The 72,089-nt window shown below is 36.6% G+C and overlaps 1 protein-coding gene across 2 annotated transcripts; it reads right to left on the reverse strand.

Annotated features, from left to right (window-relative positions):
* Positions 1-6,003: 6,003 nt before the first annotated feature.
* LOC131395507 (organic anion transporter 7-like) lies at positions 6,004-50,100 on the reverse strand. Of its 2 annotated transcripts, none has more exons than XM_058527375.1 (10): positions 49,699-50,100; positions 48,902-49,005; positions 32,689-32,843; positions 32,419-32,587; positions 30,998-31,121; positions 17,210-17,325; positions 15,738-15,952; positions 8,080-8,188; positions 7,413-7,616; positions 6,004-6,106 (listed from the first exon to the last, which is right to left on the reverse strand). In XM_058527375.1, exons 1-10 carry the CDS (start codon positions 50,098-50,100, stop codon positions 6,046-6,048), a joined length of 1,659 nt encoding a protein of 552 aa, XP_058383358.1. In that variant the 3' UTR covers positions 6,004-6,045. The 2 variants fall into 2 exon arrangements, with proteins under 2 accessions (XP_058383358.1, XP_058383357.1); XM_058527374.1 differs by lacking the exon at positions 17,210-17,325 and adding an exon at positions 22,758-22,873.
* Between the last annotated feature and the right edge of the window lie 21,989 nt (positions 50,101-72,089).

Here is a 72,089-nt window from a genome sequence, read left to right on the forward strand (position 1 = left end):
TCACCCAGCACCAGTCAAATCTTTAGATAAGTCCGACCTCTGATAACAGCTTGAGTGTAACATCATACAATAGTTTGAGCCAGAAGTATCTAGCTAAGTTGCTTTAGGATTCTAGACCCTCAGGAACTGTGTGAGATAACAAATATGTTATTTTAAGCTGCTAAGTTTTGGAGTGATTTGTTTTGCAGCAATAAATAACTCCACATCTCCACCAACACTTGTTATCTCTTGTCATTTTGATAATAGCCTTTCTAACAGGTGTGAGGTGATATCTCATTGTGGTTTCGATTTCCATTTCCCCGATGATCAGTGATGTTAAGCACCTTTGTATATAGCTATGCACCATTCGCATGTCTTTTTTTGAAAAATATCTATTCAGGTCCTCTGCCCATTTTAAAATTGGGTTATTTGGGTTTTTTTTTGCTATTGAGTTACATGAGATCCTTATATTTTCCAATTCAGTTATTGTATTTTTCAGCTTCAGAATTGCAGTTTGGATCCTTTTTATAATTTCTATCTATTGTTATACTCTCAGATTGATCATATATAATTTTCAGGATGTCTTTTATTTCTTTGTCCATGTTTTCCTTTAGCTGTTTCAACATATTTAAGACAGTTGTTTTAAAGTCTGGTATGTCTGAGGTCTATGTTTAGATAGGAATGGCTTCTGCTGCCATTGTCCTCCTTTGATTGCACTACGTTTTTCCGTTCTTTGTATGATTTGTGATGTTTTGTCGAAAATTGGGCATTTGAAGAAACATCGCCCTCTGCTAATCCTTGCAGATTGGTTTTCTGCTGGGGATGGCATTCGCTAATTAGCAGAGTGCATTTTAGGCCTTGTAATCAGCTCTAGGTGAAGCTCGAGGTCTTCAGATCTTTTCTGAGAATGCGTTTTGCATGGGTCTTCCTGCAGCCTTATCAATTCCCCTACATACACAGCTGCTTTTAAAGTTCTTTATTTTGCAAAGAGTCTCACCACAGCTGTCTCTTGGGGCTTTAGATGGTCTATTGTGTTTTTCCGCTAGTAATCTCTGCCTCAGGCTTCTGTAGATTTTACAGTCGTGTGTTGCTTAAGGATGGGGACACTTTCTGAGAAATGTTTCATTAGGCGATTTCATCATTGTGTGAACATCGTAGAGTGTGCTTACACAACCCGAGATAGTACAGACTGCTACACACCTAGACTATATGGTATAGCCTATTGCTTTTAGGCTACAAACCTGTAGAGCATGTTACTGTACTGAATATTATAGGCAACTGTAACACAATGGTAAGTATTTGTGTGTATCTAAACATATCTAAATGTAGAAAGGTACAGTAAAAATACAACATAAAAGATAACAATATGGTACACCTATATAGGATGCAAATCATGTACACCATGAATGGAGCTTGCAGGACTGAAAGTTGCTCTAGGTGAGTCAATGAGTGAGTGGTGAGCGAATGTGAAGGCCTAGGATGTTACTGTACACTACTGTAGACTTTATAAGCACTGTACACTTAGGCTACACTAAATTTATAAATAAAATATTTTTATTTCTTCAATAATAAATTAATCTTAGCTTACTTTTTTACTTTATAAACTTCAAAATTTTTTAACTTTTTGACTTTTTTGTAATAACCCTTAGCTTAAAAGAGAAACACATTGTACAGCTATAAAAAATAGTTTTTCTTTGTATACTTATTCTATAAGATTTTTCCTATTTTTAAATTTTTTTACGATTTTCTACTTTTTAAAATTTTTGTTAAAAACTATGACACAAACACACACATTAGCCTAAGCCTACACAAGGTCATGATCATCATTGTTAGCGTCTTCCACTGCCACATCTCGTCCCACTGGAAGATATTCAAGGGAAATAATAATTTCTTTTTAGTTCCTTCTTATATTGTCAAGATTTTATTGACATTTTCATTTTGTTCATACATCATTTTCTTGTCTTTTTTCATGTCTTCATTTGGCCCTTTGAGTTATATTTAATTCAGCTGTTTTAAAGCTTTTATCTAGTCAGTTCATCCTCTGGGCTTCCTCAGGGCTGATGTTTTGCTGATTTATATTGGTCCTTTGAATGGGTTATACTTTTCTGTTTCTTTGTGTCTCATTATTTTTTGTTTAAATCTTGACATTTGGATCTTAATGTGGTAACTCTTAAAGTCAGATTTTCTGGTTCCCCCATGGTTTGCTATTTTTTAAAAAAACTTGTTACAGGGTGTCTCTGTGCCAGGGGTCAGGCTAAGATAAAATCTTACGGTCTTCTCAGTTCGTTTCTGAGCGTGAATCTTGACCTGTGCTTGAGTGGTTACTTCTAAATTTCCCTGCATTTGAGGTTGCTTTGAATTGTCATACTCCTTGAATGTATAGCTTCCAAAAGGGGAAAAATGGAAAAAGAAGAAAAAATAACAAGTGTTTTCTCTTTAAATCTATTGTAAGTTGTTTCAGTCTATGAAGTTTGCAAAAATGGTGATCATCCTTTATGTAGCCACCTCTGTGATCCGAAGGAGCAAACAGAATACAGATCGTTCATGTTTGAAGGACAAGGTCCTTTTTTCCCACCCCGGCTCCTGCAACCTGCTCCAGATATATGAATACAGCTACCTGCCACAAGGAGGAGCACGTGTGGATGGTAGCCAGTACTGTGGTAATGGTTGAAGTTGGCTGAAATTAATCACAGTTTATCAGCCAAGCCTTCACCTGGAAGCTGCAAGCTTTGAGTAGACTTCATACTTTTAGAATAGTTAACCAGATAGTTTCTGCCGGTACTTTTGTTGTCCACATGAAAACATGGTTTCCTGGTGATTTCTATTCTGCCATCTTCCCTGATGTCACTCCCTACATCACTCTTTTTCAATCCCTGCACCACTGACCATCTCATGGAGTACAGCTGCTGGTTTACAACATCAAATGCCCGTGAAGAACTGTGGGACACTCTCCCCCAGACACATCAGAATCTATGGACTGGCCACCATCCTTCAAGGTAAACAACAATGGGTTCTATCTGGTCCTTGTCATGATAGGATCTTGTGGGAGATTAGAATTGGCCACCCCAAAATGTGTCTCTTTGGCATGAAGATTATTTTGGGCGGGTTACTTTTAAGAAAGTGCAGAAGAGAAAAAAGCTCTGAAAAGCAGAAGTTACACTTTGTAAGAGACATTTACATTTATAAGGGAAATCTCCATTTGTAAATGTATCTCCCTTTCTGTACCAGGAAGAAGAGGGGATGACTGTTTCTCTAGAAACTCTCATCAATGCCTAAGGCCAGGACTTAAATCTGCATGCTATTGTTTACTGTGCTTTCTGGTAATCTCCCATAGCTGACTCCCCCCTACCCCCAACATCCTCCTTTGCCTTTAGCTGAAGGTAGTATTTAAGGTGAGAACCTCTGCCACCTTGTTGTGATACTCAGTTACCCAGTGGGTCTCTCCCATGTGTACAAGTTATAAAGCTTTGTTTGATTTTCTCCTGCTATTCGGGCTCATGTCAATTTAATTTGTAGCCCAGCCAGAAAGGACTCAGAGTGGGTAGAGGATAGTCTTCCTCCCCTTCAATCTCAAACATTTCATTAGGAGGAAGAACGTGGCTGGACAAGCCAATGATAATCATTATGGATGATTCCTCTGGAATTTCCCTGTGTCTTTCCCACATTCTTTAGTTTGTCATTTTTGTGCTTATTTGTCTCTCAGAAGGCATTTTGGAGGTGAATAGCAGAAGAAGCCTGTACAACTGATTGTTTTCAAAATGTAAAGTTCATAGGATAACTAGAGGGTCTCTGGAAGAGGTAATGAGAGAAGAGGAAGGAAGCTGAGTGTTTGGGAAGGGGTGAAATCAGGGGAGGGTCTGCAGGTTATGGGGGAGAGGGACCCAGTCCTGACCCATGGTAGTGTCCCAGAGAAGAAGAAGACCCACAATGAGTGGCTGTATAGGGAGCTGAAAAGTCAGCCTGAAAGCCCCAGATTCCAGTGCCTCATGTGGTGAATGGGAAGTTGTAGCAACCAAGTGTGCACATGGCCAGTATTAACCTGGTAATCTCTTTGAACAGATAACTGATAACCAGTGGCTGCTCTCTCTAGTTCTCATCCCAACGATGGCATTGCATATGCCCATGGGATCTTAGGTAGTTCTTGTAGGGAAGGATAGTGGAAATAATCTCTGAAACTAATTGATTTGTGATTTACTGCCAACCTGGAGGAAATGAGAACTTAAATTAAAATTAAGTTGACCTGTAGAAAATAAAAATGTGAGACTTGTGTACTAAGATACATACCTGTTCCATCTGTGTTATGCCTATTTTTTCCTTTCATCTTCCTGTGCAGAGTGGTTGCCACACTGCTTCACAGTTACTACATGCTTAATAAATGGCTGCTGAATTCAGGGAAGCTTATTTCAAAGCTCTTGATAATGAAGCCAAACTGTGTTTTTAGCAGCTCTCTAGCTTGAATTATTTTATAATTCTACCATCAATTGACGAGTCTCTATTTAACTGCACTCTCACCAACCTTGACAAAGAGCACAGTTTAAGCTGATCTTTCATTTGAGTTTCTATGTCTTTAATTTCCAGTGGGTTTGTACAGTTTTTCATAAACTTATTGTCCATGTGGAGTTTTTCTCTTGAATGTGATATGTTCTGCTTTTTATCCATTTTTTATTGAATCATTCATTATCTTTTTGGGTAGATATTATGAGAATTATACATATTAAAAGTACATTTTGAAAACTGTTTATTTTGTCATTTGCTCTTTCATTTTTGACATCTTATAATATTTTGAAATTTTACTTACTTTGTTTAAACTTTGAATACAGAAACTTACAAAGAAGAAAGTAACAATCACTTAAAAGTCCACCACTAAAAGTCAAATGATTTTATCATTTTGGTGAATATTTTTCTAGTTTTCTCTGGTAAGTTGTTAGGATTTTGCCCAAAAGAGGCTTTAAATGAGTACTATTCAAATCTACTTGTCTTTAAATTTCTGGTGTTTGCTTTACTATTCAAAACTTTCTTAAGCCAAGATATTGTAGCCAAGTTTTCTAATGAAAGTTATAGTTTTTTATTCCATTTAACTTTTTATTAAAGTAGAATATTTTTTTATTTAGTGCATGAAGTCACATGATTAATCATTAATTTTTAAGTGGTTTTTATCTATTTGTTGCATAATTCTTTATTTTGCCCTGTGATTTAGGGTGCCCAAATTATATGTTAAGTGTTACTTTTACTGTGGCCTGTTTCTGGACTTCCTTCGATACCTAAATGCATCTGCTATTACTGTTTTGACTATTGCAGCAATAATAAAGTCCAGTATATGCTGCCCCATACACTAGCCAGCCTTCTGCCACTCCATGAGCCTCTTTTTTTGAGTTGTCTTGTTTATTGTTAATTTCTAGATAAATTTGTAACTATTTTGCAGATTCTTCTGACAGTATGTAGTTTTTTTATTCCACTTATTTATTTATTTATTTTTTAATTTTTTGTTTTTTGCAGTAACATTGGTTTATAACATTGTATAAATTTCAGGTGTACATTATAATTATGTCAATGATTATACCAATTAATTGGGGAAGAATTGTTACTATTAGTACTAATCAACCTTCCTAGCCAGAAACATGCTAGTTATCTACAACTGTACAACTGTTCTAAGTTCTTTTAAAATATTATGGTTTACGGGGCTGTCCCCATGGCCTAGTGTTTAAGTTCAGCATGCTCCACTTCAGTGGCCCGGGTTCATGGGTTCGGATCCTAGGTGTGGACTTACACCACTCATCAGCCATGCCGTGGCAGTGACTCACATCCAAAACAGGAAGATTGGCAACAGACGTTAGATCAGGGCTAATCTTCCTCAGCAAAAAAAAATACAATGGTTTTCTTCACATATCTTATTATGATTAATTATAGGTATTTCATATTTGGTAATTTAATACTGCAATTAGCAAATATCAATTTTTCCATTATATATTTTTATTTATTTATGTTACATATTTTCCCTTATGAGGAATTATCTCATGTGCCACCCTTTATTTTACTCTTCAATCAGCTGTTATTTCCTGGAATTCCTTAAAACTGTGTAACTTTCGTGGACGTATCTTCCCGCTTTGCTTTTCTTGAGACTTTTCTCCTGGTATAAATACAATGTACCAACAAACAAATAAACACAGAAAATGAAAAGACATGGAACAAGCATATATATCCTGCATTCTTTAGAGCAATCCTATCCTTCACCAAACAGCTTTACTATAAACCATTAACCCTGCCCCAAAGATGTGAGTAAATCTTGTGAAGAAAAAGACCCAGCTCCCAGGGCGAGATTTGGGAGAGCACCTTTGACAGTTTCTACTCTCACCCTTGTACACCAAGGCTTTGGAAAGAGGGGTTTTGGAAAAGGCAAAGGAAGTACAGAAAAGTTTGAGAATCTTTTCCCATTCTTCATCACTTTAAAATCTCTTTTCTCAACATTTTCCTTCCCAGTGAAAACCAGATGGTCTGAATCTCACAGGCAGCACAACAGGACGCCTTCCCCTGAGAAATGTTGTCATCTGTGGGAGGGGCTCCTGTCCTCACCCTGATCACCCTCAGATTCTTCAGTGACCAGGGCAGTCCTCAGGCCTTGTGGTGGTTAATCTTGATTAGGCCAGAGTGCCCAGATGTTTGGTCAAATATCAGTCTAGATGATTCTGTGAAAGCATCTTTTAAATGTTATTGGTATTTAAATAAGTAAACTGTGAGTGAAGCACATTACCCTCCACAATGTGGAGGGCCTTGTCCAATCAATTGAAGGCCTTAGGGGAAGAAGATAGGTCCACCAGAGGAACAAGAAATTCTGCCTGCAGATTGCCTTCAGACTGGAGAATTCTTCTCTTCCTTCAGCTCTTCCCTGGGTCTCCAGACTGCTGCCTGCTTGCAGATTTCAGACTTGCCAGCCCTACAATCTTGTGAGCCAGTTCCTCAAAATAAATGTCACTGTATATATACACATCCTATTGGTTCTGTTTCTCTGGAGAATCAGAATCAGGTTATACCGGTCTATGGGAACCAGTAGTCAGAGAGCTTACCTGCACTCCCTTGACTGAGGACTTCCAGGGACAGGAGGATGAGAATCTGGTGTTTGGATCAGTGCATGATTGTGAAATACCTTCAAGGCTGTGTATGTCACACTAGGGTGCCTAATTTTGGCCTCTTTACCACTAAACCTACTGGTGCAGGCCAGGCAGAGAGGATCTGTGTGGTCTAGGGAGCCCTGGGGGAGTCTGAGGTCACCGTGGGGGCAAGATGAGGCTGTAGCCAAACCGAAGGCACTGACCACATGGAAATAGTCTGGATCTAGACCTTCCCCTGGGGAAAATGACCCTGAATGGTGTGTCGCCCTCCTCATCACAGACCTAGAGTGCACAGGAACCCTAAGAGACAGCCAGGGGTTTACTCACTTATTTTCCACATCCTGGATGGAGTCAGGCAGAGGCTGATTCCTGGTTTCAGGAAGGAGTTGGACAACAAATCCAGCGACGATGGGGAAGACTCCATACATGATCCACGGCAGGTGTGGGGAATACACCGTTAAGATCATCAAGAGGGGAGCCAGGGCTGCCCCTACATTAGCAGCAGTTCCAGCGATCCCTAAAGCTACTGCTCTTGGGGTGCAAACAATAATTAAGAAATCTAATGAAAGTCCAGACATATAATTTGTGATCTATTATTTTGCTTTGGTTATGGCAGACAGCACATCAGTGTGTTTAGATGTGGAGATTGATGACATACTCTTATTTTGGACATTTTCTCTCTTATTTGCTAGCAATTTTTTTTTCAATTGCACATGTGTCTTAAGACACAATTTGATCATTGAAAAAATACTGTTTTCCAGAGCATTTACACTTCATGTGGTTCAGAAGATTACAGGAGAAGAAACACTAAAGGACTTAACACAGGCCTGGCAAAAAGTCATCTAGAATTTGGCTATAATTTTTGTTGTTATTATTACTATTATAACTCATTACCTTTGATAACTAATCCATCTTAGTTTGCTTTCTCCAATAAGTGTAAGTTATCTGGGAAAGGCCTGTTCTGATTCTGCAAGAGCATCCGTGAGCTTTGTACCTGATTACAGTGGGGAATAGTTCACTTCCATGGGTAACAGAACTGGTGAGAGTGGCAGAAGAAAATCCTGTTCCCAAAGTTGCCAAAAGCACACGCAGGGCCTGCATTTCTGGAGAAGGGAAGACCAGTGAGACTCAGAAAATTAGAGCTTCAGAAATCAACATTCCTCAAATTTCAAATGAAAAAGACCCTACTGGAGGTGTTTGCAAGTATTAAATATATTGTAGAGAAACTGCACAGAGGCAGACAATGTGCAGTGTTTAATCAGCTGAGAAATGTGACTATCTACATATTGTGACTTACACTAAATAAAAGGATTGAGTTATTTCATCAACTCTCCTTGCATATCTGAGATTTTCCAGAAACGGAGAGGAGAAGGTGAGTCTAGCAGGTGCTCTCTTGCATTAATTCTGTTCTGTGTCTCCTTTGCCCTTCACGTAGAATGTAGGACAGTCATGTGAGCAATTACTGAGGGGTGTAAGACTTATCCATCTCTTTGAGAGTTTAAAATATAAGAACATGCACAATATAGACATGAGGCTAATAATACAGAAGAGAGTAATAAAAGAACAGAACTCTAGGAGTGACGTCAGCATCATGGCGGAGTGAGCTTTCCCGTGAATTCTTCCCCCACAAGATACAACAAAAGCAACAGCCACAGACCAACAACGGAATCCCAGACAGTGAAAACGTAGAGTGGAGGGATCCACACTGCCGCACATCTGAGAGCGGAACGTGCTGGGCCCCCGGAGGAAGTGGGGAGAGGTAAGGAGAACTCTGCTCCCTCCCCATCAGATCAGCGATCCGGTCCGCGCGGCTCCCAGAGAGGGGGGAGGGGCGGCCCTCGGCGGGAAAACTGTAGCTCTTCGGGCTCTCTCAGCCAGTGGGAAACTCCCGCACAGAGGGCTCAGAGGAGCCACAGGGCTAACATCAACATCTGAGCACCCCAGAGAGCGGATAAAGAGGGGCAAACGAGAAGCCTGCCACGTCAGGGACCCAGAGGGCAAAAGAGAGAGCTCCCCCCTCCCCGGAACCTGGAGTCGGCAGCTCGACCAGACCTAGCAATCCGAGGAAGACCTGAACAAACTGGACTGGACCCGTGGATCGCAGTGGGGAAAAAACAAAACAAAACAAAACAAAACTGCGGATCACAGCAGAAAAACTGGGGCAGAGGGCAGGGGGCTTAGACTACACAGCCCTTTACCACCAGACAGTGGCGGCAGGTGGAAATTGCAACCAGAGACTTCCAGGATGAGGAAAATCAAAACCAACACAGGAACCACAATGCAAAAATATATGAAATCACCAGACCAGAAACAAAATGACAAGCACCCAGAAATCAACCCCGAAGACACAGAAATCCATAGACTAAATGACAGAGATTTCAAAATAGCTATCATAAAAACACTCAACGAAATACGAGACAACACAGACAAACAATTCAATGAGATTAGGAGTTTCTTCACAAAAGAGATTGAAATCATAAAGAAAAACCAATCAGTGCTGATGGAGATGAAGAACACAATGGAGGAGATAAAGGAGAATCTGGAATCTTTAAAGAACAGAGCTGACAATATGGAGGAAAGAATTAGTACTTTAGAGGATAGGAATACAGATATACTCCAGATGGAAGAAGAGAGAGAACTAAGACTAAAAAGAAATGAAGAAAGACTCCGAGAAATATCGGACTCTATTAGAAAATGTAACATAAGAATTATAGGTATTCCTGAGGGAGAGGAGAGGGAAAGAGGAACAGAGAGCCTATTCAAGGAAATAATAGCTGAAAATTTCCCAAATCTGGGGAAGGAGCAGGAAATACCAGTAAGCGAAGCCAACAGGACGCCTATATATATTAACAGACAAAGGCCTTCACCACGACACCTAGTGGTAAGGCTAGCCAGGGTCAACGACAAAGAAACAATATTAAGGGCAGCTAGACAAAAACAAAAAATAACGTACAAAGGAACTCCCATCAGGCTCTCATCGGATTTCTCAACAGAAACTTTTCAGGCTAGAAGAGACTGGAATGATATATTCAAAATACTAAAAGACAAAAACTTTCAGCCAAGAATACTCTATCCAGCAAAAATACCCTTCAAATATGATGGAGAAATAGTAACTTTCCCAGATAAACAAAAGCTGAGGGAGTTCATGGCCACGAGACCCCCACTACAAGAAATACTCAAGAAGGCCCTCAGGCCTGAAAAAAAGAAGAGAAAGGGAACACAAAGCTTGGAGGAAGGAGAAAAGTAGGTAGACAAAATCAGAGAAATAGTAGATCTTTACCAGAATAGGTTAGCAACCACTTAAATACTAAACTCAAAGATCAAAGGAAGAAATTCACCAAAAATAAATTTAACCTCATCACTGTAAACACACAGCCACAACACAAGATAGAATAAGGTATAACAAGAGCAACTTAGAAGGGGAAGAGGAAAGTGACTGAATTGACTTAGTATAAGGAAATAGGAGGCTATCAGATAATGGACTATCTCATACACAAGATTTTTTGCCCAAACCTCAAGGTAACCACTAAACAAATAATCAAAGCAAAACCACATATGATAAACAAAGAGAAAACTAGAAGAATCATAAGACAGAACAACCAAACTGAATTGGCAGTCCAAAACAAATGGGACAGGAAACAAAGGAAATGCAAAAGAACCAGAAAATAAGTGACAAAAGAGCAACATTCAGCCCTCATATTTCAATAATTACCCTAAATGTAAATGGATTGAACTCTCCAATCAAAAGATACAGAGTGGCAGGATGGATTAAAAAGCAAGACCCAACAATATACTGCCTTCAGGAAACACATCTTAGCACTAAAGACAAGCACAGGCTCAGAGTGAAAGGATGGAAGACAATACTCCAAGCTAATGGCAAACAAAAGAAAGCAGGTGTTGCCATACTCTTATCAGACAAAGTAGACTTCAAGATAAAACAGGTTAAGAAAGACAAAGAAGGGAAATATGTAATGATAAAAGGGACACTCCATCAAGAAGACATATCACTTATAAATATATATGCACCCAACATAGGAGCACCAATGTACATAAAACAACTATTAACAAACCTAAAAGGAGAAATCAACAACAACACAATAATAGTAGGGGATCTTAACACCCCACTTACAGCAATGGATAGATCATCCAGACAAAAAGTTAATAAAGAAATATTAGACTTAAATGAAAAACTGGACAAGATGGACCTAGTAGACATATACAGAGCACTCCACCCAAAAACAGCTGACTACACATTCTTCTCAAGCGCGCATGGAACATTCTCTAGGATAGACCATATGTTGGGAAACAAAGCAAGCCTCAATAAATTTAAGAAGATTGAAATCATAACAAGCATCTTTTCAGACCATAAGGCTATGAAACTGGAAATGAACCAGGAAAAAAAACTGGGAAAGTGACAAAAATGTGGAGATTAAACAACATGCTACTGAACAACCAATGGATCATTGATGAAATTAAAGGAGAAATCAAAAACTATCTGGAAACAAACGAAAATGATAACATGCCATATCAAACCATATGGGATGCAGCAAAAGCGGTCCTGAGAGGGAAACTCATAGCGATACAAGCCCACCTTAACAAACAGGAAAAAGCCCTAATAGGCAACCTTAAATTACACCTAACAGAACTAGAAAAAGAAGAACAAACAAAGCCCAAAGCCAGCAGAAGGAGAGAAATAATAAAAATCAGAGCAGAAATAAATGATATTGAGACCAAAAAAACAGTAGAAAGGATTAATGAAACAAAGAGTTGGTTCTTCGAGAAGATAAACAAAATAGACAAACCCTTAGCCAGGCTTACTAAGAAAAAAAGAGAAAAGGCTCAAGTAAATAAAATTAGAAATGAAAGAGGAGAAATTACAACGGATACCATGGAAATACAGAGGATTATAAGAGAATACTATGAGAAATTATATGCCAATAAATTGGACAATCTAGAAGAAATAGATAAATTCTTAGACTTATACAACCTCCCAAAATTGAACCAAGAAGAAATGGAGAATCTGAATAGACCAATAACAAGTAAAGAGATTGAAATAGTAATCAAAAACCTCCCAAAAAATAAAAGTCCAGGACCAGATGGCTTCTCCAGTGAATTTTACCAAACATTCAAAGAAGATTTAATACCCATCCTTCTCAAACTATTCCAAAAAATAGAGGAAGATGGAACACTTCCTGAATCATTCTATGAGGCCAACATCACCCTGATACCAAAACCAGACAAAGACAATACAAAGAAAGAAAATTACAGGCCAATATCGCTGATGAACATTGATGCAAAAATCCTCAACAAAATATTGGCAAACCGAATACAACAATATATTAAAAAGATCATACACCATGATCAAGTGGGATTTATACCAGAGACACAGGGATGATTCAACATCCGCAAATCAATCAACGTGATACATCACATCAACAAAACAAAGAATAAAAACCACATGATCGTCTCAATAGATGCAGAGAAGGCATTTGACAAGATACAACATCCATTTATGATAAAAACTCTCAATAAAATGGGAATAGAAGGAAAGTACCTCAACATAATAAAGGCCATATATGACAAACCCACAGCTAACATCATACTCAACGGGGAAAGACTGAAAGCCATTCCTCTGAGAACAGGAACGAGGCAGGGCTGCCCACTCTCACCACTCCTGTTCAACATAGTACTGGAGGTTTTGGCCAGAGCAATTAGGCAAGAAAAAGGAATAAAAGCAATCCAAATAGGTAACGAAGAAGTGAAACTCTTACTATTTGCAGATGACATGATTGTATATATAGAAAACCCTAAAGAATCTGTTGGAAAACTGTTAGAAACAATCAACAACTACAGCAAAGTTGCAGGGTACAAAATCAATCTACAAAAATCAGTTGCATTTCTATATGCTAATAATGAACTAACAGAAAGAGAGCTCAAAAAGATAATACCATTTACAATTGCATCAAAAAGAATAAAATACCTAGGAATAAATCTTACCAAGGAGGTGAAGGACCTATACAATGAGAACTATAAGACATTATTGAGGGAAATCCACGATGACATAAAGAAATGGAAAGATATCCCATGCACGTGGATTGGAAGAATAAACATAGTTAAAATGTCTATATTACCTAAAGCAATCTACAGATTCAATGCAATCCCAATCAGAATCCCAATGACATTCTTCACAGAAATAGAAAAAAGAATACTAAAATTTATATGGGGCAACAAAAGACCCCGAATAGCTAAAGAAATCCTAAAGAAAAAGAACAAAGCAGGAGGCATCACAATTCCTGACTTCAAAACATACTACAAAGCAATAGTAATCAAAACAGCATGGTACTGGTACAAAAACAGACACACAGATCAATGGAACAGAATTGAAAGCCCAGAAATAAAACCACACATATACGGACAGCTAATTTTCGACAAAGGTGCTAAGAACATGCAATGGAGAAAGGAAAGTCTCTTCAATAAATGGTGTTGGGAAAACTGGACAGCCACATGCAAAAGAATGAAAGTGGACCATGTGCTATCGCCATTCACAAAAATTAACTCAAAATGGATCAAAGACCTGAAGGTGAGACCTGAAACTATAAAACTCATAGAAGAAAATATAGGCAACACACTATTTGACATTGGTTTTAAAGGAATCTTTTCGGATGACGTGCCTACCCAGACTAGGGAAACTAAAGAAAAAATAAACAAGTGGGACTTTATCAGATTAAAGAGCTTTTCTAAGACAAATGAAACCAGAATCAAGATGAACAAACAACCAACCAGCTGGGAGAGAATATTTGCAAAACATACATCTGACAAGGGGTTGATCTCCATAATATATAAAGAACTCACACAATTGAACAACAAAAAAACCAACAACCCGATCAAAAAGTGGGCAGAGGAAATGAACAGACACTTCTCCAAGGAAGATATACAGATGGCCAATAGGCACATGAAAAGATGCTCAACATCACTAATCATCAGGGAAATGCAAATCAAAACAACACTAAGATACCACCTCACACCCGTTAGAATGGCTATAATCACCAAGACAAAAAACAACAAATGTTGGAGAGGATGTGGAGAAACAGGAACCCTCATACACAGCTGGTGGGAATGCAAATTGGTGCAGCCTCTATGGAAAACGGTATGGAGATTCCTCAAAGAATTAAAAATAGAGATGCCCTATGATCCAGCCATCCCACTACTGGGAATCTATCCAACGCACCTGAAATCAACAATCCAAAGAGGCTTATGCACCCCTATGTTCATTGCAGCATTATTCACCATAGCCAAGAAGTGGAAGCAACCTAAGTGTCCCTCGACTGACGACTGGATTAAGAAAATGTGGTATATATATACAATGGAATACTACTCAGCCATAAAAAAAGACAAAATCGTCCCATTTGCAACAACATGGATGGGCCTGGAGCGTATTATGTTAAGTGAAATAAGCCAGAAAGAGAAAGACAAACACTGTATGATCTCACTCATATGTGGAATATAAACCAACACATGGACAGAGAAAACTGGACTGTGGTTACCCGGGCAGTGGGGGTGGGGGGTGGGCACAAGGGGTGAAGGGAGTCATATATGGGGTGATGGACAAACAAAAATGTACAACCCAAAATTTCACAATGTTAGAAACCATTAAAACATCAATAAAAAAAAAACAGAAAAAAAAAAAAGAACAGAACTCTATGTTAATGGATAAGCTGCAGAGCAGCTTTATCTACAATAATGTTTCAGTATTCAAGCATAAGAACTTCTATTAGCAAAAAAGCCTGACTTTGGAGACCACTTAAGGGAAGTGTCAGAGAGTTAGTTTTCTATCCCTGACTTGCTCTTGCTCCCCCCAAAAAATTTCATTAAGAGTGTTACAGCATTGGAGTGGGCTCTGTTGTAAGGCACCAAAGTTACATCTTTGCCTACATTCAATATGAGGAGTGGAACCCACCAATCTAGGATCTTGTAAAACATATATCTACGCTGGGAGTTAGGTGAAGCATGGTGACTACCTGGGTTCCGCTATATACTACATATGATCATTCAATATAGTAAAATAGATTCTGAGAGAGGCTCTTAACTGCTTAGTGCTGTGTGTCTGCTGTCACTTCTCTGCTTGAAGACAAGGAATTGTTGTCTTCTTGAGGTCAACATGATGTCCCTAAACCAGAGTTGCTGTTGTAGAGACCTGATATGAAACACATGAGTGTATACATAGAGATCAAAGAATAAATTGTCACTGAAACTGTGGGAATAAGCAAGAGCCCAGACAGAGGAAGTGACATATTGTGTCCTCACATGGGATACAATGACAGCATCTAGACCTTCCATGCTTGCTATGTAAAGTGTGATTGGCCAAAGGTAAGTGAGCAATTGCTTTCCTAGAGAAACCGCCAGTAATTGATGACATCGGTTTCCAGATACTTCTCGAATGTGATGAAGACAACCATATACCTGAGCTGACCTTTGCTCACCTTTGGTTCTTTTCCCAGCAACTTCATGGCAGAAGCTGTACTAACCTCCCATATTGGTTTCAGGGAATCCTAGAATGCAATTCCCCCTTTCCTTCTGGCTTCATGTAGTGTGATCAGTGCAATCCCTGAGGAATGCTCAGAAGCCATTTCCCACTCTGTGCACTTTTCTCACCTTGGGGCATAAATATGATGGCCAGGATGGAGATTCCCAGCAGGAACAGGAAAAGCATCTGGCTGACTCGACGGCCAAGGTGATTCAGTGCCAAAAGTGCAACATAATTGCTTGGAATTTTGACTACACCAAAAAGAACCTGGAACAGGAAAATATTTTTCCCCAAGTGCTGCAGGTGGAGACTAAGGCCAAATAAGGAAATGAAGATTGCAAACCTGTGGTGAAAGGAAGAGGAAACATAGATGTCATAAGGTTTAGATTCTCTGTCTTTCAAATGACAATATTGAGCCAGGAAACCAGGGCTTAGTGTCAAGTAGGAAGGCATGGTCTGATTTGTAGAATATTTCTATGTTGATTATATTTTCTTATTTTCTATATTTTTGATGCTCTGGCATTTAGGGTCTTGATTCTGGAGAGTCTGTCTTTCTCAGGGGCAGCTAATTCTAAAGATAGCAAATGACTCCCCTGTGAGGGCACCTTTCATATACAAACCCACAATCCAGAGCACACACCCTCAACCATCTCTTTTATAAAACTCACACACTAAGCCAATATTCCCCTTCCCCTAAATCAACCCAGAGCCAGGTATTGGACAACTACAGACCACCACTATAGCCCAGAGTCAACTAAAATTATTCAAACTATTCAAACCTATGCTTATTCAGAATAAATATCCTCCTCTCTCATTCCTTCTCACTAAAACCACAATAAAGGCTCTGGGCCATGCTCTTTCTTTTCTTTTCTTTTCCTTTCTGCATTCTGACTGACACTGGTGTCTCCCCTGTCTAGGGTTTTGTGCCTCGTCTATCTAGGGATCTATGAGTATAAAATTCCTTCATGACAATCATTTCTGAGTCTGTGTGTCTTACCACACCTGATTAAAACAAATCTTGGGTACTTTGTAAATCCAATTTCATTGCATGTTAATTATTTAGAAATCATCACAAATTTACAGTATGATATTGGATGTTACAGTTGTAGCTAAGTTTTTTTGGGAGGTGGAGAGTGTTTTTATGGAGGATATATGAGGGGGTTTTGTAGGGTTTTAGAGTTTTTTCTAGATCCTGATCTGGGTGATGGTTATATATTTACATATGGAAATATTCATTGAGCTGCATATATTTGAGCACTTTAGTGTTTGTAGTTTTACCTTAATTAAAATGAAAACAAACAAGTGAAGAAACTTAAAGCAGAAGTCTGTACCATGATTTCTCTCAGCCTCATCTCCAGTGATGAACCTAGCAGAAAGATGTGATAACAAAACTCCTCATTGTACAGTTAGTTCTGTCAGTCTTTTCATAACCCTTTCACTACCTGTAAACATAGCAATTATCTTCATGGCTTTCTCATGTTTTATCTCAAATCTATCCCCAAGTATGTGGTATCCCCTGAAATAACAAATAGAATCCCATTTCTACTATTTTCTACTATTTTAATGTTTTAATGTTCCTCATGCACTGTGTGAAGCTTACCTCACGAAGGACAGTAAAAAGATCCTTTTGCGCAGATTGGGTGTGCGGAACAAGTCGAACAGAGAACGTTTGTTCTGTGCTGTCTCCAGCTCCTCCTGCATGGTGTACATCAAAACCTTCAACAGCAATAATAGCAAACTGTTCAGTTGTTACAAAATGATAGGTATTGTGAACCCCCAACAGAGAACAAGATAGATGACTTCCCTTTTTGTCCACTAGAAAACATAGCCAGGGAAGATGAACACAATTAAAGACATTAAAAATTATGTAGTAAGCATTAAACATAGAGCAGACTATATGGAGGAGAGAATTAGTGAGGTCAAAGATAGAAACATAGAAATGATTCACATGGAGGAAGAGAGAAAAATAAGATCTTAAACAAATGAAGAAATTCTTCAACAGATATCCGACTCAATTAGGAAAAGTGACATAAGGATTATAGCTATCCTAGAATTAGAATAGGAGAAATGAGCAGAGAGCTTATTCAAAAATATAATAGCTGAGAACCTCCCAAACCTGGGGAAGGAACTGGACATGCAAATACATAAAGCCAATAGAATTTCTAATTGCCTCAATGCAAAAAGACTTTCTCCAAGGCATATAATATTAAAACTGTCAAAAGTCAATTACAAAGAATAAATATTAAGGACAGCAAGAGAGAAGACAATAACCTACAAAGGAACCCCTATCAGGCTTTCTGCAGACTTCTCAGCAGGAACCCTAAAGCCTAGAAGAGAGTGGAATTCAAAATCTGAATGACAGAAACCATCAGCCAAGAATACTCTATCCAGTGAAATTATCCTAAAGATATGACAGAGAAATTAAAGCTTTCCCAGATAAACAAAAGCTGAGGGAGTTTATTGCCACTAGATGTGCCTTACAAGAAATGATGATAGGAGCGTTCCTACCTGAAACAAAAATGCATAGATTTACAAAGCCTTGAGCAAGGAGATAAATAGAGAGACAGAATCAGAAAATTGCAGCTGTATATCAGAATAGGTTAGTAAACATTTAATTATAACATAAAGACTAAAGGGAAAGGAAGTATCAAAAATAACTTTAACTACTATTTGGTTACAAACTCAAAACACATGTAGCAACAAAAACATAAGGGGAAGAGGAAAAGGATGGAACTTGCATAGGATAATGGAGATAAGAGGTTATCAGAAAAAAGACTCTCATCTATGAGATCTCTTACACAAACTTCATGGTAACCACAAAAGAAAAAATCAGAGCAGAGCCACAAATCATAAATAAAGAGAAAACTGAGGAAAACATCACAGAAAACCACTGAACTGAAATGGCAGACACAAGTACAAGGAAGAAGAAACAATGGAATTATAGAACAACCAGAAAAAAATATATAAAATGGCAGTATTAAGCCTTCATATGTTAATAATCACTCTAAATGCAAATGGATTGATATCACCAACCAAAAGACGAACAGCAGTTGGATGGATTAAAAAAGAAGACCCAAAAATACACTACCTTCAGGATAATCATCTCCGCTCTAAAGACAAACAGGCTCAGAGTGAAGGAATGGAGGATGATACTGCAAGAAAATGGCAACCAAAAGAAAGCAGGTGTATATGTTCTTATACTAGACAAAAGAGACTTCAAGACAAAAAGATAAGAAGAGACAAAGATGGAGATTATGGAATGATAAAAGGGACATTCCATCAAGAAGACATAATACTTATTAATATATATGCACCTTACACAGGAGCACCATAATATATAAAGCAACTATTAACAGACCTAACGGGAGAGACCAACAGTAACAGAATAATAGGAGGGGAACTTAACAACCCACTTATGAGAATGGATAGATCATCCAGACAGATAGTCAACAAGAAAACAGTGGCCTTAAGTGAAACACTAGAATAGATGGACTTAATAGATATTTATAGAATATTCCATCCCCAAACAGCAGAATACACATTCATCTCCAGTGCACATGGAACATTCTCAAGGATACATATTTCCAACATATTGGAAAACAAGGCAAGCCTCAATAAATTTAAGAAGATTGAAATCATATCAAGAATTTTTTCCAACCACAATGGTATGAAACTACAATCAACTACAAGGAAAAAGCTGAAAAATTCACAAATATGTGGAAACCAAACAACATACTACTGGATGCAATGAAGAAATAAAAGGGTAAATCAAAACATACCTAGAGACAAATGAAAATGAAAACACAACTTACCAAACTTAAGGGATGCAGCAAAAGTGGTACTAAGAGGGAAATTTATAGCAATATAGGCCTATCTCAAGAAACACAAAAAATCTCAAATAAACAGTCTTACACTATACCTAAAAGAACTAGAAAGAAGAACAAAGACCAAAGTCAGTAGAAGGAAGAAAATAATAAAAATAAGAACAGTAATAAATGAAATAAAGACTAAAAAAATAGACAGGATCAATGCAACTAAGATCTAGTTCTTTGAGAAGATAAATAAAATTGATAAACCATTAGCCAGACACAAAAAAAAAAAGAGAGATGATACAAATGAATAAAATTAGAAGTAAAAGAGGAGAAATTACAACAGACACCACAGAAATACAAAGGATTACAGACAACACTATGAAAAGCTGTACACTAACAAATTGGATAACCTAGAAGAAATAGATAAATTCATAGAATCATATACCTCCCCAAACTGAATCAAGAATAAATAGAGAATCTGAATAGACAATCATAAGTAAAGAGATTGAAACAGTAACCAAAAACCTCTCCAAAATCGATAGTCCAGGACTAGATGACTTCTCTGGTGAATTCTACCAGTCAAAGAAGTTTTAATACCTATCCTCAAATTCTTCCAAAAAATTGAAAAGGATGAGAAACTTCCTGATTCATTTTATGAGGCCAACATTAGTCTGATACCAAAACCAGACAAGGACAACACATAAAAGGAAAATTGCAGCCCAATATCACTGATGAACATAGATGCAAAAGTCCTCAAAAAATATTGCAAATTGAATGCAACAATGCATTAAAAAGATCATACACAACTATTAAATGGGATTTTTTCCAATGATTCAGGGATGTTCAACATCTGCAAATGAATCAATGTAATAGACCACATTTGCAAAACAAAGAATAAAAGTCACATGATCATCCCAATACATATAGAGAAACCATTTGACAAAATTCAACATCCATTTATGTTAAAAATTCTCTGCAAAATGGTTATAGAAGGAAAGGACCTCAACATAATAAAGGCCATATATGACAAACCCACAGCCAACATCATACTCAACAGTGAAAAACTGAAAGCTATTCTGCTGAGAACAGGAAAAAGACAAGGAGGCCGACTCTTGCCACACTTACTTAACACAGTACTGAAAGTTTTAGCCATAGCAATTAGGCAAGAAAAAGATATCAAGGGGATCCAAACTGGAAAGGAAGAAGTAAAATTGTCACTATTTGCCAATGACATATTTCTATATATAGAAAACCCTAAAGACTCCACCAAAAAACTGTTGGAAATAATCAGCAAATGCAGTAAATTTGCAGGATACAAAATCAACATACAAAGATCAGTTGCGTCTATACACTAATAACAAACTTGCAGACAGAGAAATCAAGAATACAATTCCATGTAGAATTGCAAAAATAAGAGTAAAATACCTAGCAATAAATTTAATCAAGGAGGTGAAAGACCTGTACAAAGAAAGCTATAAGATGTTATTGAATGAAATTGAAGGAGAGATAAAGAAAAGAAAGTGTTCCATGCTCACGGAGTGGAAGAATATACATAGTTAAAATATCCATGTTACATAAAGCAATGTACAGATTCATTGCAATCCCAGTCAGAATTCCAATGTCATTCTTCACACAAATAAAACAAAAGAATCTTTAAATTTACATGGAACAACAAAAGATCCCTAATGGCCAAAGAAATCCTGAGAAAAAAGATCAAAGTTGGAGGTTTCTCATTCCCTGAATTCAAAATATATTGCAAAGCTATAGAATCAATACAGCATGTACTGGCAGAAACACACACACACAAAGATCAATGGAACAGAATTGAGAGCCCAGAAATAAACCCACATATCTATGGACAGCTAATCTTTGGAAAAAGAACCAAGAACATACAGTGGAGAAAGGAAAGTCTCAATAAATGGTGTTTGCAAAATTCGACAGCCACGTGAAAAATGAATGAAAGTAGACCATTATCTTACACCATACACAAAAATTAACTCAAAATGGATTAAAAACTTGAATGGAAGACCTGAAACCATAAAACTCCTTGAAGAAAACATAGGCAGTATACTCTTTGACATCAGTTTTAGCAGTATCTTTTGGAATATCATGTCTACTCAGGCAGGGAGAAGAAAAGAAAAAATAAAAACAAATCAGAGTACATCAGATTAAAAAGCTTATGCATGGTGAAGGAAACCATCAAAAAAACAAAAAGGCAACCTGCCAGCTGGGAGAAAATATTTGCATATCATATATACAACAAGGGGTCAATTTCCAAAACATATAAAGAACTCATACATCTCAACAACCAAAAAATGAACAACCTGATCAACAAATGGACAGAGGATATAATAGACATTTTTCCAAATAAGATATACAGATGGCCATGAGGCACATGAAAAGATGTTCAACATCACTAATCATTAGGGAAATGCAAATCAAAACTACAAGGAGATATCACCTCACATCTGTCACAATGGTTATAATTAACAAGACATGAAATGGCAAGTGTTGGAGAGGTTGTGGAGAAAAGGGAACCCTGATATACTGCTGATGGGAATGCAAACTGGTGTAGCCACTACAGAAAACAGAATGGAGATTCCTCAAAAAATTAAAGCAGAAATACCATATGCTCCAGCTATCTCACTACTGGGTGTTTATCCAAAGAACATGAAATCAACAGTTCAAGGAGATTTATGCATTCCGATGTTCACTGCAGCATTACTCACAATAGCCAAGATGTTGAAGCACCCGAAGTGCACATCAATGGATGAATGGATACAGAAGATGTGGTATACATACATAATGGAATACTAATCAGCCATAAAAAAGACAGAATTGTGGCATTTGTGATAACATGGATGGACCTTCCGGGTGTTATAAGTCAGAAAGAGAAAGACATACACTGTATGATTTCACTAGTATGTGGAAGATAAACAAACACATGGATAAGGAGAACAGATTAGTGGTTACCTGAGGGCATGGGGTGGGGGGAGCGTGAAAGGAGTAATGGCTCGTATGTATGGTGACGGATAAAAACTAGACTATTGGTGGTATACATGATGCATTCTATACAGAAACTGAAATCTAATAACATACACCTGAAATTTACACAATTTTATAAGTCAATATGACCTCAATTAAAAAAGAAAAACTCCTCATGGTACAATTAGTCTTTTCATAACCTTTCACTACCTCCAAACATAGTAATTACCTTTCAGGCTTCCTCATGTTTTATTTCAAATCTGTCCCGATAGTATGCTATAGCCTTTGGAATAAGAAATAGAATCATGTCTCCATTATTTACATGTTTCTCATGCACTTTGTGAAGTCTACCTCATAAAGGATAGTACGCAGATCCTTTTATGCAGGTTGGGTGTGTGCAGCAAGTCACACACAGAAGGTTTGTTCTGTGCTGTCTCCAGCTCCTCCTGCCTGGTGGATCTGAAGATCTTAAAACCTTCAAGAACAACAACAACAGCAAACTATTCAGTTGTCACAAAATGGTAGATGTTGTGAAGCCCAACAGAGGACAAGATAAATGACTTTCCTTTTTGCCCACTAGAAAATATAGCCATGGAAGATGCAATGACAGGTGTAAAAGAGTATGAAAGGTGAGTTAGGGAGTTAAAGGGGCCTGAGGGCAATTTTACAGTGACAAAGACATTTTAACGTGAGACTCAGTTTTGCTGCAGGGTATCAAAACGGGTGGGTAGGTTAAAGATTTAGATCAGGAAGGGGACTAAATGAAGAGTTGCTTGGACTATTGTCCAAAGCTTCATTTATGCCAGAAGGGCATGAAAAGTCCAGCACCTGAGCTTGGTTCTCAGCTGGCTGCTCTTAGCAGAAAAACAGTTTTTTTTCAGGAAGGAGAATAACTTTCTGAGAGCTTTTATTCTGGTTCTTGGGTCAGCTTCCTTCAGGGATATCTTGGCATATGCTGTGCCTCCATGAATGAGATGCCTAGAATTAAATCTGAGGATTTTATCAGGGGAGATCTTGATGTAGTATGATTTATACCTAGAATTTATAAGCTGGCATTATAGGATGGCTCTGCCACCTGCTGGGTATGTACCTTGAGGAAGGTAACAGGACATCTCTAAGCCTCAATTTCCTTCTCATTAAAAAGATGAATAAGGGGGCTGGCCCGGTGGTATAGTGGTTAAGTTCTTGTGCTCCACTTCAGTGGCCTGGGGTTCACAGGTTCAATCCCTGGTGCAGACCTTGCACTGCTTATCAAACCATGCTGTGGCTGGCATCCCACATATAAAGTAGAGGAAAATTGGCATGCATGTTAGCCCAGGGCTACTCTTCCTCAGCAAAAAGAGGCAGATTGGCAACAGATGTCAGCTCAGGGTTAATCTTCCTCACCAAAAAGAGGAAAAAAAAAAAAGATAAATAAGAATAAGAAGATGTGGCAACCTACCAAAAGGAGAAGATATTTTAAAATCAAATGTCTGATAAGGGGTTAATATGAAAAATATATACAGAACTCATACAACTCAATAGCATAAACAAACAATATAATTAAAATGAGCAGAAGATATAAACAGACATTTTTCCAAAGAAGACATACAGAAGGCCAACAGGTGCACAAAAAGGTTCTCAACATCACTAATCATCAAGAAAAAGCAAATCAAAACTACCATACGATATCACCTCACACCTGTTAGAATGGCTATCCTCAAAAACATAAGAAATAACAAGTGTTGGTGAGTATGTGGAGAAAAAGAAACCTTTGTGCTCTGTTGGTGGGAATGTAAATTATGGAAAACAGTACGGAGGTTCCTCAAAAAATTAAAAATAGAACTATGATATGATCCAGTAATTCCATTTCTGAGTATTTATCTGAATAAAATTAAAACCCTAACTTCAAAAGATATATGCACCCCCAAGTTCATTGCATTATTATTTACAATAGCCAAGATATAGAAACAACCTAATTGTCCACCTATGGATGAATGGATAAAGAAAATGTGGTATACATATACAATGGAATATTATTTAGTGATAAAAACAAAGAAATCTTGCCACTTGAGATAACATGGATGGACCTTGAGGACATGATGCTAAGTGAAAAAAGTCAGACAGAGAAAGACAAATACCATATGATCTCACTTATTTGTGGAATCTAACAAAACAAAACAAAACACCATCAAGCTCATAGATACCAAGAACAGATTAGTGGTTGCCAGAGGTGTGGGATGGGGGGTGGGAAAAATGGGTGAAAGGAGTCAAAAGGTACACATTTCCAGTTATAAAATATATAAGACATAGGGATGTAGTGTGCAACATGGTGACTATAGTTAATAATACTGCACTGTATATTTGAAAGTTGCTGAGAGAGTAGATCTCAAAAGTTCTCATCACAAGAAAAATAAATTTTGTAACTGTGCATGGTGATGGATGTTAACTAGAATTCTTGTGGTCATCATTTTACAATACTGACAAATATCGAATCATTATACTGTACACTTGAAACTCATATAATGTTATATGTCAATTATGCCTCAAAAACAAAAGAAGAAAATGTATAAGAATTAGGATCAGGAGAAGAAGAAGTACGAGAAAAACAAATAATGCCACTCTCACAAGGATTTCCAAGGCATACATGAAGTTACAAACTGCATATGGAATTATGTCTAGCACAGCTCAGGCACTTATTGATTTATTAATTACACAAATAACATTAGCTCTATTCTCTTCCCATCTCTACAAATGAAACAATAGCATGAAGCTCGTTAGAGAAAATTCTACAATGAAGAGAATTCAGAGAAATAAAAGGCCACCTTTCCCGGAGATCTGGAGCAATCAACAGATTGAAACTGACATAAAGTGGAGCGAGTTTAAATTAGAAGACCTGTCTGGAGCAGGTGTGTTTGGTCATCCATCAGAATGGTGTTTAAACAGGACTAAGACCACAATTTTCTGAATTATCTTTACAAAATAAAAAAAATAAATAAAATGAAGGTATATTAGCTACCCATTCATGGATAGAATCTCTTGCTTAAACCACATTTTAACTGCTGCTCATGTGCCGTGCTCTTTCTTCCCCCTGGCACTGAGGTGATTATCAGATGCCACTCACCTTGATTACGCATTGTTTTTTTTCCCTTGACTTCGGATAGTATCACTTATTTTTGTATCTGCCTGGCCCCTGTACGTATTCAAGCTTTTCTTCATGGATTGGGCCAATCTGGTAGGCAAAATACCAGGTATGTGCTTGGAATCAAAGATAATTCCTGAGAAATTAGTTGGTCCAAATAATTTTATATAATTTAGGCATATATTGACACAGTATAGAAATATATACTGTGAGTACATATTTCTATATATACTGTGAGTATAGAAATACGTATCCACCTAAATTTCAAGATCCACTCCCATCCTTTTTTATTTTTTTTTTTAACATAATCCAATGTCTTCCCATCATATCAGGAACCCTCAGTGCCATTGTCTGTATAATCGCTTCATGTCTGGGGGAATTTTGATTTCTTTCTGCCATCTTCAGTGGGATCTGAATTCTCAGGAGCACTATTTGAAATCTTCAAAGGACTTCTGCTTTTTTCTGGGACTATAACAACTTCTAGCAGATGTGCCATTGGACATGGTTCCAGAAATGTTTTATTTCTCCTTTTAGAATGGCTAACTTCTAATCTTCTCCTTTATCAATAAAAGGATAGCAGAGTTTTTTTTTCCTTATATTCATTAGCATTCTTTACATTCTCTTATCATTTTAAACATTTGGATTTAAAAATATATATGAATTTATCTCTCATATGAATGTGAGAGCTGTTTGAATGCTGGGACTGTAACGTATTCTGTTATTCATGATCTAGCACCACGCATGGCACAATATAATTTTTCAGTAAGTACTTTTTATATCTGCATGACATGAAGAATGATTTAACTAATGATGCACAGCAATATTTGCCTTTGATATCTGGGATGGAAAATAAGAAGGAGAAAGACTTCTCTGGGGCAGTTCCACTCAGTCATGCTCTTGGAACTTGTAATAAGGAGAATGTAAACTCCACACAACATGGGTTTGGACTGTTGTGGTCACTGCCATGTTTCCAGGGATAGAACAAAACCTGCCACAGGTCGGCACTCATTAAATGTAACTCGAAGGTGTGTGGGTGAATGAACAAATAGCAGAACCTCCTTATGCTTTATTCTGCATGGTCACTAATCATTCTACTGACCTTATGGCTCTGAAAAATGGTCATCAGAACATTAATTGGAAGGGAATGGATTACTTTTTATTACTTTCCCTTACACAGTTAGATGAGACAAATATACAATCTTTTTTAAAATGATATTTATTTAATTAATTTTTGAGGTAACAGTTTATAATATTATATAAATTTCAGGTGTACATCATTATATTTTGACTTCTGTGTAGACCACATAGTGTTCACTACCCAAAGTCTAATTGCCATCCATCACCATACCTATATGCCCTTTTACTCCTTTTGCCTTCCCCCTGCCCACCTACCCTGCTAATAACCGCCAAACTATTCTCTATGTCTACGTGTTTGTTTGTGGGTCTTGTTTTTTTATCTTCCACATATGAATGAAATCATATGGTATTTGGCTTTTTTCATGACTTAGTTCTTTTAACATAATGCCCTCAAGTTTCATCCATGTTGTTGCAAATGGCAAGATTTCATCTTTTTTTTTCTTTTTCTTTTTTTAAATTTATTTTTTTTGTTTTATTTATTTATTTATTTTAATTTTTTGTTTATTTCAGTAACATTGGTTTATCACATTGTACAAATTTCAGATGTACATCACTATACTTCTATTTCTGCATAGATTACATCATGTGCACCACCCAAATACTAATTACAACCCATCACCACACACATGTGCCGAACTATCCCCTTCGCCCTCCTCCCTCCCCCCTTCCCCTCTGGTAACCACCAATCCAATCTCTGTCTCTATGTGTTTGTTTGTTGTTGTTATTATCTACTACTTAATGAAGGAAATCATACGATATTTGACCTTCTCCCTCTGACTTATTTCACTTTGCATAATACTCTTGATGTCCATCCATGTTGCCACAAATGGCTGGATTTCATCGTTTCTTATGGCTGAGTAGTATTCCAATGCAAATCAAAACTACAATGAGATATCACCTCACGCCCGTCAGAATGGCTATAATTAACAAGACAGGAAACAACGTGTGTTGGAGAGGATGTGGAGACAAGGGAACTCTCATACACTGCTGGTGGGAGTGCAAACTGGTGCAGACACTATGGAAAACAGTATGGAGATTCCTCAAAAAATCAAGGATAGAACTACCTTATGATCCAGCTATTCCGTTGCTGGGTATTTATCCAAAGAACTTGAAAACACCAATGTGTAAAGATACATGCACCCCTGTGTTCATTGCAGCGTTATTCACAATAGCCAAGACTTGGAAGCAACCTAAGTGCCCATCAAGGGACGAATGGATAAAGAAGATGTGGTATATGTACACAAGATTTCATCCTTTTTTATGGCTTCATAGTATTCCATTGTGTATGTGTGTATATATAGCACATCTTTATCCTCTCATCCCTCCATCAGCACTTAAGTTGCCTCCAAGTCTTGGCTATTGTGACTTTTGATGCAGTAAACATAGTGGTTCATATATATTTTCAGATTAGTGTTTTCATGTTCTTTCAATAAAAACCCAGAAGTGGAACAACTGGTTCACATGGTAGTTCTTAATTTTTTGAGAAATCTCCATACTGTTTTGCATAGTGGCTGTACCAGTTTACATTCCCACCAGCAGTGTATGAGAGTTTCTTTTTCCCCACATCCTCTGCAACACTTGTTATTTCTCATCTTTTTTTTTTGACTTTTGTTTATTGTAGTAACATTAGTTTATAACATTGTATAAATTTCAGGTGTACATCATTATACTTCTATTTCTGCATGGATTACATCATCATATTTTTAATAATAGCCAGTCTGACAGGTGTGAAGTAATATCTCATTGTAGTTTTAATTTGCATCTCCCTAATAATTAGTAATATTGAACATCTTTTCATGTGCCTCATGACCATCTGCATATCTTATTTGGAAAACCATCTGTTTATATCCTCTGTTCCTTTTTAAATTGGGTTGTTTGTTTTCTTGTTGTTGAGTTGTGTGAGTTTTTAATATATTTTTGATTTTAACTCCTTATCAGATATGATTTGCAAATATCTTCTCCCAAGTGTTAGATCATCTTTTCATTTTGATAATGGTTTCCTTTCCTGTGAAGAAGATTTTTAGTTTGATGTTAAGTCCCATTTCTTTATTTTTTTCTTTTGCTTCCCTTGCCTGAGGAGACATGATATTCAAAAAGATATTGCTAAGACCAATGTCAAAGAGTGTACTGCCTATGTTTTCTTTTAGGTGTTTTAAGGTTTTGGGTGTTCTATTCAAGTTTTTAATCCATTTTGAGTTAATTTTTGTGTGTGGTGTAAGATAATGGTCTACTTTCATTCTTTTTCATGTGGCTGTCTAGTTTTGCAAACACCATTTATTGAGGAGACTTTCCTTTCTCCATTGTATGTTCTTGGCTTCTTTGTCAAAAATTAGCTGTCCATAGATGTGTGGGCTTATTTTTGGGCTCTTGATTCTGTTCCATCGGTCTGTGTGTGTTTTTCTGCCAGTACCATGTTGTTTTGATTACTATAGCTTTGTAGTATATTTTGAAATCAGGGAGTTTGATAACTCCAGTTTTGTTCTTTTTTCTCAGGATTGCTTTGGCTATTTGGAGTCGTTTGTTGTTTCAAGTAAATTTTAGGATTCTCTGTTCTATTTCCATGAAAGATGTTGTTGGGACTTTGACAGGCACTGCATTGAATCTTTAGGAAGAATGGATATTTTAAGTATGTTAATTCTTTGAATCTATGAGCATGGAACATCTTTCCATTTCTTCGTGTCTTCTAATTCTTTCAGCAATGTGTTATAGGTTTCAGGGTATAAGTCTTTCACGTCCTTGGTTAAATTTATTCCTAGGTATTTTATTCTTTTTGTTGTGATTGTAAGTGAAATTGTATTCTTGATTTCTCTTTCTGCTACTTCATTGTTAGTGTATAGAAATGCAACTAATTTTTGGATGTTGATTTTGTACTCTGCAACTTTACTATGTTATTTTATCATTTCTAATAGTTTTTTGTCGGATTCTTTAGAGTTTTATGTAATATAAAAAATGTCATCTGTTAATATACTTTCCATTTATACCCATTTTATTTAGAGTTTTTATCATAAATAAATGCTTGTTGATGCTTGTGGAATGCTTTCTTGGAATCTAATGAGATGACCATGTGATTTTTATTCTTCATTTTGTTTTTTGTTTTTTGGTTTTTTTTAAATTTTTTGTTTATTGCAGTAACATTGGTTTATAACATTGTAAAAGTTTCAGGTGTACATCATTGTACTTCTATTTCTGCATAGATTACATCATGCAGAAATATGTTCTGCATGATGTTCACCACCAAAATACTAATTACAACCCATCACCACACACATGTACCGAATTATCCCTTTCACCCTCCTCCCTCCCCCCTTCCCCTCTGGTAACCACCAATCCAATCTCTGTCCCTATGTGTTTGTTTATTGTTGTTATTATCTACTACTTAATGAAGGAAATCATACGGTATTTGACCTTCTCCTTCTGACTTATTTCACTTTGCATTATACCCTCAATTTTGTTAATGTGGTGTATCACATTGATTGATTTTTGGATGTTGAAGCATCTTTGCATCCCTGGAATAAATCCAACTTGATCATGGTGCATGATCCTTTTAATGTATTGTTGTATTTGATTTGCTAATATTTTGTGGACGATTTTTGCATCGATGTTCATCAGTGACATTTGCCTGTAATTTTCTTTTTTTGTGTTGTTGTTATCTAGTTTTGGTATCAGGATAATGTAGGCCTCATAGACTGAGTTAGGAAGCATCTCCTCCACTTTGATTTTTTCGAAGAATGAGAGAGATAGATATTAAATCTTCTTTGAGAAATTGGTATAATTTACCAGAGGAGCCACCTGGTCCTGGACTTTTGTTTTCTGGGAAGTTTTTGATTAATATTTTGATCTCCTTACTAGTGATCAGTCTATTCAGATTCTCTATTCTTCTTGATTCAGTTTTGGAAGATTGTATAATTCTAAGAATTTATCCATTTCTTCTAGATTATCCAATTTGTTGGCATATAGGTTTTCATAGTTTCTCTTATAATCCTTTGTATTTCTGTGGTATGTGTTGCAATTTCTCATTTTTCTTTTCTAATTTTATTTATTTGAAGATTCTCTCTTTTTTCCTTTGTAAGTCTACAATTTTTATAATTGTTAATACTCAGCCCTTTTGTCCTCCATTGAGTAAAATTTGTGTCCAATACTTTCAGCCACAGTATACCCTTTTCTAACGTTAACCCAAATGATGTTGACACACATTGAGAACCACGACAGTGAGGTCAGAAGACCCATAACCACTCCTGGCACATTACCTTGCATTCCTCTTATGGATGCTGACTAATATAGATGTCAGGTCATGTCTTCCCTACATCCCATGTCCAGCTCCCATCCTGCTCACCTCCAGGGTTAGGTTGTCTCCAGCATTCTTCTTTCCATTTCTGTGTGCAGCTTTTCTGAGTTCTTTTAAGCCCTCTTCAGGTTTGTTGGTGATAATCAGCCACCGAGCTGACTCCATCAGCCATCTGATCAAAGAACAGAACAGGGGTGCAGTTAACTCTCATTTGTCCATTTTTCATACAAACTTTGCCCAGAGATGGAAAGTGCTTCATAGTACGCCACCCAAAATCTGTTGCTCTGACATATTGATTATTTAAGCTGAAGGTGCTTGAGAAACAGCAGATGCAGAAACAGCTCTCTGTCCTCCCCTTTCTGCCCTAAAGTAGGTCATACAACTTCCCATGAAAAGATGCCCTTCCTGTGCCAAGAAGAGAAGAACATTCTTATCACCAAAGACTTGGAGTTGACACTGAAAAGGACTTATACAAACAAACTTACTAAAATAACTCTTGTTTTCCCTTAGTTTCCTCGTATATTCCCTAGTCATATTCCCACAAATTCCTGCCCCTGGTCCAAGCCACTTTGTCTTATCACATCTCTACAGTTCAGAGGTTTTTTTCGTGTGTGTAAAAATGTAAATAAGCTATTGGGCCTAATGATTTCTTTGGGTCTTAATTTTCCTTCTGGAGACTCATATGTACATATAAATATTAAGTAAATTTGTATGCCTTTCTCCTGTTAATCTTCTTATGTCAGTTTAATTCTTAGGCCATTCACAGAACCTACAAGTGTAGAAGGAAGTTTTTCCTTCCCTGCTGATGTCTTTTCCTACAATATAATGCCCACCACTGTTTGGTTATACCAGAAAATATAAATTTACTTTCTCTTGTACCATAACGAAGAAAATACGAGAATGATAGCTTAATGCACTACACTTTCACTACTGGGAACACAAACTTGGAGTCATATTGGCTTCTCTCTTATTCAGGGGAAATGTCAATGTTAGCAACTAAAAGTAGAGTGTGCCTAGTTAAATTTTTATTCAAATAAACAGTGAATAACACTTTAGTATTATTATGTTCCGTGCAATATATGGGGCATGCTTGTACTAAAATATTGTTGGTTATTTATCCAAAATTTGAATTTAATGGGACATTCTGTATTTTATCTACTTAGCACATAAAATTACAGAACTCTTAGGTAAATAGAAATTTCACAAAAGTGATGAATAATTCTCAGTGTAACTATGTGAAATTTAACCTTTGGGATATTATTATACAAAAATACTTGTTATTTATCTGAAATTCAAAATAATTTAGTGTCCATGTTGTTATCTGGCAATGCTGTCTGTTCAGCTTCTGGAATCCCACAGTTTAGTAGAACACATGCTCAAGTGTTGATGAAGGACCAAACAGAATTCGTGTGTCCTGATTCCATGAATCTTTAATTCCGGACCCTCTAAGATTAATAGAGAGCTTATACCTTGAAGACAGAAAGATGGCAAATACCGGTGCAGAAAACACCAGCTGGAGGGTGCGCCAGTCTCGAATAGCAAAAGCCACACCTCCTGATATCATCTGTCCGATACTATTTGCACAGATTACCAGTGTCATTCCCATGGCTTGGAATTGGCGTGGTGTCCATTCAACAACTGAAAGAAAACACAAACAGAATTTTGACTTTAAACAAACATGGAATGTCAACATCAAAGTCAAAGCTTGGAAATGTGCAAGATCAAAAATGTTGACTTACTGAGCATAGTGCTGTTTGACAAGATGGTCATGACAGAAAGGCCAGCCAAGAAGCGCAGTGAGCAGTAAACGAGGAAGGTGGGAGCAAAGGCTGCACAGGTGCCAACAATGGCAAACTGGAGCAAACACCATCTGAGCATTAACCTCCTCCCAAACCTGAGAAACAGATACGGGTTAGATTAGGGAACAATAATAACCTGTTGTAAAAATAAGTGTGAAAAAGAAGCCACATTTTGAAATTTAGGGAAAGTCTTCACAAGTGTCAGTGCCCTCCTTGTGCTGCTTGTGCCTCTAAAGATGCTGGTGCCTTGCTGCTTACAATGTTGCTTAGTCTCTGGCGTCTTCTCCTGGATCACCATGCTGCGAGCACCTTTTCTGTTTCTGGGGTCACCTGGGTCTCCTGTTCCACTACTGGATCTCTGTGGATTTTCCACAGGCTGGGGTGCTGCCGCCCCATGTACCACCTGTGCTGCTGCTCCTTGGTTATCTGGGGCTGCAAGCAGCACCACTGTTGGGGTCCGGGCCACGGGTGTTGTTGCCACTGCCAGGGGCCATGGGTCTTGTATACATCACCTGCTGCTCATAAGGCTGGGTGTCAGGGGTGTTGCCACTGGGGGCTGGGTCAAAGGCTCTATTGTGGTTTGTGAAGCCTCTGGTCACAAGTGCTACCTGCCAACTGGGGGAGTGGGAGGTGCTCAGCCATGAGCACTGCTGTTGCTCCTGCAGACTCTGCTTCCAGCGCTGGTGAGCTTTTTGAAACCTCAGGCCAGGGCACCACTGCCTCTGCTGGAGATATTCACATTTTGGATTGCCACCACTGGGGGAGAAGGAGGGAGCTGCACCATAAGCACCACTGTGTTTCCTGAATCTTCAGATCGTGGGTGCCCTCTGCCACCACTGAGAGAGAAAAAAGGGTAAACCACGAGGGGTTTTGCTGCTTCTGCAGCCTTTGGTCTCTGGTGCCACTGCCTTTTTTGAAACCTCAGATCAGGGACCACCACCACTGCTGGAGGTATCTGCGTTTTGGATCACCCCCACCACTGGAGGGGCAGAGGGCTGCTCCCCTAGTTCCACTGCCTCCCGGAGGTCCAATCCACCCACCTTCAGGTATCAGATGCATGAATCTCTCAGACATGCTGATGTGCTGTGCAGGGAGTCCTTTGTTGGTCCATGGATGTCCTACTGCTTGCAATGTAGAGGGGAGTAAAGGGAACAACTCACTCTGCCATGATGCTGACATCACTCCTCTAGTTTTCTTTTCCTTTAGTACAATGATATAAGTGTAACAGTGGTTTTGGTATCAGGGTAATGCTGGACTCACAAAATGACTTTAGAAATGGTCTCTCTTCTTTGATTTTTTGGAGGCGTTTGAGTAGGATTAGTGTTAATTATTCTTTAAATGTTTGGTAAAATTCAGCAGAGAAGCCATCTGGTTCTGGGCTTTTCTTTGTTCACAAATTATTGATTATTGATTCAATCTCCTCACTGGTAATTAGTCTCTTCAGATTTTCTATTTCTTCCTGATTCAGTCTGGGTAGGTTGTTTGTTTCTAGAAATTTTTCCATTTCTTCTTGGTTGTCCAGGTTGTTAGCATACAGTTGTTTATAGTGGCCTCTTGTATTTCTATGGTATCAGCTGAAATGTTTCCTCTTTCACTTATAATTTTGTTGATTTGGGGTCTTCTCTTTTTTTCCTTGGTTATTCTAGCTAAAGGTTTGTCAATTTTATCTTTTCAAAGAACTAAGGCTTAGTTTTGTTAATTTTTTTATTGTTTTCCTTTTCTCTATTTCATTTATTATTTCCTTCCCTCTGCTAAGTTTGGGCTTAATTTGTTTTTCTTTTTCTAGTTCCTTGAGGCATTGACTTAGGTTTTTTATTTGAGATCTTTCTTGTTTTTTAATGTAGGCATTTACTACGATGAACTTCTTTCTTAGAAATGCTTTTGTTGCATCCTATAAATTTTTGTATGTTGTGTTCCCATTCTCATTTTCTCAAGATACTTTTTAATCCTCCCTTAATTTTTTGTTTGATCCATTTGTTGTTCTAGAGAGTGTTGTTTAATTTCCATGTATTTTGTGAGTTTTTCAGTTTTTCTCCTGATACTGATTTCTACTTTCATACCACTGTGGTCAGAGAACATACTTGGTATACTTTCAATCTTCTTGAATTTTGCTAAGACTTGTTTTGTGGCCTAACATGTGTTCTATCCTAGAAAATGTTCCATATGTACTTGAGAAGAATGTGTATTCTGCTGTTGGATAGAATGTTCTCTGTATGTCTCTTAGGTCCGTTTGTCCTGCAGTGTTGTTCAAATACTGTTTTCTTATTGATTGTTTTTCTGGGTGATCTATCCACTGTTGAGAGTGGGGTATTAAAATCCCCAACTATTAACATATTGATGTTTGTTTCTCCTTTTAGCTCTGTTAGTTTATGCTTTATATATTTAGGTGCTAAGATGTTGGGTGCATAAATATTTACAATTGTGTCTTCCTGATTTATTAACCCCTCTGTCATAGTATAATGACTTTGTCTCTTTTTACCATTTTTAGTTTAAAGTCTATTTTGTCTGATGTAAGTATATCTAATCCTGTTTTTTTTTTTTTCCTTTTTTTGGTTACCATTTGCTTGAAATATCTTTTTCCACACCTTCATCCCAGTCAACTGTGTCTTTAAGGCAAAGGTGAGTCTTTTGTAGGCTGCATATCATTGGATTGTTCATCTTATTTTATCGTTGGATTTTTTAAAATCATTTCAACCATTCTATGTCTTTTGATTCGAGAACTGAATCAATTTACATTTAAATAATTGATAGGTAAAGACTTACTCTTGCCATTTTGTTAATTGTTTTCTGATTCTTTTGTAGACCTGTTCTTCCTTGCTTCTTCTTGTGTTATGTTTTTTGTGTTTTGATGTTTTGGTATCAATATGCTTTAACTTCTTTATCGTGTTTGTTTGTGTAATCACTATAGGTTATCCCCTGGTTACCAGGAAAAAAAAAAAAGTTGAACTCACAGACACAGAGAGTAGAATGGTGGTTGCCAGGGCTGGATGATGTGGGGAAATGAAGAGATGTGGGTCAAAGGGTTCAAACTTTCAGTTATAGGATGAATAATTTCTAGGGATCTAATGTACAACATGGAGACTGTAGTTAACAATGCTGTTGTATATTCTTGAAAGTCATGAAGGAAGTAGATCTTAAATGTTCTCACCACACACAAAAAATGGTAATTGTCTGAGGTGATGGAGGTGTTAACTAACCCTATAGTGGTAATCATTTCACAATATACATCTGTATAAATCATCATATTGTACACTTTAAACTTATACAATGTTAAATGTTAATTATGTCTCTATTAACTTGGAAAAAGGAATATGGAGCATTCTAACAGCAAAAAAATCCAAGGTGAAAGCAACATCTGTGAAAAAATATGCCAAGGGTAATGAAGGGGTGCATAAGATCTCCTCTCTGCAGAGCACTGGTTTGCTGATATTGGACAACATGGTTCCTCTAAAGCAGGATAGAAGAAACCCACAATCTAGACAGGGGAACTTACAGAAAGTTCTCAGAGGAAAGAATTAGGTATGATGGAGAATGAAGAAACAGAGAATGATAAAGTTAAAAAAATAAAAGAGAAAGAGAACTCTATGTTACACAGGTTCCTGGAAAAGGCGTCTTTCTATAAACAACTTGGACTAAAGCACCTGTGCTGATTCTATATGACCAGTATTAACAAATGGACAAAAATTGAGATTGGGCAACTGCTCTGTAATCATTGCTTCTCTCACACCATACTTATATTATAATACAACTGTTAAATCTTTTATATTCTGAGTTATTATACAATACATACTTTCTTTATTTGTGTTTCATTTCAGAATGGTATAGAATCTATACAAAGAAGTGCTATGATTAAGGAAATGATGTAGTGGTGATTATTGGAAAGCCTGGTCGGTCAAAACAAAAAGCAACTATATACAAAGATATATAATGTACTCAAAGGAAATGGTCACAAATAAATTTGTTAAGTGTAGTGACATCTGTGGTGTCAGGTCTTTGGAGGCAATCTGTTTATCCTTTCCTGAAAGAGGGATTAAGAACATTGTGATGGAACCACACTATGAAGCACTATGAATCTATTAAGAAAATAAGGTAGAACTACACATAGGAACGTGTATGTGTCTCAAAAACATAGTGGTGATTGTACACACAAAAATTAATGAGAAAATAACACATTTACATAATATGTAAATGAAAAAATGTCACATTTGTGAAAACATATATAAATTTAAAATAGTATAGTTAACACTTTATAATTATCCTTATATTGGAGGAGAGAAATGGGAGTGGAGCATGGAGAAAAAATGAAACAGATATATACATAAGTATATGAGGTGAATTCAAGGCCAAATTAATGAGGACACTGTCTCAGGTAATGAGTATGATAATTCAACCATCTGTTCTTGACATCCAAAAAAAGGGAAATTTGTGTTGTGCAAAATATAAGGCTATTGTTTCGTTATTAATTATTGCACGATCTGGCTAGACGCTCACCATTGCTTCTCTTTTTTTCTAGACATAGATGAACACTATACTTGCCAGTCTTATAATTAAGTAGGGTCCATGCACCTTTGTGTTGACCATGGACTGTGGATAGAAGTGACGTAGACCAATTCCAGGCCTGTCCATGTAAGATCAATTTTCATTCTACCCGTTCCGTTTGACAACATGGCTTGAAACAAAGAACTCATTGATGAAAAAGTCACATGATGGAAGGAATTGTTTCCTTGGTCATTGCCTAGAAGATAGGGGCCTGGATGGCTACTTGACCCACACAAAATTATGACATCAATAAGAATCATTCTTTTATTCAGGTAGCCACTTATGATTCCGGATTTTTTACTGCAACAAGTTACCTTGACTAATACAGTAATGTGTGATTATAATGATGTTTAATGAAGATCAATAGAGAAGCTTTGTGTGTATTTCTTTTTGTACACATAACCAAATTTATTTGGAAAAATATTTTATTTGAAAAGAAAATGTGATATATATCTATAAATAAATATGTCAAATGAGGTTATGCAATTACACATACACATATCACACATATCCCAATTTGACTTAAAATGTGTATTTGTGATGTACGTAACTATAACAAAATGATGTTAATGTTGGCTCCCACTTGGATGGATTTATCCCAACCACTCTTTTTTTTGGAAAATTTTCAAATATGACAGATAGTAAATGAATACTATAGTGAATCCTGATATAAACCTCAACCAGATTCACCACGAAATATCATTTTGTTACATTGGCTTTATTTCCTTGCATGTATATGAACACACAAAAACACACACACATACTTTTTTTTTGAATCATTTGAAAGGCAGTTACAAATCATATGACACATCACGCCTAAAGTTTTTAGCATGCAGGCATTAAGAAATTACATGCACCCCTGTGTTCATTGCAGCTTTATTCACAATAGCCAAGACTTGGAAGCAACCTAAGTGCCCATCAAGGGACGAATGGATAAAGAAGATGTGGTATATATACACAATGGAATACTACTCAGCCATAAGAAACGATGAAATTCAGCCACTTGTGACAATATGGATGGACATTGAGGGTATTATGCAAAGCGAAATAAGTCAGAGGGAGAAGGTCAAATACCGTATGATTTCCTTCATTAAGTAGTAGATAATAACAACAATAAACAAACACATAGAGACAGAGATTGGATTGGTGGTTACCAGAGGGGAAGGGGGGAGGGAGGAGGGCGAAAGGGATAATTCAGCACATGTGTGTGGTGATGGGTTGTAATTAGTATTTGGGTGGTGAACATGATGTAATCTATGCAGAAATAAAAGTATAATGATGTAAACCTGAAATTTATACAATGTTATAAACCAGTGTTACTGCAATAAACAAAAAATTTTTTACAAAAACGAATAGGGACAGTTTCTGATACTATTACAATTCCATTATCACACCTAAGAACACTAACAATAATTCCATCATATTAGCTATTAGACCATATTTAAATTATCACAAAGGTCCTCAAAATCTCTTTCTAGCTGTTATTTTTCTTTATCCCATCCATGATGTAGTTGGCATTTATACATTGCATTTTGTTCTTATGTTTTATTAGTCTTTTAAAATCTAGAATGATCACTTATTTTTTGCACGACATTCCTTTTTTTTTTTAATTTTTTGTTTATTGCAGTAACGTTGGTTTATAACATTGTAAAAATTTCAGGTGTACATCATTGTACTTCTATTTCTGCGTAGATTACATCATGTTCACCACCAAAATGCTAATTACAACCCATCACCACACACATGTACCGAGTTATCCCTTTCACCCTCCTCCCTCCCCCCTTCCCCTCTGGTAACCACCAATCCAATCTCTGTCCCTATGTGTTTGTTTATTGTTCTTATTATCTACTACATAGTGAAGGAAATCATACGGTATTTGACCTTCTCCCTCTGACTTATTTCACTTTGCATTATACCCTCAATGTCCATCCATGTTGTCACAAATGGCAAGCACCAATTTGTAAAGGTACATGCACCCCTGTGTTCATTGCAGCATTATTCACAATAGCCAAGACTTGGAAACAACCTAAATGCCCATCAAGGGACGAATGGATAAAGAAGATGTGGTATATATACACAATGGAATACTACTCAGCCATAAGAAACGACATTCCTTTTTTGATGGGTCTAGGTCACTTGTCTTAGAGAATGTGAATTAAGGACAACTTTAAAATGTGTTTTTAATTTTTATCTATATTCTAATTTTTACATGGCACATTTTTTTGGTCAGAAAATAACAAAAGGTTAAAAAAGTAAAATATATATTTGCATTTTAGGATAGCTTTCAGAGTCCTTTTTAAAAATAGACATTATTTTTAAGAGCAGTTTTAGGTTCACAGAAAAATTGAGCAGAAGATACAAAGATTCCCATGCACCTCCTTCTCCCCCATGTGTAGCCTCCCCCATTATCACATCCCCCACCAGAGTGGTCCATTTATTAAAACTGATGAACCTACGCTAATACATCATAATAATCCAAAGTTCATAGTTTACGTGAGAGTTCAGTCTTGGTGTGGTACATTCTATGGTTTGAACAAATGTATAATGACATGTATCCACCGTTATAGTATAATACAAAGTATTTTCCCTGCCATAAAAATCCTCCATGCTTGCCTATTTATTCTTCCTACCCTCCACCAGCACCCCTGGCATCCACTGATCTTTTTACTGTCTCGTTAAGTTTTGCCTTTTCCAGAATGTCATATAGTCGGAATCAGATAGTATGTGGCCTTTTCTGATTGGTTTCTTTCACTTAGTAACATGCATTTAAATTTCCTCCATGTCTTCTCATGGCTTGATGGCTCATTTCTTTTTAGCACTGAGTAATATTCCATTGTCTGATGTACCACAGTTCATTTATCCATTCACCTACTGAAGGACATCTTGGTTGCTTCCAAGTTTTGTCAATTATAAATAAAGCTTCTATAAATATCCACTGCATATTTTTGTGTGGATATAACTTTTAAACTCCTTTGGGTAAATACCAAGGATCATACTTGATGGATCATATGGTATGAATAGGTTTAGTTTTGTAAGAAACCACCAGAATTGTCTTCCAAACAAGCTGTATTATGTTGTAGTCCTTCAAGCGATGAATGAGAATTCTTGTGCTCCACATCCTACCAGCATTTGGTGTTGTCATTGTCTTGGATTTTGGGCTTTCTAATGTAGGTAGTGGTAAGTAGTGGTATCTCATTGTTGTTTTAATTTGCATTTCTGTGATGACATATGATGTGGAGCATCTTTTCATATGCTTAATTACCATCTGTATATCTTATCTGATGAGGTGTCTGTTAAGGTCTTTGGTCTACTTTTTATTCAGGTTTTTTGTTTTGTTTTCTTATTATTAGTTTTAAGAGTTCTTTGTATTTTTTAGCTAAAAATTCTTTATCAGATATGTTTTCTGCAAATATTTTCTCCCAGTCTGTGGTTTGTCTCTTCATTCTCTTGACAATGTTTTTTGTAGATCAGAACATTTTAATTAAGCCCAGCTTATAATTTTTTCTTTCATGGATTATACCTTTGGTCTTGTATCTAAGAAGTCATCACCAAACCCAAGGTTATGTAGATTTTCTCCTGTTATCATCCTGGAGTTTTATAGTGTTGTGTTTTACATTTAGGTCTGTGATCCATTTTGAATTAATTTCTGTGAAAGGTGTACAGTCTCCATCTAAATTCACTTTTTTGCGCGTGTACATCTAGTTGTTTCAGCACCATTTGTTGAAAAGACTATCTTTCCTCCATCGTATTGCCTATTTTCCTTTGTCAAAGATCAGTTGACTATATTTATGTGGGCCTATTACTGGGCTCTCAATGCTGTTCCATTTAATGATTTTTTTCTTTAATTAATACCACACTGTCTTAATTACTGTAGCTTTGTAGTAAGTCTTGAAGTCAGGTAGTGTCAGTCCTCCAAATTTGTTCTTCCTCTTTAACAGTGTTTTGGCAGTTCTGAGTGTTTTGCCTCTCCCTATTAACTTTAGAATTAGTTGTCAATATCCACAAAGTAATTTGCTGAGATTTTGATTTTGATTGAATTGAATCTATAGATCAAATTGGAAAGAACTGATATCTTGAGACACTTTTTAATACGCAGTAGGAATAGGGAAGGCTTTTTGTTCCTGACATCATGCAAAGAGCCACCAATAAACAGTTTCTACTCTGTTACAGTGAGCATGGCTCATCACTTCCTCTTCTTTACCCAAATTATTTAATGCTTCTATGACCCTGAAAGAGGCTAGGCATAAAAGAATCTGATGAAATTTTGTATGTTCTCAAAGTTGGTGTCCTATATCAGGGTTCATAATACATTTTTCATCATTATCAAAGGTCTTGAATGCATTAGCAGTGATTGTCTTTCCCAAAATTCTGAGATGTAGAAGTCCTCTCTTCTTTTCAGTCATTAATAAGTAGAGTGACCATAAAATTTTTATCCTCAATAGGATACTTTTGAGACCAAAAATGAATGTTATTAGTAATTAAGCCTAGACTGTCCAAGCAGGTGCGATGACTGGTAAATCAAGGAACAAAGGAAGTTGGGCTATTCCATTGAATATGCAAAGGGAAGGGATTCTAGGAAATTATGTGGAGTAGGTTTGTCTAAGCTTACTAATGTTCAATCAGCACAAGACTGTGATCATTAAGGTAGTTGTTTGTGTAACAGCCCATGTCTGTACCCTGTGTCATGCTTACCAAGAGTTTTTATAGCTTGTTTCTACAAGGGTGCCAGTGTGGCTCCTTTCCCTGAAGTGGAGCAAAGGTGTGGTCTGGCTTGTTTTAGAGATTCATACCATGACATTTTTACTTGCTTTATTTACATCTAAACACTTATATATTTAGCATTTTTAAGGAATGAGGTCTCCAGGGAAAAGTATGAAACTGCATATTTTTGAATTTTGGCTGAAAGGGATGTTCTAGTGGGCAGAAGGGATATTCCAAATGTTTAACAACCAATACATGAGGGGAACTGACCATTAATAATAGGCTTTGGCCTTGACAATGAACTGGTCACATAGAGTATGCCTGCTGGGCTATATATTTCCCCTTTCGAGGATGGCTCATTGGTGGATGGTTGCCTGAGTATTTACTAGCTGAATATCAGCCTGGGTAGCAGTTATATTTGGGGTGGGTTGTTTTCAAGCAGGCCAATATTCTTAGTCCTGTTTTCCCCAACTTGGCATCTCCTTCTGAGTGACAAATAGGCACTTCTAATTTACTATGTCCAAAACAGAAGTCTTGACTTTATCCTCCATATGGGATCTTTTTCCTGTCTTCTCTCATCTTATTTAATGGTATCAGCATTCATCTATTTGCTCAGGCTGAAGATATAGATATCATCCTTCATCCTCCATTTGCCATATCATACCCTCCTTCTTAAAAATTTGAAACCATCAGGAAATCTTATTGCACATTTCTACAGATAGCTTTCCCAATCCAGCTACTTGTTACCATTTCTATGGACACCTTCCTAATTAAAATTCCCATCATTTTTCCTAAGAATTATTTGATAGTCTCTTAAATGATGCCCTACCACCACTTTTGCTCCACTAGTTAATTATCAATGAAGCACTAATAATGAGGATTAAAAGATTCTATCATAATACTTCTCTTATGAGCCTTTGATGGGTGCATTTCAGGTTCCAGGAATTAAGGACTTTAACTCTACAGCCTGCCCTCCACTCCGTCAGAAAAGAAGTATAAAGCCTGTGCACAATACACAAAGCAACTACCAAAAGAGAATGTTGGAGTATTGGAGAGTGAACAGAAGCAGGTTGATTGTGGTGGGGAGTGTATGCTCCCTGAGAAGAGAGCAGATGGAAAGCAATGTAAGGAAGATTCCATTTCCATAGCTATAACCTGGAGTAAGGTGCAATCCACACAGTAAGTACAGTGATTGGGGTGCATATGCAAAAGCTACCCTCTCGTGGTCTGGAGGACCAGTTCACAGACCATGGGAGACTGGGAAAACTGAAAAGAGTGGAGGGTTCCAGCAAAGAAAAGTGGCAGAGGGGATCTCTACCACACATCCCTGACTGGCCCCTGAAACATATATATGCAGAATAAGCTCCAAGTAGGTCTGCTAAAGATAGAGATCCAAACTGAGGCCAGTTCCACAGGAAAGAGTTTGCATTTCAACCCCAGACGTGAAAATTACTCACTAAAATGAAAGAATCAGTTTTACTGATGAATAATAATGGAATCCAAAATCTCTACAACTTAATATTTATAATAATAATGATAAAATTCAAAATTTCCTGACACATTAAGACACAAGAAAATGAAACTCAGTCTCAAGAGAAAGGAAGTCATTGAACTCTTTTCTGGAGATGCAACAGATTTTGAATTAACCAAGAAATATATTAAGGTGATAAGTATCCTCAAAGGTGTAAAGAAAATATGACTTAATAATGAATGAAACTCACAGCTGAGAAATAGGCACTCTCAGCAGAGAAATTGACACAAACAAACCAAAATAATTGAAATTGTTGAACTCAAGAAGTATAGTTTCTGATATAAAAATTCACTGTATAGACTTAACAGCCGTGTGGACACAAGAGAGGCTATGTGAACTTGAAGATCGAGCAATAGAAGTTATAGCAGGTGAAGAACAGAGAGAAACAATGCTTCAAAATAATCATCACAGAGCCTCAGAGTACTATTACACAAGGAGTCAGCAAATATTTCCTGTAAAGACCAGATAATTATTATTTTATGTGTTGTGAGCAACATACAGTGTCTATTAATGTTCATATTTGTTTTCCTTTTTACATTAATGTTTGTTTCTTTTTTATTATAGTTAAATGTATGTTAAAAAAATTTCCATTTTAATCGTGTTTAAGCATACAAACCAGGGACATAAATTACATTCACAATGTTGTGCAACCATCATTACTATCTACTGCCAAAACTTTTCCATCACCCTCAACAGAAATTCTGTGCTCAATAAGGCAACAACTCTTCTCCTTTCCCTCTAGCCTCTGGTCATCAATAATCTACTTTATTTCTCCATGAATTTGTGGAATCATATAAATGGAATCATACAATGTTTGTCTTTTTGTGCCTGTCTAATTTCACTTGAGACTTGTTTGTGTCCTATATGTGGTTTACTCCAGAGAATATTCCATGTGCACATAAGGATTTAGTATATTCTGCTGTTGGGTTCTATATGTGTGTGTTAGGTCTAGCTGGGTATTGGTCTTAAAGTCTTCTATTTCTCAATGATCTCTGATCTAATGCTTCTGTGCATTATTGAAAATGGTTTATTGAATTATTTTAACTGTTATTACAGAACTTTCCATTTCTCCCTTCAACTCTGTCAGTGTTTACCTCGTATGTTTTGGGCTCTGTTATTTCATACATCTATGTTTATCATTGTTATGTATTCTTGTTGAATTGACTTTGTTAAAGTCAATATATGAATTCCTTCTTTGTCTGTTATAACAGTTGTTGAGTTAAAGTCTATTCTGTCTAATATTAGGTCTAGCCAACAAAGTTTTCTTTTGGTGGCTATTTACATGAAATATCTTTTCCTATCCTTTCATTTTCAATTTCCTTGTGTCTTTATATTCAAAATGAATCTCTCTTGTAGACAGCATATAGTTGGCTCCTATTTTTTCACCTATTCTGCCAGTCTTTGCCTTTTGACTGGAGATTGTAATCCATTTACATATAAGGTAATTACTGATAAGGAAGGACTTACTTCTGCCATTTTTCTATTTGTTTTCTATATCTCCGAAAGCTTTTTTGTTTCTCATTACCTCTATTACTGACCTATTTTTATTTAGTTGATTTTTTTGTAGTGACATGTTTTGTTTCCCTTATCATTTCTTTTTGTGTATTTTCTCTGTGGTTACCATATAACATCCTAAAGTTATAGCAATCTAGTTTGAATTGATACCAACTTAACTTCAACTGCATAAGAGTCTCTACATCTATACCACTATATGGTCCCCCTGTTTATGACATTGATATCACAAATTACATCTTTATACACTTAAAAATATATTTAAAATTATTTTTAATGCATTTGTGTTTTAAATCTTTTAGAAAATAAAAAGTAAATTAATATACCAAAATTACAATAATACTTGTTTTTATATTTGCCTATGTATTTACCTTTATCAGAGACCTTTCTTCTTCATCTCTATTTCTTACTGTCTAGCATTCTTTAATTTCAAACCGAAGGACCTCTTTTACCATTTCTTGTAGGATAGGTCTAATGGTATTGAACTCTATCAACTTTTGTTTATCTGTAAATGTCTTAATTTTTAACTCATTTTTAAATACTTTTGCCAGATATAGAACTCTTGTTTGACAGTTTTTTACTTTCAGTAGTTTAAATATATCATTCCACTGCCTTCTGGCCTCCAAAGTGCCTAATGAAAAATCAACAAATGACCTCATTGAAGATCCCTTGATTGTGACATGTTGCTTCTCTCTTACTGCTTTCAAGATTCTCTCTTTGTCTTTTGTTTTTGACATTTTGATTATAATATGTCCCAGTGTGAGTCTCTTTGAGTTAATCCTACTTAGATTTCATTGAGGCTTTGGATTTGTATATTGTTATCTTTCATCAAATTTGGGAATTTTTCTTATTTCTCACATAAATTCTCTGCCCCTTTCTCTCTATCTTCTCTTTCTGAGACTCCTATAATTAGCATGTTTGTTGCTTGCTGGTGTTTCCTAAGTCCCTTAGGCTATGTTCACTTTCCTCCTTCATTTTTCCTTCTGTTCAACAGACTTAATTATTTCAACTGTCCTATCTTCATGTTCACTATTTTTTCTGCCTGCTCAAATCTGCTGTTGAATCCCTCTAGAGCAAACTTCAATTCAGTAATATTTTTAACCACCAAAAATTCTATTTGGTTCCATTTTTATAATTTCTATGACTTTGTGGATATTCTCATTTTCTTCATGAAATATTTTCCTGAGTTATTTTAGTTCATTTTCCATGCTTTACTTCAGCTTTTTGAAGGTATTTAGGACAGTTGTTTTAAAGTCTTTGTCTGGATGTCTGACTTCTGGGCTTACTCACAAACAGTCTCTGTCAGGTTTTTTTCCCCCTTTTAAAGGGTCGTGTTTCCCTGGTTCTTTGCCTACCTTTTGATATTTTTTTGAAAATTGGACATTTGACTACTATATATGGTAACTCTGGAAATCAGATTTCCCCCCTTCTGCAGTGATTTCTCATTCTTTTTTTAATTGTTGAAGAGTTAAGTAGTCTATATTTTGAGACCTTTCCAAACTATTTTGGAAAACTATTAGCTCATGTTCAGCTAAGTTTTGACAGAGATTTCCTTGAGTGTCTGGAGGTCTCCCAATGTTTGCAGATTGCGTCTGTTTTAGGACACTCCTTAAAGACTTAGCTAGGCTTGTGCTAGGGTATGTATCAACCTGAAGTAAAAGCTTTAGATGTTCTCATTTCTTTTCTGAGCACGTGCATTGCCTGGCCTCTTGTATGGATTTCTAAATTCCACCTTATGTATGACAGCTTTTGAATGTCTTAATTTCCCAAAGAGTCTCAACCAAGCTTACCCTTCAGGTCTTAGATGGTCTATAGTATGTCTCCAATAGTACTTATTGTATGTCAATATCTTTCCAAATAAAATACTCAGAAAACCAGAAATAGAAGAAAACTTCTTAAAACTCATTACAGGTAACTACCATAAGCCTATAGCTCATATTATACCCAAGAGTGAAAGGGTCAGTACATTCTACCTAAGGTCAGAACAAGGCAAGATTATCATCTCTCACCACTTTAATTAAGCATGATACTGAATGTTTTAGCTATTGACAGAAAAAGAGTAAAAGGCAAAAGATAGGAAAATAATAAGTAAAACTATCATTACTGGCAGATGAAAAGATAATGTAGTAGAAAGCTTTAAAGAACTCACAATAAATATACTAGAAGTAATAAATAAATTTATCAGGATGGCAGTCGGTAAGATCAATATATAAAAATCAATTGTATTTGTACATATGAGCAATGAATAGTTAGAAATTAATGTTACAAAAAAAAGCTTAACAGCCTCAAAAACCAAGTTAAATAGAAGTAAATTTAATGGGAAAAAATGCATGACTGTTCCCACAAACTATAAACATGTAAAAAGGAAATTTTTAAAAATCTAAATTAACAAAGAGCTCCATAATGTTCATACATCACAAAATTCAGTATTTTAAAAATGGCAGTATAACCCAAACTGCTCTGTAGATTCAAGGCAATTGCAATAAAATTCCAAAGAGAGCCAATTTTCTGACTTCTAACAACATAGTATAGCTTGTCTGTTTTTGACTCTACCTAAGTGTAATTGTCTAGTATGTAATGATTTGTATTTTGCTTGTTCTGCTCAGCTACATGGTTTTGGTATTTATTCATGTTACCACACAGAATAGTTTTTTCATTCCCCTTATTGCATATCAATTAATTGTGTGAATATCCTGCCTCTTATTCTCTTATTGATAGACTTCTAGATCATTTGCAATATTGGGATATTATGAACAGTTGAGAGTGTTACTTAAAAAGTATTAATTTGTTCACACCCCTCTTTTACACATAATGCTTTAATTTTTCCTCTTAGCTGTCTGATGAAGTTGAAAATCCTTGGTTTATCTCGCTACCTCAATTTCAGCTAGTTCTCCAGTGTAATCTGCTACTAGGCCTCTTCCATCCCTCACATTTACTACAATGTGATCCATAAATTGATATAGCTATAATTTCTTACGACACTGTCACAGGAGGCCATGTTACTGGACTGTTGAAAATGAACACTCTGACTCTGAACTCTTATATATGTTACATTTACTGTGATATATTTAGTGTTCACATTTCTCAGCTGAGACAACAGTTAATATTATGCTGGTGAATGGTAAGGGGCACATCATGTGCTCCACCTTCTTCAGGCGAGACATGGTTGGGTGCTGGCAATGATTTCAGAGAACGTCTATTTAAGAAGTGGTACTGTCAGGCACAGAATACCCCAAACTTCTCACATGTAAAACTTAATTACTTTACATGATTGAAAAACCTACCTTTAAAAAGCTGTTTTTGCAAAACCAAAAATTAAGGTTACTGGCATAACTTTTCAACACACTAACAATGACGCATTGCTCTATATTCTACAGGTTTTATAGGAAAATCTACCCATCACACTAGGGCAACTAGGCCATGATGACCATTCTCTGGGAAGCCACAACAATTCAGCTCACAGGGTCCAGGAAGGACTGTATATGGCACCCCTGGCTGAGACCAACAAAACAGCTATCCATATTTGTCTTCAAACAGGCTGCATCTCACTCCATAAAACATTTCCCTCTCCATTCCTATAGGTATCATTTTCTTGTGTTTCTAATCCACATGTTATAGCACCTCCTCTCTGCTTCCTGTCCTGATGTGCTTCCAAATTAGATGGAAATACCATTACTGAGTCCTGTACACCAAGCTCAACGTTGGAAAAATAGCATTCAGCACAGTATTAATTCTCCATTTGCATTTCTAGAACAATGGAGATCAAGGCGGCTCTAGAAGAGTGTAATTTGCAGTATTTATTTCCTAATGAAAGAATGACTCATGAAAATACCCAGGTGTAAAGAGTAGCTGTGATCCAGAGACACTCACCTGTCTGATAAATGGCCATAAATGATGCTTCCCACCAGCATTCCAGCCATGAATAAGAATTTAGACACTGAGATCAGTGACTGAAATTCGCATACCAGGTCCCACTAGAAGAGAAGGAAACTTGCAAAGGAGAGCTCCACAGCAGCTTATAACCCCTCATTGGAAACACCTTAACATTACTTGCAAATTTTAGTATATTGGACCCCTATCTTCCTTTCCAGATTCCCTTTCTACATTAGCTAATCTTCTCATTCAGATCTCAGCTTAAATATAACTTTTCTGGAAGCCTCTTCTAAAATTGTAGGTTTTATTAATGCTCTCTTTTACTCCATGCTAACTGGTTCTTAACCTTGGCCATAGAGTGCAATTATTTGAGTTTTAAAATTTCTTCATGACTGAATTTCATCACAGACCTTCTTATATGACTGCTGTGGGGTACATACCGTCTGAGCATGGAGGTTTTCATCAATCTCTCAAAAAATTATAATTTGCAACCAAACACTAATCATTACTAATTACCATAACATTTTTAACACATTACATAAATTAGTTGCTTAAATTTTGGTCTTTCCAAGAATCAAAGCACTATGCTAGAAGGGCTCATGTCTATTTTTGAATTCATTAGTATTATTATTTATTTAAATGTGAAGCATTTAATAGAGAAGCAATTAATATTTGCTGAAAGAATGAAGAAGGAACATCTGTGTAGTGACTAAAGTCTTGAAGCATCTTCATTATTTGTTCTACCTCTAAACACCCACATCGTATACTCACAAGAGGTAAATGGGGCCTCTTACCTCAGATACGATGGTGGAGGAGAAGGAACTTTGGTCATACACCCAGCCATTCACACAAGGCTCTGTGTCTGACTCACTCAGGTTAGAGAAAGTCTCATTCAGGTTAAGGAGTTGCCACTGGGGGTGGAGGAAGCGACGACACTTCTCTGGCCTTAGGTTTGAATCCAGTGGGATGGAGATTCTCAGGAAAGCATTGTGGCTGAGGTTCCCAGTGCCAATAGAAGAGACAGTGTCATTGTCGAGGTTGTGGACCCAGCAGCGGTGACCAGGGATGGCTGCGGTGAAGTTCTCCAATAGCATATGAGGGCATACTATGAGGTTGGAGATACAAAGGAAAATCATCTGAAGGATCTGGTATCTCCCCAGGCCTCCAACTTGATCCAGGAGGTATTGAAAGGCCATTGAGGCTGAGCAGGTGATCCCCAAGATGAGGCAAAAAGACTGTATCTAGAAAAGTTCAAGGGGAGAAAATATTTCCTTTCACACTAAATGTGTGATGACCACACTTTCTCTTCAATTGGCCCTTTCTCACCTCCAAAGCAGGGCCATGGAAGCTGTTTCTCCCAAGTTTTTAGGGTCAGGTCGGTAGTTGTTCTCATTAGCTACAGAGAGAAATATTTTGCTGAGGTACTTCCAGGATTTGACAATCAAATCTGTTAAAGCTGTACTCTGTAAAAGTTGTCCTTGTCCTCAGCAGTGCTTCAAAGTCAATATTGGACTGTGAACTACAGAATCTTAGGAAACAATCCAAAATAAACTGGCTACATTGTATGCAGTTCTTCCCAGAAAATCTAATTGGTGAGGCTCAAAAGTGAAATGCTTTTTGATTTTCCTTGGCAAAGAAGAGGAAGAATTTTGCTTATTTAGTACTGATTTTTGATTAAAAGAGTTAAGGAACACAACCCCGAGTTAAATTAAAGCAAATAAAATATGGTGCATACCTTTCATTTTGGTAAGTGACATTCTGCTTCAGTTTAAATCATACCACAAATTCACACTGAAAGTAAGTTACTTGGAATGGGGGCAGAGTGGGCAGTGATAGAGGGCAGAAGGGTAAACCAGTGGTAAGCTTATATAGAGGTTTATTTGTATTGGCTTATTGATTCATTCAAAGAATATTTGCGAGGATCTTTTCTGTGTTAGTTCTAGGAATACAGTAATGTGTCAGACAAGGTGTTCATGGCTCTTAAAATCCAGTGAGCAAGGGAGAAGTAAATAACTAATTAAACTCTGATTTTGTAAAATTGCTATCTGGTACATGCACAATGTGCTAGGGAAAAATTGAAGAGAAAATATGGGATAAAATGTCATAGCACTATTCTTTAGCACTAAATCATCTATTAAAAATTTCTTTGTTTATAGCTTTATGGATATATAATTCACATACCATCTGTTAAAAAGCAAAATTCAACTGAGTCAATTTGGAGGTGTTAATTGGCTTTCTTAAGCAATTCACGAATCAAGCAGCGTCCAATCTGGTTACTAGAAGGGCACTATGAGGAGTTATACAAAATGGAAAGTTTTTATAGGAAGGAGAATGGGGTAAGGAAGTAATTAGCTAAAGAAAAGATAGGGTTTTTTGGACCAGAACATCTTTACCAGGAGAAAAGGAATGGGCATGGGTTTTAACATGCAGATAATTTACTTGTGCAACTCAGGAAATTTCGGATTGACTGTATAAAGGTCACATTCCTGGGAAGCCTGAAGCTGTAATTAAATGTTGGTTTGCTGTCATAGGGGCCACTTTGGGCTTATTTCCTTGTTTTAACAATTCCCTTCGTTTGATTAAAACTCTCAGCCTGAGAAATGTGTTAAAAAAATTACTGCATTAGCACTACTCTCAGCCACTGCTCCATAGTTCTTATGGCTTTTTCTGTTCTTCTGAGTGATATTTGCTGGTCATGATGTTTTTGCTTAGTCTCTGAGATACTCACAGGTCATGCCTTCCAGTTCATTCTTTAAGTTGGTCATTCTTTTTTCCTTTTCTGACATTTCAGTCTCAGGGAGATCTTGGTGAGTGGGAGCTGCTTGGTGAGTGGGAGCTGCAAACATGCAATTAATCCTTTTGAGAGAACACAACATGCCAGGGAGATTATTATAATTATGAGGTAGATAATTACCATATTTGGAGTGCACTTCAGAGCCATGGTCCCTAAACCCATCAAAAAAAGACCTCATTGAAGGAATAAACCTTTAAAGCCAATTGGCTTGCTCAATAATCTCATGTAACTGAGTTTCAACTTCTCTAGTAGTATTAATCTAGGTATAGCACATTGTGTCAGCCACAGCACAGACACCTCCTTGCTCAGCTGAAAGAACATCAAGGGCTATCCTATTATCAAGAACAACCAGAGTCTAAGGACTTTTGTTCAGTAGCTATTGCTTTAACAGTGGATTCTGCAACATTTTTAAGAGCTTAGGAGAGGTGTCTGATCATAGCCTCATGTCGTCTGCCGGCCACAAGATATGTCAATCATCAAGAAGCAAGGAGGTAGGAGAGAAAGGAATTTATTACAGCTTGCTAGCAAGGGGGAAGATGGCTGACTAATGTCCAAAAGAACCATCTTAAGTGGAGTACAGATTCTTGAAGCAGTTATATAGGCCAGTGGGTTACATGGAAGAAGATTAGGAAGTGTTGAAGCCCCTTGCTTTGCAAACTAGAAGATACCACATGAGATCTCTCAGTTGTCATGGATATCAGCATAGAATCTCTGTCCAGAGGCCATCACATTCCTAGAGAACTCAAAAGAACAAAGTTCTCATCTTATCGCAGCTGAGAGGGGTCATAAAATCTACAGAGCCTGCAAATCCCGTGGAGACAGACCCTTACCTATCTAGGCAAACTAAAGCAAAGATTAAAGGAGCTGGTGAGTCATGGTTATTCATAGTTCCAACATGGCTTTCTTCTATAACGTGGCTTCCCTTACACTAACTTTGTGTTGAGCTGGTATCACTCCTAACCAAGGAAATAGGGATCTTTGAAAGGGAGTAATTTTGAATTAATAAATTCTTCCAGGTAGATTCTTTCTAGAACAGTGAGGGGCACAGTTAGATAAGCTAAGAGGCATTGTCCAGCTGTGTGCCAACCATCTAGGCATTCATAATTCCAAGGAAAATTATACCTACCACAGACAAAGATAAAACCTGTTGGGGCACAAATTACTTCCATTTAGGTGGCACTGTTAATGGATTCATTCACAAGGGTTGTTGCATTTACGTGTTTAAACCAGGGGTCAGTTAGATTTTCTCCTAGCCTGATATAAAAAATTGTTCTAAATTCCAGAGGTTACCCCCCCCCCTTAGCAATGGCCTGGGAGGTAGACATGAGGGCATTATCTTTATAGATCAGTACCAGAGTAAAGGAAAGGAAGAAAAGAAGAAAGGGGTTTCATGTTTAGCTAAAGTAGGAAGTTTTGTTCTGGTGTTTTGGGTAAAGGAAGTCTACATCAATGTCAGCTACTTCTCTTCTTAGTTAGTTTGATTTGGAGGTCTCCAGCATTTGTACAGAATCAGATGTCATCCTAAACAATGCCTTCTAGTTTTTTAGCAGTGTCAGTAGTCAGGAACACTTGGTAAAGTCCCTTCCAATTGGGCTCAAGGGGTGTCTTCCTCTGATGATGCTTCCAGAATGCCCAGTCACCAGGCTCTAGACTGTGAACAACAGGATCCTTTAAAATGAGATCTGGGAAAGCTTCTTTAACCTGTTGATGATAGACTTGAGCATAACACATTAGAAACTTACAGTAGCTGGTCATACTAGCATGAGACTACAAGAGATCAGCGGAAGGTTTTATATCAATAAACGTTGATGCCAGTGACTATCTAGTGTGGAGTGAGTTTATGTTTTCCAAAGGTAGTACTGAGAACAGTCAGCACGAACAATGACAGTACCATAGTCCAGAGGAGTCCAGTCTACAGGTATGTAACAAAACCTCATCAAAAAAAAAAATAGCAGGACTAGAATCTAATAGCTACAAAGGTGCGAACATGATTTTTCTCTCTACAATTACTTCTATCCTTTACTGAAGATAATCACAGTAAAACTAATTTTTTATAGTAACACTTGGCCTGATTATTTATATAGGTGAAATAAGAATACTGTTTCTGAATTCTGAGGGATTGGGTAGAGAGAAAAGGTAAATGTATTATCATTGTTCACAAAGGTATATCTTACCAAATTGTTGATATCTTAAGAAAAGATTTCTTTAAATCTGGAAAAACATTAAAGCCATTAGTTCTCTTGACATTGCCTGGTAATTGACAGTGACAAGAGCAGTGATAATCCCAAATGTTTGCCAGGTTTTCATTAGGGCTTGTATGATTTTCCCAGTGAAGTGGGTGCCTCAATCATTGGAGATTGTCAAAGGTATACCCCAAGTCGAAAAGATACTTTCTAACAGTTTCTTTGCCACTATTAGGACATCCACCTTGTGGCATGGGAAGGCCTCAACCCATCCAGTAAATATGTATATCATAACAAGAGCATATTGGTAACCCATACTAAGTCGTACTTGAATGAAGTCCAGATGCAGGTATTCAAAGGGTCCAGAGAGAGGAGGTCTGAAGCCTCTGGGGGAAAAAAAAATTTTCTTAAATGCAGCATGGTGGGTGAAGGAAGGTAAATGCCAAAAATTGGGGTTTTCCAGGGAGTTGGGAAGAACCAAGGGGCCATCTTGTGTTTCCCATATCCCTGACTGTTTGTTTAATTTACTGCCATTGTAAGCCCATCTTAATTTCTCTGATTGAGAAGCAGACTCTTGCCATATTAGAAGGACATCAGGTTGGCAAAAGACTGGCAATGAGGGGTCATCTTTTGCAGAAGGAGAATGGACTTCATCCACATGTGCCACTCTCTTACAGATGTTGTTGCTGCTGCCTTGGTCTGAAAGCCAGCTAGGGCATTTTCCTGATACTCAGATTCAGTCCTTTTAGTGTGGGCCTCGATTTTGATGACAGCAATTTCAGAAGGTAAGAGAATAGCAATAAGAAGATCATCTACTTGTTTCCCCTTTTTAATTGAGGTCCCAGAGGATGTCATACAAAATTCAAGGTAATAGCTAGAATTAAAAGTAATCACATTACACCAAGATATATCAGATTTCCAGGAATTTCTATAACTCTTATATACCTATGCAAATACAACATGAACAAGGCATAGTATTCCTTCTTATTTCACAATGCTCCTATGCAATTTAACATATCAAATAAACCTAGTTTAACAAATCTTTTGAAATGTTCCAGGTGTTCTCTGGAAAAATCTCAGTTTCTTCCAGCTCAAAAAGACTTCATTTTTGGAATTTGATTTTGGTAAGTTTGTCAAAGACATCAAAAGGTTTGGCCACTTGACTTAATAGGATCACAAATCAATATGAAACAATATTAAATTGCCTATTAACAAAACTTAGTCTTTTAACATTAAGTCTTTTAACATTAAGTCATATTAACATTTCATAATATGAAAAACATATGTTTTTCATATGTAAGCAAAGACTGAAAAAGCACAGAAAATTATTTTGATAAAACACTAAATCCTTGCTTTTCTTTCATAATCTCTTTTCAGGAGCAGACCTAATAGTCCAAGAAAATTTTGTCCTTTAGCAGATAAAAGAAAATTAAGGTCTGGTTTTACATAAGTACACTATTGATATTAAAGGTTAATTTTAAAACCCTTATAAAAATTTAATTTTCATCAGCCTGACCATGCAATTAAAATCCTTTCTCTCTTTCTTTCTATATACATTTAGTTTTTCTCCTTCCCATTCTGAAACAAAATTACTCTCATTTCTCTTAACAAATTTCATCTTCATATTATAATTTTTAATCTTTAGAAACCTAAATTCTAAGTAAAAAATAAAGCAATAAACAATGATGAACTTTTATATTATCATTGTGTGCATTGGCATATTTATAAATATTTTTTATAATTTTCAGAAACATATGCTTTTTCATAGAAATATTCTCAGTGTGGCATAAAACATGTTTACTAATAGACCCAAGTTTATCTTTACTTTCTGTGCAATAGGAAGCCAAAAGTTGATAAACATGTGTTCAGTAATTAATGTTTCACTATATTACTTTATTTTAAAATCATCTAGGTATTTAATAAATTTTTCATCATTTAATTTAACTTAGCAATACTGTAAAATTTCAAGTTTCCAAAAAATTTTGGATGCTATTTTTAAGTACACATGCCATAAAATATAATTGTTGCTAAAAAGTTTATCTATAAACTCTTATCCCAATTACATGTATCTAAACTATTTACTCCCAACAATTACATTTAGACTATGCACAAAAACTTCATGAAACATTGGTCAAAATCAGCCATCATTTTAACTTATTTTTTGCTGATAAATTTTGCAACAGAGATAACATAAATTTGACTAGTAATCCTAGGTGGAATAAAAGTTGTTTATCTGCATTATATTCAATGTTGGTAACTTTAGAGATATGTATGCTTAATGAAACCACCAAACTTAAGCTAAGTTTTATACCTATCATGTTCCCAACTCACTTTAACTTGAAAAGAATTTGGGTTAGATTGTATTATATTTCTGAGAACCATAAAATACCCAATCCTTACAAGTGCTTGGACTTTAACTCAATTAAATAGAGCTCTTCTACAAGTTAATTTTAGCAATGCCATCTGGAGGTAGAAAAATATCACACATCTACAATATATACATGTATGGATGTACCAACAGATATATAGAGAGACATAAACAGAGACCTTAGGTACTAATTTTTGTGGAGAAGATTTGTAAGATTTCTCATTACCCAAATTTCCAAATACTTTCTCTCTCGTTTTTTTTTTTTTTTCTTCTAATGACAAACATTGCTTTTTAAAGAATATCTCTTAGGTCATAGTGAAGTTTGGGGTAGAAAATCTACATCACAAAGGCACAGAGAAGGTATCCAAGTGTTCTTCAAGATGAAGTTTTCGGAGGATATTTGCAGGACAATTCTGTTTATAATATCCCAATATCTACAAGTATTTTGGATGAACAGGGAAAGTTTTGGGATTAGACAAAAAGAACTGGCTCACCTATCCACCTATCATGGAAAAGTTTCTTTCCCTCTGCGTACATCATTTTTTTACCGTGGGGTAGAAGGCCTGCAAAAAAATTCCTATCAAGCTCTAAATATCTGTTTTCAATTTGGCTAAATTTCTGATCATAAAGTTATTAAATCCTTGTAAATATCTTGTCAGGTTTCAGCTGGAATAAATAGTAAATATAACTAGCAGTATTAGACAACTTCATTAATTATAATTTTAGTTTCCCCTTGGTTGTTTGTGGGAATAAAATAGTGGTTTACCAGGAAATCCCTCAGAGTCCTATCAACATTGGTAGGAGTCCCCATATGTCCTTTTTCAAAGGTAGTTATAGGGTGTCTATAAGGCCATTAACTTGGCTAGCTTTTGTTTACGGTCATGTTGTCTTTTCAGGGTGGAAAAACAATTCAGACAGGAGATTACTGGAATAAGTACTCAAATAGAGGAGGATAGATGAGGCAGTAGGTGTTATGTCAGTGCTATACCAGTCTTACAGTATTTTGTTTTAGGTACCTCTTAACTCTAATTTTTTATGAGTCTTTTGCAGTGAATTTTTCAATGCTGAATCTTGAAGCCTTTTCTAAGATTCTACATTGATTTTATCCTATTGGAATATTCCCCATACTGACCTTGTAATTCTAGGTTGTCTCTAGTCAAATTTTGCCATTTTTTGCAGATATCTACCACTCCTGGGACCACAGTTCTCAGATATAAAATGTGCAAGTAGGTGGTACACTCAATTCTTTGAAACTTGAGGATCTCATTTCTTTTATCTAAGGCCTTTGGGTTATCTGAACAAGACTAACACCTAAGAGGGACTTGCTGTAGGGTTAGGAGGTGGCAAGTGCTTTAAGAGCATTTAAATGCTTGACCCATGCACACCAGTTTTGAGGCTTTTCTTTCTTTAGAGATTTCCATTACCAATTAGCCCATATTTAATATTCACCTGAGGCGTCCCACTGGAATCAGTCCAGCTTAAATCAGACCCAGTTTGACCTCAGACCCAGTGTGTTTTCTTCATCAGACCCAGTCCAACTGTGGCAGGTAACCACCAACAATTCCCATGGAACTTTGAGCTAGGAAAAAGGATTGAACCAGCAAACCCCAAACAATGTAGACTATGGACTGATTCCAAACAAATGGAGAACTGCAGCTACCATCAACAGTTCCCAGCATGGAATCTGAGGGCTGATTCCAAACAAATGGGGAATTGCAGACTAAACCATCAGCAGTTCCCAATATGGAATTGAGGGAAAGAGCTAAGTGCTGGAATTTTCCACCCAAGGAATTGTGGTTTGAAAGACTAAGCGTTTGGCCCTGGGTAGAACTTTCTGCTAGCTGTTTGTTACTGCCTAAAAGGAGTTGTCTGCCTGCCACAAGACATGCCAATAGCCAAGAGGCAAGGTGGTAAGAGAGACAGGATTTTTTCTTATAGCTTGCTAGCAGGGGGGATGATGGCCAACTAAGATCTGGAAGAACCATCTTACAGAACAAAGAGTACAGGCCAGTTATATAGTGGGCTGGTCTCTGGGTGGGAGAGGAATCTGGTCTCTGGGTGGGGACATCCATCCAATCTCCAAGTGGCAGCAGACTTCTGGTCTTAGTTGCTGATAATCTTTTGTTTTACTGGATATTCATCAGAGATTGGACAAACGTCCTACACCCTGATCTTTCAGTTGTCATTGATGATGGCTCTCTGCCTAGGGGGTCATCACATTCCTAAGGAACTCAAAAGAACAAAGTTATCAACTTACAGCATCTGGGAGGGGCCATAAAATCTACAGTTCATGTCTGGGTTAGTTAATCAGAAGTCATTCAAAGTTACAATATGGTTTCTTTTCTACAATATGGCTTCCCTTATGTCAACCTTATGTTGAGCCAGTATCAAATTGGCTCTGGAAAGAATCCTCTGCCAGTTTAATTGGGCTCCAGGTAGAGTCATCCACCAGCTCAAGCTGACCTGCCATGTAAAGGAAAGCCATAGATCAGGAGCTTGAATGCAAAAAGAGGGAGGAGCTCAAACTGGGAGGAGCTTACCAATGGCCCTCGGAAACGGTGAAAAAGACACTGAACTCAAAATTGGGTTCATGGGGCACCATGCCTGTGTTTCTTGTTGTCCAGGAATGCCTCAGAGATTCACTTTGGTCCTGTAACGGTCACCAAATCTGTTAAAAAACAAAATTTAACTGAGTGAATTTGAAGATCAAATTGCCTTTATTAAATGATTCATGAATTGAACAGTATCAGTTCTAGCAACTAGAAGGGCAGTCTCAGGGTTGTACAAAATGGAAGATTTTGATAGGAAAGAGAATGAGGCTAGGAACTCATTAGCAAAAGAAGAGAAAGAGTATTTTTGATACTGGCTCAATACAAGGTTGACATAAGGGAAGCCACGTTGTAGAAAGGAAACAATATTGTAACTTTGAATGACTTCTGATTAACTGACATGTTCTGTGGATTTTATGGCCCCTCCCAGCTGCAATAAATTGATAACTTTGTTCTTTTGAGTTCCTTAGGAATGTGATAACCCCTGGACAGATGGTCTATGTTGATAGCCATCATCAATGACAACTGAAAGATCAGGGTATAGGACATTGGTCCAGTCTCTGATGCATATCCAGTAAAACAAAAGACTATCAGGAACTAAGAACAGATACCTGCCCTGCACTCAGAGATCAGATGGATGCCCCCACCCTGAAACTAGATGCCTCCCTCACCTGGAGACCAGCCCCCTATATAACTGACCTGTAGTCTTTGTTCTATAAGATGATTCTTTTGAACATTACTCAGCCATCTTCCCCCTTGCTAGCAAGATGTAATAAAATGCCCTTTCTCTGCCACCCTCTTGACTCTTGACGATTGGCTTTTGTCTCACAGTGAGCAGATCATGCCCTTTGTATTGTAACATTTTTGGGCCAGGACATCTATTTGGGGGCAAAGGGAACCGGCACTGGTTTTATCATGTAGATTGCCTCACTAGTGCAATTCAGGAAGTTTCAGATTGACAGTTTAGAGGTCACATTCCTTGCAGGGACTGAAACTGTAATTAAGCCGTTTGCTTTCATGGGAACGATTTGGGGCCTATTATTTCTTTTTTGTAAAACATCTAATTTACTCATTTCAAGTGGAAAATTCAATGGCTTTGAGTTACCATAGAATTGTCTAACCATCACCAGTATCTCATTAGAGAACATCTCTATCACCACCAAAAAAACTAGCTGCAGGTGACAGAGGCTCCAATTTTCTCTAATGTACTTATTTTTTGCCTCCCTGTGATATTGTAATTTATAATAAGAAATATATTTTTGATCTTTATCTCTGTTTCTAGCGCAGAACTCCTAAAACCCCTGGAATGTCGTAAGTGATGAGAGTGACAAAGATATCTTTCGTTATATTAATGAGGCTCCATTTGGACTGCACCTAAGGGTGGGGGCTAGTTGCTAGGAGAACTAACCCTGTGATTGGAGGGTTGAAACTTTCAGTCCCACCCTCATGGCCTCCATGGAGGAGAGAGGGGCTGGAGGTTGAATCAATTACCAATGACTGATTAAATCATCCTGCCCATGTAATGAAACTTCCGTAAAAACCCAAGAGGTTTCAGTTGAAAGAGCTTCCAGTTGGAATCCAAATCCACATCACAAGTGTGACACACTCCAACTCCACAGGGACAGAAGCACCTGTGCTCAGACCCTCCTAGACCTCACCCCATGTATCTCTTCACCTGGATGCTCATTTGTATCCTTTATCATATCCTTTAATAAACTGGTAAATATAAGTAAATATTTCCCTGAGCAACTCTAGCAAATTAATAGAAGCCAAAGAGAGGGTCATTGGAACCTCCAATCTATAGCCAGTTTGTTAGAGGCACAGGTGATAACCTGGGCTTGCAACTGGCATCTGACATTGGGGGAAGCAGTCTTGTAGGCCTGAGCCCTTAACCCGTGGGCTCTGATGCTAACTCTAGGTAGATAGTGTCAGGATTTAAATATGTTATATGATTAAATTTGTATGTGTCTCTCCTGTTGATTTGTCTCACGTCAGATTAATTCTTAGGCCATGCACAGAACCTAAGAGAGTAGAAGAAAGGTTTTCCTTCCCTGCAGATGCCTTCCCCCCCCCCCCATCTAATACTCACCACTATTCAATTATACCAGAAAATGTAACTTTACTTCCTCTTGTATCATAAGCAGGAAAATATTAGGATGACACTTTAATGCAGTACACTTTCACTCCTGGAAACACAGATTTGGAGTCATATTGGCTCCCCCCTTACTTAGTGGAAGGGCAAATTTTTGCAACTAAAAATACAGTGGGCCTAGTTAAATCTGTATTCAAATAAACAGTGAATAACTCTTTAATATAACTATGTTCCATGCCATATTTGGGACATACTTATACTAAAATATTATTTATTTATCCAAAATTTGAATTTAATGGGACATTCTGTATCTTATCCAGTTAGCACATAAAAAATACAGAACTCTCAGGTAAATAGAAATTTCACAAAACCATGAATAATTTTCAGGGTAGCTATGTGCCATATGATATTTAGTAGATTAGGATACAAAAATGTGTGCCATTTATCCAAAATTCAAATTTAATTTAGTGTCCATGATGTTATCTGGCAATGTTGTCTGCCTGGCAATGTTGATTTACACAGATTAGTAGAGCACATGCTCAATTGTTGACCAAGGACCAAACAGAAATCGTGTGCCCTAATTCCATGCATCTTTCATTCCAGGATCCTCTAAGACTAAAAGAGCGCTTATACCTTGAAGACAGAAAGATGACAAATACTGGCACAGAAACCACCAGCTGGAGGGTGAACCAGTCTTGAATGGCAAAATCTAGACCTTCTAATATTATCTGCCCAATACTGACACAGTCAGTGTCATTCCTCTGGCTTGGAATTGGCATGGTGTCCATTCTACAACTGAAAAAAAAAACACAAACAGGATTTGACTTTATCCAAAGGTGGAATGTCAACATCAAAGTCAAGGCTTGGAAAATGTGCGAGATCAAAAGTGTTGACTTACTGAGCAAAGTACTATTTAACATGATGGTTGTGACAGAAAGGCCAGCCAAGAAGGGCAGTGAGCAGTAAATGAGGAAGGTGGGAGCAAAGGCTGCACAGCTGTCAGCAATGGCACACTGGAGGAAACACCATCTGCCCTCCCAAACCTGAGAAACAGATATGGGTTAGAATAAGGAACAACAACAAGCTACTGTAAAAATAGGTATGAAAATGAAGGCACATTTTGAAATTTAGGGAATGTTTTCCCAAGTGAAGCTTTGCAGTTAAAACCTTACAAAGTCAACAGATAATCAACCATAGATCTTCTCAGAAACAATCTCCCCGTTAGTAAATAGATACTGAGTATAACAAAGCTTCTTCTCTAATCCGTTACCAGTAGATCTTTGACACCAATTGAAATGAAGTAAGACAGGCTGTGATTGGAAATTTTAAGACATTATAAATATCCTTTGTACAAACAGATGCATTGGGCATGGTAGAGTCTGGAACGCAGTGGCTCTAACTCTGTTCTTGGGATTCTAGGGCCCTGCAGGCTAAGGCTAAAGTGATGTGGATGGTTTCCTTCTGTTATTGATCTCTACCTTCATACCATTGTGGTTGGAAAAGATACTTGATATGATTTAATCTTCTTAAATTTTCTAAGAGTTTTTTTGTGACCTAATATGTGATCTATGCTGGAGACTTTTCCACATGCGCTTAGGAAGAATAGGTATTCTGCAGCTGTTAGATGGAATATTCTGCATATGTCTGCCCCCTACTGTTACTGTGTTGTTGCCTATTTCTCTCTTCATATCTGTTAGTAAGTGCTTAATATATTTAGCTATTTTGATGTTTGGTCTATATATTATTTTCTAGTTTTATTGAGATACAATTGATATACAGCACTGTATAGGTTTATGGTGTACAGCATAAAGACTTACATATATTGTGAAATGATTACCAAAGTGAATTTAGTTGAAGTCCATCATCTCACATAGGTACAAAAATGAAAATAAAAAAATATTTTTTCTTTGTGATGAGAACTTTTAGGATCTACTCTGTTAGCAACTTTCAAATATACCATACAACACTGTTAAGTATAGTCATCATGTTGTACTTACTTATCTTATATCTGAGAGTTTATACCTTTTGACTACTTCACCTAATCCGCCCCCACACTCTAGTAACCACAAATTGATTGATCGCTTCTTCTCTGGATTTGTTTTTGTTTTTGCTGTTTTTTTTTCTTTTTTCAGATTCCGCTTTAAGGGATATCATACAGTATTTGTCTTCCTTGTCTGACATTTCATTTAGCATAATGCTCTCAAGTTCCATTTATGTTGCTACAAATGGCAGGATTTCCTTCTTTGTTATGGCTGAATTATATATATATATTATTTATTATTGTTATTATTATTATATATTACATAATTATATATATGTGTATATATAATCACAACTTGTTTTTCCATTCATCCTTTGAAGGACAATTAGGTCATTTCCATGTCTTGGCTATTGTACATAATGCTGCAATGAACAGGGGACTGCAGATATCTCTACAACATAGTGTTTTTGTTTCCTTCACATATATACCCAGAAGTGGAATTGCTGGATCATATGGTAGTTCTATTTTTAATTTTTTGAGGAACCTCCATACTGTTTTCCATAGTGGCTGTACCAATTTACAACACTACCATCAGTGCATAAGCATCTCTTTTCTCCACATCTTCACCAGCATTTGTTCATCTTGTCTTTTTGGTGATAGCCATTCTAACAGATGTGAGGTGATATCTCATTGTCATTTTGATATACATCCACCTAATGATCAGTGATATTGAGCATCTTTTCATGAACCTCTTGGCCATCTGTATATCTTCTTAGGAAAAAATGTCTATTCATGTCCTTTGTTCATTTGTAATTGGATTATTTGCTATTTTTCTTTTGAGTTGTATGAGTTCTTTATATATTTTGGATATTACTCCTTATCAGATATATGATTCTCAAATGTTTTTTCCCATTCTGTACATTTTACTTTCATTTTCTTGATCAATTTTTTTTCTGTGCAGTAGCTTTTCAGTTTGATGTAGTCCCACTTGTTATTTTTGCTTTTGTTGCTTGTGCTTTAGGTAAAATATCAAAAAAAAAATCATTCCTAAGACCCACGTCAAGGTTCTTTTTTCCCATTTTCCTCTAGGAGTTTTATGGTTTCAGGTTTTACCTTTAAGTCTTTAATCCATTTCAAGTTAAATTTTGTGTTTATGTCTGTAATCTATTTTTAATTAATTTTTGTGAATTAAATTAAGTGGTATATGATAGGGATCTAGTTCCATTCTTTTACAAGTGAATATCCAATTTTCCAAGCACCGTTTTTTGAAGAGAATGTCTTCTCTCCATTGAGCATTCCTGGCTTCCCTGTCAAATATTAGTTGACTCTATTTGGATGGGTTTATTTCTGGGCTCTTGATTCTGTTCTATTGATCTATGTGTCTGTTTTTGGCCACTACCATACTGTTTTGATTACTATAGCTTAAAATATAGCTTGAAATCAGAATGTGTGATGCCTCCTGCTTTGTTCTTCTTTAACAGGATTACTTTGTTTACTTCGGTTCTTTTGCGGTTCCACATACATTTTAGGATTGTTTTTTCCACTTCTGTAAAAATGCCATTGGAATCTTGATAGGGATTGCATTGAATCTATAGGTGGCTTTGGGTAGTATGGACATTTAAGAATATTAATTCTTCCAATCTATGAAAATGGAATCTCTTTCTCTTTTTTTTTTGTTTTTTGAGTGTGTTTCTTTGGTTACTTTCATCAATGTTTTTTAAATTTTAAATAGAGATCCTTCACTTTGTTAAATTTATTCCTAAGCATTTTGTTACTTTTGGGATAAATGGGATCATTTTCTTTATTTCTTTTTCAGAAAATTGATTGTTAGTATATAGAAACATTGCTATTTTTGTACATTAAGTTTGTATCCTACAACTTTACTGAATTTGTTGATTAGATCTAGAGTTTTTGGGTAGAGCCTTTAGTTTTGTTTTTTTGTTGTTGTTGTTGGTTTTTTTTTTTTTGGTGAGGAAGATTAGCCCTGAGCTAACATCTGTTGTCAATCCTCCTCTTTTTGCTGAGGAAGATTGGCCCTGGGCTAACACCCATGCCCATCTTCCTCTACTTTATATGTGGGATACCTGCTACAGTATGGCTTGATAAGTGGTACATAGGTCTGTGCCTGGGATCTGAACCTGTGAACCCTGGGCCACCAAAGCAGAGCATGCGAACTTAACCACTATGCTGTCAGGCTGACCCCTACTATTTTTTATATATAAAATCATGTCACCTACAAATAGACAATTTTACATTTTCCTTTCAAATTCTGATGTCTTTTAGTTCTTTTTTTTTTAACCTAACGGCTATGGCTAGAACTTCCAGTACTATGTTGAATAGGAGAGGGAGAGTGGTACCCCGGTCTTGTTTCCAATCTTAGAGTAAAAGCTTTCAACCTTTCACCATTGAGTGTGATGTTAGCTGTGGGCTTATCATGGCCTTTGCCATGTTGAGTTATGTTCTTTTTATAACTAATTTGTTAGGAGTTTTAATCGTGAGCAGATGTTGAATTTTGTCAAATGCTTTTTCTGTGTCTATTGAAATGATCATCTTATTTTTTTCTTTTGTTTTATTAATGTGATGTATCATATTTATTTATTTATTTATTTATTTATTTTTTGGTGAGGAAGATCAGCCTTGAGCTAACATTCGATGCCAAGCCTCCTCTTTTTTGCTGAGGAAGACTGGCCCTGGGCTAACATGAGTGCCCATCTTCCACTACTTTATATGAGATGCTGGCACAGCATGGCTTGACAAGCGGTGCCTTGGTGCGTGCCTGGGATCGGAACCTGCTAACTCTGGGCCGCTGGAGCAGAGTGCACGCACTTAACCCGCTGCGCCATTGGGCCAGTCCCTGCATTTATTGATTTGTGTATTTTGAACCATCCTTGCATCCCAGGGATAAATCCCACTTGATCATGGTGAATGATCCTTTTAATGTGCTGTTGAATCCAGTTTGCTACTATTTTGTTGAGAATTTTTCATCTATAATCATCAGGGCCTGTATGTTTCTATTATTTTTTTTTAATTTATGTTATTGAGGTCACATTTGTTTATAACATTATGTAAATTTCAGATGCACATCAATATCTTTTGAATTCTGTAAAGACTGCATTGTGTTCACCACCAGATGTCTAGTTTTCATCCATCACCATGTGTGTGTATCTTTAGATCATCGACACTCCCTCTACCTGCAGCTCCTCAGGTAATCACTAATCTGTTCTCTGTATCTTATGTGTTTGTTTGTTCAACTTCCATATATGAGCGAAGTCATAATGTTTTTGTCTTTTGCCATCTGTCTTATTTTGCTTTAGCATAATATCCTCAAGGTCCATCCAAGTTATCACGAATAGTACAATTTAATGTTTTTTTATGGCTGAGTAGTGGTGTATATTTACTACATCTTATTTATCCATTCATTCATTGATTGGCACTTAGGTTGCTTCCAAGACTTGGCTATTGTGAATAATGCTGCAATGAACATAGGGGTGCATATATTTTTCAAATTAGTGCTTTCATGTTCTTTGGATAAATACCCAGAAGTAGAATCGCTGTATCGGATGATATTTCTATTTTTAATTTTTTGAGATATCTCCATACTGATTTTCATTGTGGCTGCAACAATTTACATTCCCACCAGCAGTGTATGAGTGTTCCTTTTTCCCCCCATCCTCTGCAATACTTGTTATTTCTCATCTTTTTAATAATAGCCATTCTGATGGGGTGAGGGGATATCTCATTGTAGTTTTGATTTGCATTTCCCTAAAATTCAGTGATATTGAACATCTTTTCATGTACCTGTTTGCCGTCTGCGTATTTTTTCTTCAGAAAAATGTCTGTTCATATCCTCTGCATTTTGTGATTGGGTTGTTCATTTTTCTGTTGTTAACTTATATGAGTTCTTTATATACTTTGGATGTTAACCTCTTATTGGATATTTGATTTGAAAATATTTTCTCCTAGTTGGGTTATCTTTTCATTTTGTTGATGATTTCCTTTACCATGTAGAAGCTTTTTAGTTTAATGTAGTTCTATTTTTTTATTTTTCCTTTATTTACCTTGCCTGAGGAGCCATGGTATTCAAAAATATACTGCTAAGACTGATGTCAAAGAACATACTGCCTATGTTTTCTTCTAGAAGTTTTATGGTCTTAGGTTTTACATTCAAATCCTTAATCCATTTGAAATTAATTTTTGTGTATGGTGTAAGATAATAGTCTACTTTATTCTTTTGCATGTGACTGTCCAGTTTTCCGAAAACCACTTATTGAAGAGACTTTCCTTTCTCCATTGTATGTTCTTGGCTTCTTTTCTGAAGATAAGCTGTCCATAGATATGTGGGTTTATTTCTGGGCTCTCAGTTCTGTTCCATTCATTGGTGTGTGTCTGTTTTTCTACCAGTACCATGCTGTTTTGATCACTATAGCTTGGTAGTATATTTTGAAACCAGGGAGTATGATATTTCCGACTTGGTTCTTTTTTGTCAGGATTGCTTTAGCTATTTGGGGTCTTTTGTTGTTCCATGTAAATTTTATGACTCTGTTCTATCTCCATGAAATACATTATAGGGACTTTCATAGGGATTGTATTGAATCTGTCAATGGCTTTAGGAAGTACGGACACATTAACTTTGTTATTTCTTCCAATGAATTAGCATGGAATATCATTCCTTTTTTTTATGTCTTTTTCAATTTCTCTAAGTAATGTCTTATTGTTTTCAGTGTATAGGTCTTTCACCTTCTTGGTTAAGCTTATTCTTAGGTATATTGTTCTTTTGGTTGATATTGTAAATGGGATTGTATTCTCGACTTCACTTTCAGCCAGTTCGTTATTAGCTTATAGAAATGAAACTGATTTTTGCATGCTGATTTTGTATCCTGAAACTTTACTCTGTTTGTTGATTCCTTCTAGTAGTTTTTGGTGGAGTCCGTAGGGTTTTTTATGTATAGAATCATGTCATCTTCTAATAATGAGAGTTTCACATCTTCCTTTCCGATTTGAATCCCTTTTATTTCTTTTTATTTCCTAATTGCTCTGGCTAAAACTTCCAGTACTATGTTGAATAATAGTGGTGCGAGTAGGCATCCTTGTCTTGTTCCTTTTCTCAGAAGAATGACTTTCAGTTTTTCTCCATTCAGTATGATATTGGCTTTGGGTTTGTCATATTTAGCTTTTATTATTTTGAGGTACTTCCCTTCTATATACAGTTTATTGAGAGTTTTTATCATAAATGGATGTTGAGTCTTGTCAGATGTTTCTCTGAATCTATTGAGATGATCAGGTGATTTTTATTCTTCATTTTGTTAATGTGGTGTATCACATTCATAGATTTGCCAATTATGAATCATCTCTGTATCCCTGGAATAAATCCCACTTGATCACAGTGGATGATCCTTTTAATGTATGGCTTTATTTGGTTTACTAACATTTTGTTGAGGATTTTTGCATCTTTGTTCATCAGCAATATAGGCCTGAAATTTTTGTTTTTTGTGTTGTCCTTTTCTGGTTTTGGTATAAGGGTAATGTCAGCTTCATAGAATGGGTTAAGAAGCTTCCCCCCCTCTTCAACTTTTTGGAATAGTTTGAGAAGGAGAAATATTTAATCTTCTTTGATTGTTTGGTAGAATTCTCCAGAGAAGCCATCTGGTCTTAGACTTTTGTTTTTTGGGAGGTTTTTGACTACTGTTTCAATCTCCTTACTGGTGATTGGCTTATTCAGAATCTCTATTTCTTCTTGATTCAGTTTTGGGAGGTTGTACAATTCTAAGAATTTATCAATTTTTCTAGGTTATCCAGTTTGTTGGCATATTGTTTTTCATAGTATTTTCTTATAATCCTTTGTATTTCTTTGGTGTCCATTGTAATTTCTCCTCTTTCATTTCTAATTTTATTCATTTGAGGCTTCTCTTTTTTTTTTCTTAGTTAGTCTGGCTAAGGACTTGTCAATTTTGTTTATCTTCTCAAAGAACCAGCTCTTAGCTTCATTGATCTTTCTTTGTTTCTTTAGTTTGTATTGTGTTTATTTCTGATCTGATTTTTATTATCTTGATCCCTGTACTGACTTTGGGCTTTGTTTGTTCTTCTTTTCCTAGTTCTTTTAGGTATAACATAAGCTTGTTTATTTGAGATTTTTCTTGTTTGTTGAAGTAGACCTGTATTGCTATAATGTTCTCTCTTAGTACCACTTTGGTACATCACATATGTTTTGGTATGTTGTCTTTTCATTTTAATTCGTCTCTAGGTATTTTTTTGATTTCTCCTTTGATTTCTTATTTGATCCAAGAGTGTTCAGTAGCATGTTGTTTGATCTCCGCATATTTGTGACTTTTCTAGCTTTTTCCTTGTAGTTGATTTCTAGTTTCATACCATTGTGCTTGGAGAATATGCTTGTTATGATTTCAGTCTTCTTATATTTATTGAGGCTTGCTTTGTTTCCCGATGTATGGTCTATTTTTGAGAATGTTCCTTGTACACATGAGACTAATATGTTTTCTGTTGTTTTGGGACGGAATGTTCTATATTTATCTATTAAGTCCATCTGGTCTAGTGTTTCATATAAGGCCACTGTTTCCTTTTTGACTTTCTGTCTGGAGGATCTATCCATTGATGTAAGTGGGGTGTTAAGATCCCCTACTATTGCTGTGTTTCTGTCAATTTCTCTCTTTAGGTTTGTTAATAGTTGCTTTATATACTTTGGTGCTCCAAAGTATATAAAGATGCATATATGTTAATCAGTCTTATGTCTTCTTGATGAAAGGTCCCTTTTATCATTATATAATCTCCATCTTTTTCTCCTATTATCTTTTTTTCTTTTTCTGCTGAGGAATATTGGCCCTGGCCTAACATCTGTGCCCACTCTCCTCTAGTTTATACGTGGGACGCCTGCCGTAGCATGGCTTGATAAGCAGTGTGTAGGTCTGCACCCGGGATCTGAACCTGCTAACACTGGGCAGCTGAAATGGAGCATGCAAACTTAACCAATATGCCATCAGTCCTATTATCTTTTTTGATCTTGAAGTCTACTTTGTCTGATATAAGTATGGCTACCCTCATTTTCCTTGGCTTGCCACTTGCTTGGAGTATCATCTTCCATCCATTCACTCTGAGCCTATGTTTGTCTTTAGAGCTGAGATGTGTTTCCTCAAGGGAGCATATTGTTGGGTCTTGTTTTTTAATCCAGCCAGCCACTCTGTGTCTTTTTATTGGTAAATTAAATCCACTAACATTTGAGTGATTATTGATATATGAGAGCTCAATAGTGCCATTTTATGTTTTGTTTTCTGTTTGTTCTATTTTTCCATTTTTTCTTTTCCTTTGTATTTCTGCCTGTCATTTCAGTTTGGTGCTTTTCTGTGATGTTCTTCTCAGTTTTTTTCTTTATTTATGATCTGTTGATCTGCTCTGATGTTTTGTTTAGTGGTTACCGTAGGATTTGTATAAAAGATCTGATAGATGAGGTAGACCATTTTCTGATACTTTCTTATCTTTATTAACCTAAGCAGATTCCATCCCTTTCCTTTTCCCCTTATATGCTTTAGTTGTCACAAATTATTCCTTTTTGTTTTGTGAGTTTGTGACCAAATTGAAGTGTTTATAGTTATTTTCAATTCTTTCTTTCCCTTTAACTTTTGTTACAATTAATAGTTTGCTAACCTATTCTGATATAGAGCTGCAATTTTCTGCGTTTGATTGTCTATCTCCTTGCTCAAAGCTTTGTATATCTTTGCCTTTTTGTTTCAGATAAGAGGGCTCCCTTCATCATTTCTTGTAAGGCAGATCTAGTGGTGATGAAAGCCCTCAGCTATTGTTTGTCTGAGGAAGCTTTTATTTCTCTGTCATACCTGAATAATAATTTCACTAAATAGAGTATTCTTGGCTGATAGTTTCTGTCATTCAGTATTTTGAATATATCATTCCACTATCTCCTACCCTTTAAACTTTCTGCTGAGAAAACTTCTGAAAGCTTGATGGGCATTTGCTTGTAGGTCATTTTCCTCTCTCTTGCTACACTTAATATTTGTTCTTTGTCATTGACTTTTGACAGTTTTAATATATATGTCTTAGGGAAACTCTTTTTGCATTGATGTCATTAGAAACACTATTGTCTTCATGTACTTGTGTGTCCAGTTCCTTCCCACGTTTCAGAATGTCTCATCTATTATTTCTTTGATTAAGATCTCTGCTCCTTTTCCCCTGTGTTCTCCCTCTTGGATACCCATTTCCTTATGTTACTTTACCTAATCGAGTCAGATATTTCTTGAAGAACTTCTTCATTATTTTTAAAATCTCGGTTCTCTTTCCTCCTCCATCTGAAACATTTCCAGATTTCTATCTTCAAGCTCACTAACTCTCTCCTCCATAAGGTCTGCTCTAGTTTTTATGCTTTCCACATTATTTTTTATCTCATTGATTGTGTTCTTCATACGCAGAATTTCTGAGGTTTTGTTAGAGCTTCAATCTGTTTTGAGAAGTACTCCTTATGGTCATTTATTTTATTCCTGAGCTCATTGAACTGTCTTTCTGACATCTTGTAACTCATCTTGCCAAAGCCTCCATGTATTGCCATTTCTTGATCATCTACTCTGATAAATATCATTTCATTGGGATGAACTACCAACCTGATATTCTATAAAATGTGCACAAGTCCAGGTGTTTTGGATTACATTATAAAGACAGGGCAGAGAGGTAACAGATTCTTGCGGCAAGAATGTAAGTGTATATTATTGCACATCTCATGTGAATTTTAGTTATTATACTTAATAGGGATGGAAACAACACATTATACAGGTCAGGACCCATTTGCCATGATGTGAATCTGTGTTAATTTGCTGTAGCAAAGACACCACTTGTGGCAACAAGATCTAATTCAGTCTAATGGTTGGGTCTATTTGTGATAGTCCACTGTTATCCTCCAAGATCAATCAATCATTTGCAGGGCCAGACTCAAGTGGAATTAAGTCTGCCCCCTGCAAATAATTAAATGGAGACATTATGGAAACTACTACCCTTGTGTTCTTTAGGCCTCTACAGGTGGAATAACTTCTGCTATTTGCCAGGAATACACTATTGTCTCTGATTTACTCTGTTGGGAGGAAGTTAGACAGTAGTTTTTAATTTCTACTTGTTTTTTTTCTGCTAGGATAGCTCTTACTCCACTAGCCAAAGAACAAATGTGGGGTGTCCCCAAACCTTTCAATATACTCAATCCCATTATGCAT

This window comes from Diceros bicornis, chromosome 31, assembly GCF_020826845.1.
Source record: "Diceros bicornis minor isolate mBicDic1 chromosome 31, mDicBic1.mat.cur, whole genome shotgun sequence".
In the NCBI taxonomy this organism is placed as follows: domain Eukaryota; kingdom Metazoa; phylum Chordata; class Mammalia; order Perissodactyla; family Rhinocerotidae; genus Diceros; species Diceros bicornis.

Excerpts from the sequence above, each read along its gene's own strand:
- LOC131395507 (XM_058527375.1), bottom strand. The coding sequence starts at position 50,100 with ATGGCCTTTCAATACCTCCTGGATCAAGTTGGAGGCCTGGGGAGATAC. Across the intron at positions 32,844-48,901 it reads TATGGCCATTTATCAGACAG|GTTTGGGAGGAGGTTAATGC; the intron begins GTGAGTGTCTCT and ends TCTGTTTCTCAG. Across the intron at positions 6,107-7,412 it reads ATCCAGGATGTGGAAAATAA|GAGAAAAGTCTCAAGAAAAG; the intron begins GTGAGTAAACCC and ends TATTTATACCAG.